We start from the raw sequence: 56,137 nt of genomic DNA on the forward strand, positions 1-56,137 counted from the left end.
ATGTCGTTAAGTAACAGCTGAAATAGATCACCTGTTGTTATATTGTTGTATACAAACCTAGACTGGTCTACTTAGCAAAACTGAACAAGGGCGCAGGAGATCATGGTACCCGAATAGGAGCAATGATTCACATAGAACGCCCTGTTACAAGTTAACTATTCTCAAAAGATAAAACTTAATTAGATCTCACCAGTAATATGTATGTTCGTGAATATAAATGAACTCCAACACGTTTGTGAGTACCCACAATAAAACAAGAATGTATTTCGTTGTATAGATTTCCTCAACTTTCTTGAAATTAGATTGTACTTAATGTTCTTTATTATATGTACTTTTTCTTCCTATTAGTAACACCAATAGACATGGAATGTTAGCTTGACATATTAATACTCTTAAATTAATAATGACACAAATATGGAGATAATAAACAGTAGTCAGACATCAACAAAATAGCAATAAAGTGAAAGAAATTCTAAAACCATAAAATAAAAAGTTTACGTTTTACATAAATAAATTCTCACCAGAAAGGTTGCTACTGAAAACATGACTTGCCTGGAAAATAGGAACTTCAAATGCATATTAAATAAATGATCTTAAACTTTGCAAAGTTAGTTGAGGTTTGTTACATATAGACTTGTCATTCAGAATAATTAGAAACATGTTTTACAGGGAAAAATAGGGCGACAGTTGCAAATAAAGTATTAAACGGTCCATATCTCGAAAGCTCTTACTATAGAAACATGAAAGGTAGTGTTTGTCCCTTCATTTAAAATAATTAAATAATTGTTCCATCATATTTTAAACAAGGTTCTAGAATATAATTAAAGATATTAAATGATAAAGTAGTGAGATTGCAATTATTATATTAAGATATTCATGCTTAAGTTAGTCATGAAATTTGCTTTTTGGACTTTTCATGCAAAATAAATAAAATTGTAAGCGTTTTCAAACATTTGACCCTGAAAGAAAGAAACATGGTGGGTGCTTCCCTAAGATAGCCATACAAGACTAAATTTTTTGCAAATCTTTCTATTCAGACCAATTCCATATGAAATATGTAAAAGAAGAACGCAAAATATTGCTCAAAGTATCAACATACAGACATTTGCAAGTTTAAGATATTCTAGAGTCGTATGAGACGTTTAATACAATAGTAACTATGTACTAGTATTTCTTGAATATTTTCTTTAACATGTTCTCAAAAAGTTCGCTTGATTTCTTTTATGCAGAACATTTCTCTTAACTTGTATGGTTCTATCTTACTCATATTTTATCTCAAAACTCATTAACTTATTTAACATTCAATTAACTTATTTAATTCATGTGATAATAATAGAAAATAAAGCATGATGATAGTGGAGGAAAGTGAATGCAATTTTTTATCGTATATACATTTTTCAGGACCACTCTATGCCATATGTAAGTTCGTTATTCGGCTCTATGCCGAATATGAATACTTGCCTAAAGCCAATACTGTTCAATGGATTCCCACTGAAGTTTAAATTAATGATCTTTCTTGTGATTTTTCAGGGGTGTTGTCGAACTTGCTTTTTACCTTCAAAACTAAGGGTTGAAAATAGAAAGATAATGCGTTTTCGAAAAAGAACTCCCCAACAATTATCATACTTCAATACCTCATTACATTGTATAAGTCGAACTGTACTGTCGAATTTGTTCCACTCCACAGTTGACAGTGTTTCGATGAAAAAGTCTATGATAGGATACAGACGAAACATCTATCTTATATTCTGCTTTTGCCTGACACCACGAATCATATATTGAATATCAACAAGGAACGTATAAGAACGTATCACACGGACATTCGAATCAAACCTAGTCCATTCGATAAACATAAATAAGACAAGTTCCTGCGGAAAAAAAATAGGGGCCATGGGGAACGGAGCACGTCCCTGGGTCCATTCACCCATATAGTACAAAGAAAATCGTAGACTTTCAGTAAAATAGCTATTCCTTCAACACTGTTCATTGAAAGATCATGGTTTACAGTTCATTCCCTTCACCATGAAGCACGCTTTCCAGAAGTGCTATGTATTGACGCCCATAATGTACCTGAACAAGGAAAATTGGGAGAATGTTTGGAATCTATGGAGTAACCCCGGGTAAAAAAATAACACAATACAAATATATCTCAGAAAATACTATACGGATTAGGAAATGAATGTACTATATTTCGTACATAAGAATACACCAATACGCTCTGTACATAAGAAACCGATGCGCTCTGTATATAACCCACGTTATCGACCAACACTCTCACCCATGCCCGTTTGTTCCCTATTAGGTTCTTACGGTGTCATACTGTGTTTTCTCCCTTGTTTTATGGACATTCCTCCTATTCCTATGCGTCCTAGTATTTTCCTACCAGTGTGCGACTTACCAGGGAGACAGGGGAAAGTCCCCTCTAAAGAACTGGATGTCTCCCTTAAGTTTTGAACTTTTCCATGTTAATTTTCTCAAATGTGCAAAATTATTCCCTTGTAAAATGTCCTTTAATTTGCACATTGACTCCTACCGGCTCCACTGTCGCTTCAGAGGACGCATACTTTCACACTAACGCTATTCTGGAAGACATATTTACGACTTATACCCAATTTCCTTCTCCACATATCATGGAAGAGTATGCGTGATAACTATAGAAAGGCTTCCTTCATTGTACAGAGAATACAGTACAAATCTTGAAATCAGGATAAATAGTACTGCGTTTAAATGTTTATATTATATTCTCCTTCTATGTCATGTCATAGGTTTGGTTTCATGTATACACAGAGCGTATTCTTATACAACCGCCTTGCCTCTAGCCTATTCCGTCTATCAAACCGAAACTTGGTAGACACATATTTTCTTAACCCCGATAGTATTTTTCGACATACGATTCGAGTTTGTGCTTTCATCTGGGGTCACTCCATAGGGAGCCAAAGTTGATGGGAAGGGCTTTCGGAGAGAATTTTCCAGACATTCTTCCCATTTTCCTCGTTCGTTATCGGCCCCAACACATAACGCTTCTGGGAAGCCTGTTTCATGCTGAAGAGAATGAACTGTAAACCATGACTTTCCACTGAACAGTGTTGATGGAATAACTATTTACTGGGAGTTAATATTTTCTTATACTACCAGGGTTAATGAGCCCCAGAGGCTTACTCCGTACTCCATGGCACATAACATTTTGTTCACGAACTTATCGTTTTTATGTTTATCGAATGGACAAGGTTTGATTGGGATGTCCAAATGACACGTTCATGTCCATTCTTTGTAAGAATGTGGTTTGTTAAAAGAAAAATGGAAATAGATGTGATCTTTTAAGAATATTTCTTGTAAGGCGAAGTTACAGAAAAAAATATATATGGCGTTAGACTAAGTTTGTATTTGTGTTTTATTTCCAGGATAACATTCATAAATGGAATATTTGATTTTAATGAAGTTTCGTATGTTATTCCCGTGAGCCATAGAAAATAAGATCATTGTTTGTAGCACAAACCCGTGAATTTTTAAGGTAAACAAAACTGAAAGTTTAAGAATCTTCAATATCACTATATATTATGATAACAGAACCATTTTCAATGATATTTTATTCAATATCGATGTAATATAAAGTATATTTTCCGTCATAGTAAAACACAATAATTTCTTAGGCTATTGCTTAGCTTTGGGGGGTAGTTTTTTCACCTACGTTTTTGCGATATTCTATTCCGATTCGGTCGTTTTATAGTTTCATACGTTAAATTTGGATCCATAGTAGTAGTAGTAGTAGTAGTAGTAGTAGTAGTAGTAGTAGTAGTAGTAGAAGTTGTTGTTGTTGTTGTTGTTTTTGTTTTAGAAATGGGTTAGAAGATCTGCAGAGGTTCGTTGGGTTCTGCTCTGGATATAAAATGGGCAATCACTTCCACTTACTTTTACTACTGCTTTTAAAAAATTGTGTGCGATATTTTTACAACATTATCAACTCATTTATGCTACAAATCATCGTGTTTTTCACTAACTTTGGCCCCGCATTTCTAAACAATTACCCTTTCTTATTTCGGAATATCATAAAAATAATTTTTTATTTCAGAATGAGACAGGTTTACTTTACTTCAACTAGTCTCATAAATTTCCCGTGGATTTAGCATCAATTTATTTATGCAACCTTTTAGATTACATATTACCCCTGCGTTCTTTACAGGACATTTTAAGATTATAGAAATAGTCCATACTAACAATTCAAATAATAACACAAGAAATTGAATTTATTTGAGCTACAGTATGTTTCCTTAATTTTCTGCATTTAACTTATTTTTAATATTAATCTTTATAAACGAACTTACATATATAAACTACGCCTTCTTGTCATACTACATCAAAAATTATCCAGAAAGAACAAGTTTCCACACGTTAGGAAACGAAAAACCGAAAATGATACCTTACGATACAGACCGTAAGGAAATGATATCGTAAGATGGAGATCATTATCCTTAATAACGCATACAAATTTCTAAAGTTATCGTTACAATATATTTAGACAAGAGCTGAAGCAAAGGATTGAGTATAGACCGCCACCCCGTGATTTTTAACGAATCATAGTGGTTCTAACGATTCATATTAGTTTATAATGAATTGGGATTGGCATGTTATAAAGATTTAAGATGTAAATCTTGTGGTAAGGAAGCTTTAGTATAAGTAATAGTAGTAGTAGTAGCGGCAGTAGTAGTAGTAGTAGTAGTAGTAGTAGTAGTAGTAGTAGTAGTAGTAGTAACAGCAGTAGTAGTGGTAGTACCTGTAGTAGTAATAGTAGTAGTAGTAGTAGTACTAGTAGCAGTAGTAGTTGTAGTAGTACCAGTAGTGACTCTTCCAGTTCCGGTGACAAAGAACTGGGGAGAGCGGGATACACACAAGCCGAATTAAGTTCACGTTTTTCAAAAGAATCACGTTCAATTATGTATTTTCTAGAAACTATCCAATCTTTATTCAACTGTAATCATTTTGGCGTCTTTAATACTTTCCACTTCTCGAGGTTGAAGTTCTGTATAGAAATGGATTCTTCGTTTTTAATAAAATATTTCAGCCTAGCTTTCTTTAACAAACTTATTAAACATGGTATACGCTCTTATGAAAATTTCTCACAAACATTGTTTATTTTTTCCTTTCTTTTTCTTAAAAAAATTTGATCAATTGTAGCGCAAGCTAAGCACTAGTAAGATCTCAAATAAAGAGTAAGTAGACTAATTGAAGGCACGTTTTTAACCATTATTTATGATAATGCAGCTATTACGATAATTCAGCCTCTCTTCCTCTTCTCTGTGCAATAAGTTAAGTGGTAATTGACTTGGAGCCACACTTTATGCATTATTTTTGTGTATTATGTAACAAACATCAATCATACAGTGTATTGAAATTGCTTTTAGATAAAACGTGCAAGATACAATAGGCCAGATGAGAAAATACTTTAAATCACAAAACGCCAGAGTTGTTCTTAACACACACGATACCATTAAGAATTTTCTTTTTCACGAGATGATTGGAATCATTGATTTATTAATTTTTGACATCTTTTTCTAGTACTATGTTAAACCTTATATACTATACAACATGAAGTACAACTTAATAATAGACCTCGGAAACGAAAGTTGTGTTGATTTTGAGTTTAACGTCCTATTAAATAGCGAGGCTATATGAGGCGGTACCTACTGATTAACGTGCAATGGAACCACATGAGCTACTTGGATCTCCTACTCCAAAAGCTTGGACGCTAACCACTTAGCCACGAAAGAGCTCTGAGACACGTGAGCACGAACGGATATGTACAGTATGTGGGTGCACAAATGCTTCTTTTCCGATTCATAGTCTCCGAAAAAAAATAACTCTAAAGATTCATAGCTCCACAACTATGGGACCTACCGTAGTTGGGTCTAGACTTCACTTAGAAACTAGTCCCAAAAATCCAAGTTTCACAATCCTGCAATACTGCCGCAACAATGTTCATAGAAGTAGTTTGTGAGTAATTCAAATTATATACCCATAAACAAAGTACCTCTATAAAAATTGTTCCGTGAGTATCTTAGGATTCTGGAACATATATTTTTGGATAGCGTACATACTAGTTCCTAAGTGAAGTCTTGACCTACAGGCTATAACTCCGAAAGGAAGTATTTGTGCCCCCAGGTTGGTCTATACTTTTTGTCTTATATTGGCGTCAAGAACCACCTCCGAAAAGTTGTCGGTGCTATTTTGAAACACTATATATATATATATATATATATATATATATATATATATATATATATATATATATATATATATATATATATATATATATATATATATAGGGCCGGATCTAGGATGGTCTGAGGGTGAGGGTGCACCAACAACTACCAGTACATTTGAATTAAATTTGATTTTTTAAAATGCCTTTCGGCATCTGCGATTTTCATGATCAATTCCTTTGGAAATGCTGCGTTTATGCTCTCGATGAATTCTTTTGCATCAACCTTCAGAAAATTGACTTACACTATTGATTTTGCAAAACTCACTGCTAGCTTCTCACTTTAGGTAGTGTAGATTTACAACGAAGCGGGGGTGGACGTACACCTTTGAACCCCCTCCTAAATCCGGCCCTTATATAAATATATATAAGGATGCAATGCATTAAACAACCAGCAAGTTTGATTAGAAGGGTCGAAAAATATTGGAACGCATGTGAATTACACTGAAGAACTTACCTTTTGAAGTTTTAATTTCGTTTAATTAAAATATTGATCAAAGATAAGACAGATGAGTTCAAAAAATATCGAACCTAATTTTTTTCCCGCGTAAACGAATAAAGCGCTAGAGACTTTCTTCAGTTTAGATGTAGAGGGGTCCTTCAATTACAGTCGTCACATTTATCTTTCTCGCAGAACATGTCAGTCGCTGGCATTCAGCCAACAAGTGAAGACGTGTACTGAGTGGTCTTCGGATTTAATTTTTTTTAATAATGTAAGAAAACCTTGAGCAGCGATATTGAATCTTTTTTTTTCAAAAGCTTGGCAATACCGAAGCACTAACCACTGAATCTGATCGGTATATTCAATTTTGAACGCGAATTTGAGCATGGGGAGAGTGTCCGCTAAATTTGATTCAGGATTGCATGCCCAAACACAGCATTCTTGTGTGTCGTTAGACTCCGTACTTAAGTGACGTGGTTCTGTGTGTCATTTGGTTATTTTCCAAGCTAAAAGTGCCACCGAAAGGGATCCGATTTGAGTCAAGAGAATACATTATGCGGAATGTGACGATGCCGTTGCTCACCATTCCAAAAATTGCGTTCAAGAAGTTTTACAACAATGGCGGAAGCGATGGAAGAAGTGTGTGCATTAGCAAGTAGACTACTTTGAAGGGGATTAGTTTTTCGGATTTTGCAAATCAATAAATGTTCGATACTTTTTGAACATAAGTCGTATATCAGTCGATAAATCGCATCGATCTGTTCAAAATAATATCCTTGAAGCTTAAAATTCTGATGTGTGGTTTTCGAAAAAATAGAAAAACTATTTAGATTACTTAAAGTACGTTGTTCGTTGTCAATAATAAGCGACGGTGTTTATTTTGCTGATAGAAATTGTGTTTTTTTGTATGAATATGTAACAAAATCCACTGTAAATCCGAAAGCAGATTGTATTTAATGTAACTATTGTTGCTTGTTCTTTTTTAAGGGTGGAACTCATACTCCGTTACTCACATGCTACAATCTCCTGTGTCAGATTAAGATTAAGGAAAGCTTGTATTAAGTACGGAAATATTATTTAAAATGTATTTATAAATTTCTTACCTACGAAGTGTGGTTCCTGTTATAATCAAAAATTATTTTCTCCAACACCATTGTGCAAAATAGAATTTGTAAACGCGACACCTGTTTTTATTCATACGCATTCCTGCTTGATTACAATAGTAAGTTACTTTCGAAAGAGAAAATATTAATGCACCACTTGTATGTTATGTTCTCGTTCGTATAGGTGGTTTCAATTGTTTATAATTCACACTGCCTACTACGGACTTGTACACACTTTAAAACAACATCTGTAATATGTCAACAATAAAATTATATTTTTTTGAAACGATATACTTCTCCTCATGTTTTATTATTGCAAGCACACAAATTTTACATTCTTCTTACATACTGGTAACCAATCTTACTTAATTTTCTGCAGTTAACGATATTTTGTATGTAGTAGATAATCAGAAACGTGACAATGCATGACTATAGAGTTTGAAAATGTGGATATACGGAAAATAACAAAAAAGTGTGTGGTACAGAAAGTGTAAGGCAGATTAATACCATAAAAAAAACTTATACCCTACTAACTATTTGATACATTAGGGTTTTTGATGGAAATAGTAAAATATTTTAAGTAAATTAAACGATTGAAACGGAGTCCATTAAAAAATAGTGGATAAATAGAAATACTACAAAGTGTTCCAGACGCACCTATTATTACTAAGAATCTAGATCTCAGATATTACTAAACACAATGGTAGGAATACCAAGAGACCAAGATATTTTGTTAAACGGTTTTGATGTCCTTTTTCTAGATTAAAATATGCTTGCTTATACTCCTGAATAATATTTATTATCGCAGAAGTCACCAAATCTCTCAATTGGCGCTGGCAACTTTGATTCTCTTTAATCACTGGAACAAATTTGAGCTTTGTATTCCAACTTTTGAGAAATTCCTCTTAATTTTCTCCTTCCATCTTCAAATAGGTTCTTCTTCATGTTCTTTTTCCTATTGGATTTCAATTAAAAATTTTAAAATGTTAGTTTCTTCCTTTTTTTTTTCTATATGAACTGTCCACTGCCTTACTAAAAATAATACGAAATTTACCATTTTTCTTTTGCTTGTTTATTCATCAGTGAAAGGTGATAATGAATTGCAAGTCACCACAATCATACATAATGCTATTCTACAACAGAAAATATGAACCTAAAGAATGTTCAGTGTTGCCATCCATAGAAATTACAGTATTGCCAGAAAAACAATTTCCCTAAAATCTAAGTTAAGGCAGTGAGTCAAGGAACAAACTCAACTGCATTTGGTTACGTATCATATTATTTTGGTTTCCTGTGAACTATTTTTTAATTATTATTATTATTTAGTTTTAATAACTGTATGTTAAAACTATTTTGGTTATTACAAACTAAATACAACTATTATTTAAAAAGTAGTTCACAGGAAACCAAAACAATATGATACGTAACCAAATGCAGTTGAGTTTGTTCCTCTACTCACTGCCTTAACTTAGATTTTAGGGAAACTGTTTTTTGGCAACACTGTAATTTCTATGGATGGCAACACTGAACAATCTTCAGGTTCATATTTTCTGTTGTAGAATAGCATTTTCTATGATTGTGGTGACTTGCATTTCATTATCTCCTTTCACTGATGAATAATCAGGCAAAAGAAAAATGGTAAATTTCGTATTATTTTTAGTAAGGCAGGCTCTAGATAAATGGCAGAATTTATGCAGTTTCTCATTATGAATTTTCCCGCCCCATTCCAGTCTCTCTATAACAGACATACATATTCTTTTAATATTTTGGGAGCTCCTCGTGGCTAAGCGGTTAGCATACGCGCCTTTGGCGTGGGAGACTTTCGGTGGGAGCTCATGTGGTTCGGATTCCACGTTAATCAGTAGTCCACGTCTCACATAGCCTCGCTGCTGAAAGGGATGCTAAACTAAAATCAACTCTTTTAATATTTTAAACTTCAAATTTGTCGACCGAATTCTCCAGGACTAAATAGTTTGGTTTGAATAACATTAACTTAATAATGATTTCAGTCGACATATAATTTCTTTGTGGATATAGTTTTGATCCATTAGCGGTGATCCTAGATATTTGAAGGTTATCTTGATGATTAACTTGAATGGCAAATACTATATTATATTCTTTAAACAAGAAAAGAAATCAGTGCATAAGTTTGTACCGTTTGGTAAATAAACAATTCTTTATTTACGTACATTTATAGCACAAAAGCACAAACGTTTGAAATAGAATATTTTATTTTATTTTCACACACGACCTAATAAAAACGCACTCACACACTCAATAACGTATTCAAATTCAAAATCTGCCAAATTTGGGGAAGGAGTTGGATGGCGTGTCTACACAACTGCCGTCGTCTTAGATTGAAAATTTCAGTGAGACATGTTTCAAGAACAGCTTTGATAAGACACAATATTTTCCCTGAGTATAGTTAGAGTGAGTGGATAACATGTAAATCAGTAAGGGTAATATAAAGAAAATTGGAAGAATGTGGAACAGATTACAATCCTAATTCTTTCGTAATACATTTTATTAATTTCGCTGAACGTGGGAATGTAATATTATGTTGATTTATCTGCAAAAGCGGTACTCGTCAGTTTGAGTTGTTGATCATACATAGCAGCAATCATCGTTTGCTGCTTGAGTCGGATTTCTAATGAAGGATTCCGCATTTGTTTCACCAGACACAAAAAATTATGTTCTATGTAGACATTATCATTTCCACCAGGAATTGATTCAGTTATTGATTTTAGTCAGTCTTTTCTCTTCATGCTGTTGACATATACATGGGTTGGATAAAAAATTTAAAGCTTTTGCAAAAGTGAGAAAATCACACCTAGTATAGTGTGGGGCCTCCTTTTGTGTCCAAGACAGCTTGGATCCTACGTGAAATGGACATATACAGTTCCTCAATCATGGTGTGTGGAATTTTGTACCATTGTTCCTCCGAAACATGATCCAGTTCCTTAAGGGATGCTGGTGGAGGGTAGTGAGACCGAACACGATTTTATAACTCAGACCACAATGGCTCAATGATGTCCAGATTTGGTGATTGTGAGACACAGGGAATGTGTGATAGCTTCTGGTCATGCTCCTTAAACCATGATTTCACCGTTTTCCCAGCGTGAGAGGGTGCCAAATCATCATGGTAGATGCCGTCACCATCAGGGAACAATATTTGAGCCATTTGTAGAACTTGGTCCCCCAAAATAGCCTCATTCCTTAGCTTTCATCATTCCATGCAGGGCTATGATGGATGCAGAAGACCATGATATCACTGCCAATACTGTAACACAACCACCCCCATGTTTTACAGTTGGGAGCAGACAGTCTGTATCATAGGCTTGCGAGGTGTTCTCCATACGTAAACACGACCGATTGTTGGAAACAAGGTCAAGGTCCATTCATCGGACCACACTACGTGTTTTTACGGCTCATGAGTCCACGCCTTGTGGTCCTTGCAACACTGGATACGCCTCTTCGCATTTACTGTTGTGATCAGGTGTTTGTCGATAGCATAGTATAGTGTGGGGCCTCCTTCTGCGTGCAAAAGAGCTTGAATCCTACATTAAATGGACGTATACAGCTACTGAATCGTGGTATGTGGGATCTTGCACCATTGATTCTCCAAAACATGATCCACTTCCTTAAGAGATGCTGGTGGAGGGTAATGAGACCTAACACGCCTTTCTAACTCAGACCACAATAGCTTAGTGATGTTCAGATTTGGTGATTGTGGGACCCAGGGGAGGTGTATAGCTCCTGGTCATGCTCCTCATACAATGATTTCACGGTTTTTGCAGCGTGACTGGGTTCCTAATCACCTTGATAAATGCCATGACCATCAGGAATCAATATTTTGGCCATGGGTGGAACCTGGTCCCCCCAAAATTGCCTCATACGCCTTAGCATTCATCATTCCATGTAGAGCTATAATGGGACCTGCGGAAAATTACGATATCACTGCCCATACCGTAAGGAAACCACCCCATGCCTTACAGTTGGGAGCAGGCAGTCTGTATCATAAGCCTGCGACGGTGCTCTCCACACGTAAACACGACTGGTTGTTGGAAACAAGGTGAAGATCGAATCATCGGATCACATTACGTGTTTCCACTGCTCCTGAATCCACGCCTTATGGTCCTTGCACAACTGAATCCGTCTCTTTACATTTACTGTTGTGTCTCTTCGCATTTACTAGGGGTTTGGTGATAGCGGCCATGCCATTTTCATTTTATGAAGTTTCCGTAGCACTGTTTTCGATGAAACCGGGTTTTGTAGGCTAGAATTGAGTTCATACGTAATTTTCATTGCAGTGGCCTTCTTTCTAACTCCTACAATCCGTTTTACTGCCCTCTGGTCCCTATCTGACAGGATTGTATTTCGACCACTGTTGTGCTTTCCAGACGTCCTTTGCCCATTAATTGTGTATGCCCTCGTGACATTGGACTCAGTGCCTTTTGATACCTTCATAATGTTCGCCGCTGTTGCCACTGAAGTTCCAACTAGACGGGCACCAATGATAAAGCCTCCTTGGAAGTCTGTTAGGTTGATCATATTACCGCAACACTTTCACATCACGACACTCACAGCTGAACTGGTTACTGCTGACGGAAGAGGAAGGTAGACACGAGACATTGAAAACAAAGGAAGAAAGAAAACGATCGGCAACCGCAGCACGGTTGTAAATGAATTACCAAACTTACATGTCCTATATGAAGTTTTTTTTTACATTTTTTCTAGCCTCTATGTGTGTGTATATATATAATCAAAATAACCAATATCAGTGTCGACTTCATCCATTCTCGGGTCGCTAATATAAACAGTGACACTTGCATGCTGTGGCCCGCAACATGGGGAGTGTAATGTACCATTATAGGGAATGGAATTTTTGTTTGGAGGGGTCCAATAATTTCTGAACCGACTGTACTATATTCAATATATAACTTCGGTCCGTGTAGTATATTCATTCGTCTTTTATTCAGACCAAACTTAATGTGGAAGCTTTGAATAATTTAGTAGGAATTATATTTTGGGGAATAATATCTTTATTTATACATCATTTTATTATGCCTCTTATATGGACATTTCAGATGGATGGGTACCGAAATTATCATGTTAATACTATACGATGGGGCGCGGTGACTCAGTGGTAGAGCGTTCACCTCCGGTGCTTGAGGTCCTTGGTTCGATCCCAGCTCGCACCGTGTCGATTTTGTGGTGAACGAACATCGTGCTCGTGGGTTTTCTCGGGGTTCTCCCATTTCTTCCCACTTTCTTCATTCCTCCATTTCATTCATTTCTCCTTTAGCCTAACCGGCATAAACATGGGACGTAAAACAAGAATTGCATTTCATTTTCTTACTTCTATACGAAAACCTAGGCCCGCAATTGGACATAGGCCTACCAACCTGAATTTTTGGTAACATAATTTAGATCCCCTTCGTCCCTCTCAGATGCCCATATCCTACTAAGATCCCGTTTTATCCAGTTTTTGCGCCAAATCTCTCTTCTGATTGAACGTCTTTGTTTTTTCTTTTTCTTTTTTCCTTTTTTTCTCATATGAAGGCTCGATAATCATTCTAGAACCGGAGAATCACCGACCCACAACGCATTAAATCGACGCTTTCAAATTTTAGGATTTTTGGCAGGAAAAGTAACCAGAAACCAGGTAATATTAGCTTTATGTAAATGATGAACAATTAAGGAAGCAGAAGGGAGCCCGAAACAGTAAAATTTAGAAGTGAATTTGACATTTTAAACAGTCAGTAAGTAGTGAAATATAAACTTCAGTTCAAGTGACGTCATGTTTGGAAACGTAAATAGTGATGGACAGGATTCATATTAATGTGAGATTTTTCAGAACAGTTTTGAAGATTAGTTTTTCCCTTGAAACTCTACCTTTTAAAAAATTCATGTTAGGATTCGTTATGTCTGTGCTAGCATAGTTTCTGTTTGTTGACGTATTAACTGACTTTTTTAATTGTTACTAACATGGCGGTATCTGTACTCTTCTTTGTAGATAAGTTGATTCTGATGATGGTAGTGTAAACGTAAAAAAAAGGGGGGCTCTCATTTACTCCTGAATTGACAAAAGCTTCCAACCAAAAGAGGTTAAACGATTTTCTCGTTAGGATTCTTTTCCCTTCAAGGAATGGGACTCCTAGCATTAGCTCTTTTGATATGTTCCTTCAGTAAAGTTAATAGTATATTGAAGAAATGGTTTCAAGCATGTTTTTTGTATTCGGTTTAGTGCGGCGAAGTCTAGACATAACAAAACTCGCAAAATAATGTGAAAACTAAGTTTATTGGTACACAAACCATAAATAACATAACATAATTAAACTGGTATGAGAATAATGTACAAAAAATGAAAAAATGCATTTGCAATTGATCAAAGGAAATGTAAGAGATTTTTAGCATGTCATATATCGCCTAGAGAGCCATGTGGTGGACTTTTCTGTTTATGTAATTGAAACATCTTATTAAGAGCATTGGCTAGCTAAAATGCCTGTCACAACTAAATAAAATACACCTTTAATTATAATGGAAATAAATTTAAATAATGTTAAAAGGGTTGCTAGTACATTTAAATGATTTATTAAAATATAATAACAAATTAAATGTAGTTACAAAAATTAATAACTAATAAAAAAGTGAAAGCTAGTTAATTAAATATTTATGAATTAAATGGAAAACATTTCCTATTATATGGTAAGAGTTTTTAACATTTCCTATTAAACGTTACAATTTAACATTTTTCCAAACTATGGAATAAGTAGAAGGATCGTCACTTACAATATAATTCGGCAGAAGAGACCAGAAGTTCCAACCTTTGACGGGCAAGAAAAATCCATCTTAATGTTCTGTATAATAAAAACTTCTTTAAAACAACTACCTTGCTTCTCCACTGTACCAACTAAACCCCGAAGCAAATTTACGGCAGTCTTTTATATGAATTGTGTAACTGTGGTTAAGTTCCTCTTAACCTATTTCTGTTATAACCTACTCACCTACAAAAGTCACGTAGCATAAAACAATTTTTAAAATTTTTACTGTTAGGTGGAGACTTCTGGTCTCTTCTAATTCAATGAGCATAGAGAAATAAATTAATCTCTAGTTTTTCCACCTGTATAAATAATATTTAAAATATATCACTTTTTTTTTCAACTGTAACAAACCTTCCGCGCCAACCCACACCCCCTTGTTCACCTAAGTATTTACCTGTAGCCCACCCACTCTTCAAGCAATCTTCTACCTCCGCATATTCATAATTGTGATCTCTTAAGTCAGCTGTGTCCCTACTACAGTTACAATATTTTACCCCGAAGCAAATTTACGGCAGTCTTTTATATGAATTGTGTAACTGTGGTTAAGTTCCTCTTAACCTATTTCTGTTGTGACCTACTCACCTACAGAAGTCACGTAGCATAGGACAATTTTTAGAATTTTTACTGTTAGGTGGAGACTTCTGGTCTCTTCTAATTCAATGAGCATAGAGAAATAAATTAATCTCTAGTTTTTCCACCTGTATGAATAATATTTAAAATATATCACTTTTTTTTTCGACTGTGATTTTTTTACCACAGTAGGTAGAAGGGCTACTTGGCTCTGATTAATTTTTTTACTCCTTTTTAGTTCATAGTGCTGATTGGTGAAATTCAAAAATCTTGTTTTGTTCATAAATATGATTAACAGTGCAAAGAATACTCCATTGTGAACAGGTTGTTTTCATACTACTAGCGCCACAACGTCCGAATTTAGTATCATTCGCTGCTAGTATTCTGTTACTCAAATATTTAGTGACATGGTTTATACGAAATTGACCCTTCCTTTACGTTTAACTATGAGTATATATTAGTTTAGGTACATAAGAATGAATTTCTAGACAGACCACATCGCCAGCTACCTTCCAGGAAAATCACGATCGGTTATATAACTTAGTAATCAAACTATTAATAATAATACACTTCGCGTTCCCACTTAACTCGAAGTTGAGTCAATATGGCATTGTTTCTTGTCGCCAGCTGCATTTACGAATCCTCTTTATCTGTTGCTATCTGTGACCAATTGCATTGTTGACAGTTTCCTGATATGTAGCTGTATGCTATGTAGAACATTGAACTCTCATTGCATACAGAATAATTTTGAAGCCGTGAAGTGGATTAAACCGTAGTTTGTTACGAAAGAAATTTATAGTCAGTTCATATAGGATCACACGTGTGAATTAATGGATTTTGGTAATTGCTGATTTTAATATAGTTACTTAGACGGCTTTGAACAGTCTTGGGCTTATCGAGAAAGTATAGGGCGTCTAAAAATAAATCGACGTCGTAGAGAAAAGTAAATAAATGCATGAATAAGGGAGTAACGATAATATTATTAATATATAAATGTGTATAGTAAAGAGTATGATTAAATAGGACGTCCATGTGTATATGTGCCCAGTGGTAAAGTTTGCTACGAAGTATTATATATATATAATTAATTTCTTAGTGTATTAGTTATCTCGTTAGTATATTATATGAGAGTTGTAAGATACGTAACGATGGGTGGTATTTTCATATAGTGGCTCGACATTTCCATAGTAAATATACCGATTAATTGATCAGCCGGCCTGACAATACAAACAATAGCCATATAGCAAACGATCCCAGATATTTCGTAGTTAATCACATATCAGAATAAGTGCTTGCAAAATTGGTACCGTTCAAATATACGCATTTGACTTGCATCTAGGACAATACTCAGCAACTTTGAATTTTTTTCCATGTCACCCGACCAAACCCAGTTCAGTTTTCTTTGTAGAGGTGACGAAGTGGACAGGATCAAATAATTTACAAAATCCATTACAGTAGACCCCGTAATTCCGTGCCAGAGCGTCTAAATCTCCAATGTTCATGAATTTTCACTTCTTTTATTTTTATTATATAATGTTTGAAATTAGTTGATGCCTCAAAGTTGACAATCTTGCAGACTCGTAGTAGTAAGTAGTAAGTCTAGTAAGTAGTAAGTCTAGTCTGCCTAGTAGTAAGATTTGGCAGACAATTTGCTAGTAGAATTTTATCGTTATGCGCATTATATTAGTTGAATTTGTATATAACGGATTTAAAATGTAATGTTGCAACCTTAAAATTCAATTTGTCGAGGTTAATAATATGAAAGATTGAATAATTAATGAATATACGTACATGTTGAGATATAAATATGAGTTGAATGTGAATATAATATTGAAGAGAAATGTATAATATTGAATTGAGTAGATGAATATATGTGCAAAGGGTCTTGATACCTTCCCCCGAACTGTTCTTGGTTGCCACTGTCATGAAATATGCGATAAACATAAAATGTAAATGTGAGAAAGTACCTCCGTGTGTTGAATATTCTTTCGAATCTCTGTGACACTCTTGAATAAGTAAGAATTAACATTATTTGTATTGCACTAACCGCATGCAGCATAGGTTTAAAGTAGGTCAACGTAACCCTAATGTATTACAAAATCTGTCCTCAGACCAGTAAACTGAAATCCTACTGTTGAATTACATTCTGATTCCCTCCCTCCTGTACAAATCCTAAAACTCCATCTTTGTAATCGAGCTCTCGCCGAAGAAGATCCTTGTGGACTTGAGAAATTCTCGTTTTTCTCATAACTTGTGCGAATTTTAACAATAAATGTGATTATTTAAAAGTATAAGGCGATAGTGATGTAAGCCTGATCGATGAACTAGTTAACCAATCGGAGCGACCACAGTAGTAAAATAGTGGCTGTAATAGTAGAGACGAAACTTTGTCGTCGTAATCCAAAACTGAGAGAAATGTAGTCATAAGTATATCTACAGACAGGGTATGTGCCAGTTTCGATTAATAAGCTAATTTCGTGTGTGTATACGAAAAAAATAATGTAAAGTGAAACTTTAGAAACCAGAAAAGGGTGCTTTGATAATTTTGTGTGATATTAACGCTCACCGCTAACTACGAGACAGGACTCGTAAATTTACTCAAACTCTTTATATATATGAGAAAGGACTCATTTAAATCATCATATATTTTTTCTTTTTCTTCTCTCTTCATTCAATTATGATATTGTAAAATATATTATTCTTAATTCGTACCATATATTTTAAAAATTTTAGTATATATTCAAATTTAAAATGTTTTTTAACCTTTCTGCTACTATATATATATATATATATATATATATATATATATATATATATATATATATATATATATATATATATATCATCACAACTCCATTGTCCAATTTCACATGTAGATTGATACATTCATATGTATGTTTATTGAATGTTAATAATTTGTGTCTAATTCTAGAATAGATGTAATAAATGTTCACCAAATTGTAGTTAAATAGTTTCTTTTAAAAATTATTATTACCCATGTCGATATTCTGTCCTGTATATATGTGAGTGTGCGAGAATGAATGATAAATTTAGTTTTTAAGTGGTAGTATTTAATATTGATTTACTGTGCTAATATTCATAAGTGTGCAGTAGCATCACATATGTGTTAGTGCATGACGAAGGTTATGAAAGATAACCGATTCTCAAGTTGATTAAATCGGCTCTGCGAGAAAAGCCAAAATAATAGGATGAGCCAGGATAACGTCAGTTTTTTCAGGAATATCAAAACTTCTCTTTGTGGAAAATATACACTTTTACTTTTTTTTAGCATGGCTCATTCAGATTTGAGTTCGATCTTCCTTTATGGAGCTCAAATGGTGGATACAAATTACTCAACATTTCGAAACAATAGACAAACAATTAAATAAAACTTTCTCATCACCCGGGCTGGGTCAGGGCAACTCACACTTGCGTAGTTGCCTGGATCCAGGTCAGGGTCGTATGAGGGAACATGTGTATTTTCGGGATCACTTCATAATTGATCCTCAAGTATTAACTTTCAAATATTAATCACCTTTTAATAACTATTCCAATTTTTCATTCCCATATTTATCCAGTAATACTTTTACCTATAACTTTCTCTACATTTTCTTTCCTTTTTTCCGTTTCCTCTTTCTTCTATCTTCTTCTCTTCTTTCTCACCCTTCCTTTCGTATTTCTAATAAAACTGAAGAGGGTTCGTAACTGGAAGTTGTCGCTACAGACACGATCATTAAATTGCTTTGATGTTTCTATTCGGAAGTCCGATTTGAATTAGTAAATCATATAACAAGCATCTGAAGCTAGAATTCTAAAATTAATTTATTTTAATTTTACATATTTTGAGTAAATTACTAAATTACAAGATTACAATTTTAGTTCAATATTAACGACTACATGTCCCACTCACGTCACTTCAGGAGGAGAGGGTATATATAAAAATTATCGAAAATGACCAATATCTAGGATCGAAAATGACCATTTTAAGTAATAGTAAAATGTGACTGACCAATGAAACATATTAATATTTTTTCTTAATTTAACCCAGCAAAGCGGGCAATTGGTGCTAGTTTCTGATAAGATTAAATGAATAGAATCTCGTCTGAGAAACATGTAATCTGATTATGGATATTATTTTCTGTATATGAATTTAAAGTAACTTGATTAGCATGTAATTCTCCAAGTCTGATTGCTAACATGTAGTCTATGTGTGTCTCTTTTCATTAACAGAAAGCATTCTGGTGCCTCGAAATGTAAGATTTATAAAGGTAACTAATTTAATGCTTTATGTGCATGAATATGTTATTTGTATATAAGCATATGATTTATATTGCATGGGTATTTCGTACATATCAATTTGAATGCGAAATAAATCCATGAAATTAGCTACAAGGAAATTTGAATTATTTTCATTATTAGAAAATTTAGATATTTGGTCTTAGTTTTTTTATAATGGAACTTCAACTAATATCTTTGAGTTTTTCTGCCCACGTTTATGCCGGTTAGGCAAAAGGATGCCGTGATGAGGAGGAACGGATGAACTGGTGGATTGAAGAAAGTTGGAACCCCGAGGAAACCTCCACATATGGTGTTTGTCCACCACAAAGTTAACTTGCCGAGGGCTGGGATTGAACCCGGGACCCCAAGCACCAGAGGTGAACGCTCTACTACTGAGCCACCGCGACTCCCTGGAACTTCTACTGTTTGATAGACTCACTACCCGTGTCGAACTTGCTCTTGAAGTCAAAGTTTAATTATAATTATTACTCCTAATCAGAAGGTCCATCCTGTCATGAGAGGTCTGATAGAAATAAAGAAGAATAACAGAAGCATAATTAGTATTATTAAGTTGAAGGCTAGTACAAGTTTGTAAATGAATGAACATTAGGTGTATGATAGTGTAAATTACGGGAGAGGTAATTGTAAAGTAGATTATGTAACTAAACCGGTAGTTGGATAAGAAAAACACATTGTAAAGTAGGCGAGCTGATGAAGGAGATGACTTTTAAGTAAAAAAAAAAATCTGTGAACAAACAATTCGATATTCTTGTTCCATATGACGTGAAATATTCATAAGTGTATGAGGGGAAATATTCATAAGAATATCCATCCATCATTCATTGCACATCTTTTTCATTGGTAGAGTACCGATACAAATATAAGAAAAAAGACAAGACTTAGTTTTGTTTAGTCAAAATGCTTGCAGTTGACGTTCAGAATCCCCGAAGTTTGTCTTGACTACGGCAGTCAACAGAAGAACTTGCAAAAGCTATTAGCTCATCCTACTAGAATCAATAACGTGGACTTAAAGAACTTCTGTGCTATCAATATTTATTTATACAGAAAAGCACTTCATGACGTACAATGTAAGACGGTTAGACTAGAAAAATAGAAGCTACTACTATATTTATTACTTATCTAACTATGAATTATACAGTTCAAAATATGCCTAGTCCATTCAAGAAAAATAAGTGTTAGGAGAGCACTTTAAGTTCATTGAAGTTGATGTGACATATATCAACATAAACGCACGGTGGTATGTTACCAGTCCAGCGAAAGAACTTTTCGTTAACCATGAACTTCATCACTAAATCCCCTCATGCCCTGCATAAGCATCAGGGTAGACAGCAAACCATAATTGATTCTCATGAACAAAGAAAAGTAAGAATGGTATTATTAGTAACCTAACTTTTCTACCTTATTATTTTAGGTAACCTTATTATTTTAGATCTCTACTAATCTATTAATGCTCTAGTATTTATATTTCCCGAGTTGTAAAAATTCCTTATAAAGTTTGATTATAGGTAAGTGAAGAAATCTTCATAATAACTGCCAGACGTGCGTTAGTCAAGTTATAAAATAAATCTTAAATTAAAAGATTACATTTGCGTACATACCCTATATATGTCATGCCACTTATAGGTTACCTATTTTTAAATGAACTGAAAAAAAATCAAATTTTAAATTGTAAGTGTCAAATTACGCCTATGCTTATTCCGATGTCCGAGTTGCGTTCAGCATTAAGATACACACTTGTCCATGTTTGGCGTTGTTCTTCCACTGAGGATAGCAATAATGGCGTTCTAATCAATAACTACAGCAGAATCAGAAAGAAAATACTAGGATTATTAATCTTCCTTGGATTATGTGACAATAGGAAGCAAGGAATAAGTGTGTACGTTAACATCAGCATTAACAAATTCTATTGAAGTCTCGTGTATCAAGTTCGACATAACTTTCTATCATGTTTTTTTTTTTTTTTTTTTTGTATCCAAACTTATCATTGTGATGTTGTTAGGCTAAAGATTTACAGATCATAGTATAATTTAAAATGTATTTTACTACAATATCAATATTTTTTTTAAAAAAATATAAGCATTTGTTTTGTAGCAAGGACTTTATAACAGTCCTATGTATGTGACGAAAAATTTCTGTGTTTTCGTGTTATACAGAGCGTTCAAAAACTCTCTATACACCTGAATCGTGGCAAGTCAAAGTTGCATTTAAAGTCACATGAAATAAAATGTTTGCGAAGGTTTGCAACACTGCTATATTATCGCCTTGCGTGAAGTTCCTTTCTTAGATTCCAGTCGGCAAAGTGACGTTGAAGTGATTGTTGCATCTAGTTACCGATTTCTGAAACAATGGTGTTAACTTTGGAACAACGAATATTCCTGATTGAACATGTGTTCCGTGAACAAGGTGAGTACAAACAGACAGTCAGGTTACGTCAATGCCCAGAACTCACGTTTGTGGTGTGCAGAAAACCCACAAGTCATGCATGAAGTTCCTCTGCGTGACCAGAAGGTAGGGGTGTGGATTGCAATATCCAGAAGAAGAATAGTCGGCCCCATATCTTTCAGACAAACAATAGATTCAACTCGTTATTGTGAAATTATTCACCAGTTCATGGGAGAACTAACGGAAGACAAAATTCATAATGCTTGGATACAACAAGATGGCGCTACAGCATATACATCTGGCCAATCCATGAGATTATTGAAAGAGGGTTTTGGAGATCGAATAATTTCAAAGGGATTGTGGCCACCTCGGTCTCCTGACTTGTCTCCTCCGGATTTTTACTTCTGTGGTTATGCAAAGAATTTTGTTTATAAAGGGAACCCCGACACGCTACAACAACTCGAAACAGCTATTCGAGATTTTGCTCATAGCATTCCACAGGAACAACTTGTGATAGTATTTGAGAACAAGAAAAAACGTGTGCAAGCGTGTTTGGAGACTCATGGGGGACATTTTCAAAATTTGCTGTGAAAATGTGTGTGTATATGCTACGCCCTGTACATAGTGCTTTTCTGCCATAACATATAATAAATTTTGAGTAAAATGATTTTCTCGTTGCTTTAAATATGTGGCAATTAAGGTGTATAGAGACTTCTTGAACGCTCTGTACTTATAAAGGAGAATCCGCAAAGTTTATGTTGATTTAGTATGATTCCCTCTGCTATAATCGTGTGTACTTCTTTCGGGAGAAAAATATAATGCGTTATAAGTGCTTTTGTTTATAATTAACAAAATGAGTTGAACAATTATAATACAATTTTCACTATTTCGTATCAAACATCAGATTAACTGCATTAATACTGGTAATTCGCTCTGTGCTTATTACAGTGTTCCTATAGTAGTGGTGACCACACATTTAATGAGCTCAGATATACGCATATTTAACAGACTGAAACGGCTATGCTATATGCAAAATATTTGTGAAGGCATTAATATTCAATGTTGTTAATTCTCAACAAAACCCACCAAAGTCTTACTCACGTTCTAAAAATATTTACTGAATTCCTAATTAAATATTACTGAGATCCTAATTGAAACTGATGGCCTCGTGAGCAACTTACCAGCTATTCTTGAACAGTGTCCCAAAACAAGTTCCGAATTGGTCATTGTATGTTCAATTTATGTTATTAGATTCTATTAATAACCTAATCATGTGTTCCTATCTTATTAACGACTCATGAACTCCAGCAAGCGTATTGGTTGTGTAAACGTCTTTCATCTAGAGGATCAGAAGATATCCCTTGGAGGATCAGAAGATATTCCTTCTTGATTTGTGAATTTCCAAAAAGAAAATGAACATTTTTTTGTTAATCGGAGTCAAGATCTAGAGAATCCACAGGAGCATCAAGGAAACACGTAGAAAGATATTAAGAATACGGGTTAAACTTTTATTAATTATTTAATTCAAAAATAATGGAAATGTGCAACTTATATCTTCGCATCACTTCATCCCCAGAAAGGCTCATTTGTAATAGTCATGTTGCCAGTTTCAAAACCAGAAAAGAAATATTTCACATTATTTACAAAGGGTCTGCGATAATAAGAGCACATTAAAGACACGAGATGCAATAATTTCAAGCTAGCATAAGGTTTGTGTCCAAAGACACTTTGTTGTTAACAGGCCACATCTTTTGTACAACTCCAATATTAAAATGTCTACCTCACCCTAAATTCGACGGATAACTTACGGAGAAGAGAACATTGCAATGGTGATTACGATGTAGCTAATGAGAACATGTTTGCTGCCAAAACTGAAGACTTCTAAGAATATTTTCCTTCATACCTACAAGGTGTACATATAAAGAAAAAAAGAATCAAATATCAGTCTATCTAAATCATAGTAAGCAAAAGATTTGTTTGTCAGTGTTCTTCATTTATAATCTAATGATCTCTTGTGCAACTTAATACTTGAAGAACGTACCAAAGTAGGTCTAAACGCATTTCAAATTACACTTATATTCTTATTTTCTTGGATGTATGTATACACATTGGGTAAATACTGTAGTGATTTTAAAATATCTTGTTTACATTTCGTTATATACAAGAAATAGCATTAGGTTTCATAGTGATAATTTTTTGCTAACTGCGTGTAGAGAAAAACAAATTTTAGTAATTCATAGTGTTTTATTTGGAGAGTTACCATAGGTTTAATAATATTACATCCACGATCACTACTGGTATAAAATTCGTTTTAAAAGCAGATCGAAACGTTAAAGTACTTTCAGAATATTTTCATATGAGTATCTAGTAATTTTAATATAAATAAGTATCATGCAAATTCTATTGTTTTTAAAAACTTAGAAAATACCACTTTATAAAACGTCGGTTCCCTAACTCCCATTGCAGTGTAAAAACTGAGAGTGTAGTTTACGATGTCCTAACCGTTCGATTCTCAAAATGATTCATTTTATAAAATGCAATTTAAGTAACTTTTAGTTCATATAATTTTACAATTCTTATTACATGATATTTTTTCATACCTCTATATTGCACACTCATGTGAAATTAATTAGTGAAATTTCGAAGTAAAAGATTGTGATAGATTTAATAAGAAGCATTAATGTGTAATTCATCTAATAATCTGACATAACATAAAGATAATATAACTTCTGAAGTAAATTTAAAAAAAAAATCATGTTGGAAATAATATTATAGTAATCTCTACAGGCATTACTCTTGTTTTGAGTAGGTATGTGCTCTTGTTTTTTTGGTGTGTTTGTAACTGTGGTATAATCCCGATCATGATGTTATTTCATCTGCTCATTTAACCAATCATTGATATGGTGAAAGCTGCCATTCATCCACTGAACACGGTATTTTATTTTCTCTAGTCCCTCTTTAACTGCTAGAGAACTTTGTTCAAATATATCTTCATGCTTCAGTGCAAGTTCCTCCAGCTGAAATAAAAATAAAGATCTTTTAAGTGTTTATCCCTTTGTACGTTCCCTTATTATTGAAATATACTCAAAATTTAAATGAGTAGTGTTTGGCGTTAGTTTCACAGCAACTTACTATTTTCATACTGACTTGAAATTTTCTACTCAGATATTTTATAAGAATTATATTCGTATACCGCAACTTATATTCCATATCGTGTAAACATAATTTAATTTCGAGAAGATAGGCACCTACTTCTAGACACGTATTCTCTTTACCGACGATATTTGATTCCAAAACCATTTGTGGAGAGTCATTGTCGCATGTTACCCTTTTTCAGTACGTCATCTTCAGAGAGTCAATTATAACTTCAGTAATTACATTAAGATGTAATCCTTTCTTTAGAACGTGTAAGAAATAATTTCAAAATCACGTAATTTGTAAATTTGGGAAATAAAATTTTGATAGCAGCTCTTGCTACTTTTTCTTCTATATTTCCTTAAATTATAGATGTTTTTTTCAAGCTTTATTTCTGCAATTTCTCTTCCTGGGTAGTCAGCTGTATCTCTGTCAAGGTATGGGTCATTGATTCTTTCCACTCGATAAAACATTTACATTAGCTGGCTATACGTCATTAACAGGCAGAATTGACCTAAACTAAAGTATATAATCCAAGAAGACTCAGAGAGAAGAATGCCAGAAGTGCCACTGTCAGCATGAGAAACAGATTTAGAGAGATGTGATCAAGCGCCACAGTGTTGTCGAGTTTCAGTCCCAAAGCTGCGAGCCATGAGGTTCTTCTGACCCAAATTGCTATGTATGGACACTGGTTCGATGGAAATGACCGCTACATGTGTCAGAATAATGCCACCTTACATCATGAACTAAATTATTAAAAATTCCTTAAAACTTAATTCTTGATCGATTTGTAGAAGATCTGTCGTTTGACTCATGTATGGTCTGTCAGAGAGTCAGTATATATATATATATATATATATATATATATATATATATATATATATATATATATATATATATATATATACTGTATACACATATATACATATATTTATAATATGTGTGTGTATGGTGTCGCAAGCATTAACATTAACGTTGGAATTTTACTGGGTGACACACCTAGATTTTATCATAGTTACGAGTCTACTATCTTATAAATTTAACTTGCTATCTTGTTTGGAATTTTTATAAGATCAATTTTTTAATAATGAAATATTTCAAGTTAAAGACGTTATTTTTGACTTTATCTCAATTTTGATTATATTTATAATATGGTACAAGTGCTGTTTTAAAGTTTCGGGTTGAGGTGGAAGTATTCCCATTTATTTATGGTAAACTTGTTCTGTTCTCCATGAATATGTCGCTTTTCATGACAGGAACTTGCGGTGATTTATCCTAATATTTATTCAAGACATTAAGATATACTTGATTAGCATGAGCACCATCTCCTTGGTGTTTATTGGAAATCATATCTTTATATTTCTATGATTCCGTATTTACTAACTGGTAATTATCCTTTGCTTACTGTAAGATTTTTCGCTTACTTCCATTCTTTAACACCAACAATATTTTAATGTAAACATTATACATATTATAACTTTCATACAAAGATAATGATGTTTTCGTTAAGTTTTACAGGACACTATAAGACATGTGTTGTACATATTACTTATTTAAGGTTCTATTATTACTGTTTCTGGGTGTCATAGTAGCAATACATTTATCCTGATATCGAGAAATAATGTGAAAGGAATGTTTAGAGTTGCAATATTTAAAATACACTTTACGTTTATTGGTAATATCTTAGAATATTAGTTACGCTCATTTCCTATTACAAGTTGTTAGAGATTAAAAGGTAGCAATTGTGTGTGATTTGTAAAAATAACATATAAAAATACTTTCGTGTGATTCTATCCACGGGTTTAAACTGAGTTCTAATTCGGCATTAATTAATCTTGGTAGAGGCATAGTGTAAAAAGGCAATATTTTCTCCCACTCCGGTAATTGGAAAATGTAGTTCTTCGATGCGAACCTTGAACGTGATTATAAAACACCAAGGAAAAGGATTTTATTCATTCATAACAAAGTTCTAAAACAGACAGGATAGGCAAATCTTTGATTAGCAGTTAGGAAACTTGATAGGGTTCAATATGCCTGTTTCAGTTTCTTTCGTACATCTTCAGCAGCTATTTTTAACGTTGTTAAAGTCAACTTGAAATGATAGGAGAATGGTCAAAGTCATTTGACAAAACTCCAATAACCATTAGGAAAGTATAAAAATTCTAATAATATTGTTTCTTATTTTCTTCTTTCTGAAGATAAACTTTTCATTCAGAACAAAGGGAAATGATATTTCCTTTTATTTGTTTATGCGAATACATACATAAGTATTTAATTATTATTTATTTCTTTCTGTCATTTTCTCTATAATCTTAACAAAGCTTAAAGGGCTGTCTCACTTATTCAGGACCGGATTGGCTTCAGGAAAGTATATTGCGACTGATCACTTTCTACTACTCTCCCGCAGATACCAAGTATTCTATTATTCGGGCACTATTGCTCAAATAACTATTTGACTCAAGTCACACGTTCCGCATTGCTTACATTATATTTATGTGTTCAATCTTTCTTCTTCTTGAAATATCTGTGTTGAGTTGCATTTATACAGACCTCTTTTATTCTGTAATAGATGCTGAATCAAGAAAAAGCTTTTTCCATTTGTAAACCATTTAGTCATTCATGAGTGGTTTCTTTTGTACTAAATGATCATTTCGGAGGGTTACCTGCGCCAGATTTTCACCCTGAATCTTCTTTCCGGAGTCATATGACCAATCACACACAACATGAGTTGCCAGTATTTTGTAGCACTATTATCATTTTAAGTATTGTAGCACTATTATCATTTTAAGTCTCTTATGCATTGGTAGTCCGTGTGGTTAAACTCTTCTCAAAAGATTACTGCTTGTGTCCTCATTGGCATTCTGTCTTTCTGAAAACAGCACGAACAAAGGTAATTTCTAGTAACTCAATAGAGTCAAACGTTTTGATATTAATAGAGTCAGGCAGTCATCGGACTCTATTCGAGTCTCTACCCAAGCACTTTTGGTCCTGGCAGAGTCCAGGTAGCTTTTATTATAGAGATATAATTTAAGAGTATCTATTTTACTACTGGAAATACCTTAGAAGTCGAGAGTACGTGCATATATATATATTTTCTGATAAAATCATAAACGTAACTTCATTTTTTAATTAATTATTCCTCAATTCTGTAAGATTTACGAAATTTATTCAGATCTTCACAAGTATTAATTACAAGCTACGTATACTATTTTACTAGAAATCTGTTCAAACTTTTAGTCTGGTAACAAATTTATCTTTATTACTGCCCTTATATTAGCATTTCATTGTCAAGTTTATTCATGTCCCTTACGCTTGAAAATTTGTAAATGTTATTTGTACTTACGTCTTCCAAATCAAATCTTGTATTTGATTCTTTTGCAATGGATGTGAATAAGTTAGCAATATTCCTCGTTACTGGTGCAAAGCTTAAAAAACAAAAATAGTTTCTTATACAAGTTCGTATAAAATAATAGATGATGGAATCAACCAACATTTAAAAAGTTGATACAGCATTCTTAGTATTTAGCAGTTTAAACTTCACTCAATTAAGTCAGTATTTGATGAATAAACATCTCTCTCAAACAAACTTACAAAGAAGACGAAATTACAAAGCTCAACAGAGTAACATAGTAGACAATTTTCACAACGTCCTTTGTAAGCAATATTGATATAAATTGTCTTCAATGGCTGTTTCGAAACGTCATAGTAACCCTTGTCCAGCTGCGACCTGTTAACTCTTCATGATAAACAAATATAAATGTACATGGGTGGGAATCAATTTAAAAACACCTCATATAAAATCGGATTTGAAATAAAATGTGTATTTAGAGGTCATGCTGATTTTACATTGGCAATCACAGAACACCGATCAGCATAGAGTAGTCTGATCGTATTTTACGTAGAGATACATGCTGCAAACAGTATAGACCACCCATTTTTAAACTATAAATCTGCCATAAAATTGTGCCACGACAGAATCACATGTTCAAAACAAAAATTTAGAACATTATGGGAAACAATGAATGCTTTATTGAAAATTTTATTATATATGTTTTACGAAACGGTAACACTAACTGAGGGTTCCTTTACTTAGTAGTGGAAAACTATTCTCTACCAGTGGGGAATGCTAACCTTTGATCTCAGGTCCCGCCACGCACGAGCTTTATACTGCACAAATATTGTAAAGTTAGTTTTTTTCGAGATCCTTCATTCTATTCCTTCCATTTTCTACATTCCACTATTATAATCCATCTGATTATCACCGTCTTCCCTAGCGTTGGTGCATAATCGTGAGACGATATTGTAAACTAAAAAATAATAGATAATTCCTTTTATTTTATAGTTAACCAAGTGCATTTTCGTAGGTTTTTTATATAATTAATATTTCAACGTAACGCTTGACCATTTGTTAAGCAAAATAGTTATTCTTTTTGGTGTAGAATATATTATATAAGGTGTAGAATGTTATTTTACATAAACTCGAAAAGATTGAAAACTGCTTATTTAGATATTATTATACAACTCAACTAGTGTATATAAGGATCCGTTATATATGGACCACAATTTGTATTTGTGATGGCGTAGGATAATAAAAGTATATGCTAATTATCAAACTGGATTTGAGTGTGGGTATGCACGCAGCAGATTTTTTATCTTTGAAATAATCCGAAAATCGTCTTATCGAATCAAAATTTGACTTATAAAATTTGACATGAGTTCTGTTGAAACTTGTAAACAATTTACGAGATTCTTAAAATGTGGAAATCACTTTCCCTTGAAAAAAGTTTTAATTTGTAATTGAATGGGTGAGTTGAAAAAGGAACATATTCCAAAAACCTCAACTTCCAAACACTGGGTGGAAACACGAAAAAATTCCAGAAATATCTTCGATTTTTCACACATACGTTCCCGTAGACTTCAGTAAAGATGACCTAAAATTAATGAATGCGTTCCTTGTTCCTCTCAAGCGGTGTAGGTACATATAAAATGAATATAACCATCCCAGTTTAGCTTGCCTATTTTCTGGAATGTGTACCTTTTTCAACTCACTCGTTCAATTGTAGCATATCCTTCCAAACTTCCCAGTTACTCACATATTTGTCTTGATTGTGTTTAAGTAAAATTTAGGAAGGCGTTAACAATATTATGTTAGAAAACTCGTTCCATACTTAGGTCCAATCTTAACAAATCTTACATTCAACCTCACTATTTCTACTGTTTACTTATATGGTATGCACAATTTCTCCTCTGTGATTGACACTCTAGAAATTGTTTATCCAATGACGCTTTAACTTAGGATGACATTTTTTAACAGTTTCAATACCACAAGTATTAAACAATATTTCACGTTTTATGTGATCTAAAACATTGTATTAACATACATTTCATGAGGCTTCAGATACCATCTATGTTTCATATTCAAGTCAAGCTTGCAAGTGTCATCGGGATAAATTTATAGCGATATTTGTAGATCTGGATGCAGTAGTGATGTAACCAACAATAATTTCAAACATTGAAAAAACATGCTTATTTTCCGCATCTCTTCTTCAAACTATTTTATAAAAACTATATTTGACATTTGGCCGTATAACGTGGGTTCCTGTCACAACGGCATGGCGCGTCCTCAGGTTGCGGATCGAGGAGAATGCCTCTAAATATAGAGGTTAGCTGGGAATATACTGAATAGGCAGTCGCGGAGACAAGACTAGTAGTGATCCTCCAGCTTGGGGGTTTGTTAAGGCTAACAACCTCACCTCGTAGAAAAAAGGCACTTGTTCAAAAATATTCACGAAAGGCTCGGACAAGGACTCATAACTTGGCACGACCTCAGCAAAAGAAAATGGACATGAGATTTGGAACATGGAATATTAGAAGTCTTTATAGGGCAGGCGCGTCAAAATCCGTAACGAGTAACTTAGAAGAATGAAATGAAAATAAATCTTTGAAATGAAATGAAATGAAATCTTTAAGTTTTACGTCCCACGCTTATGCCGGTGAGGCTAAAGGAGACGGTGATAATGAGAGATGAATGAAAATGGTGGAATGAAGAAAGTGGGAGGAAACGGGAGAACCCCGAGAAAACCCACGAGCACGGTGTTTGTCCACCACAAAGTTCACTTGGCGGGGGCTGGGATCGAACCCGGGACCCCAAGTACCAGAGGTGAACGCTCTACCACTGAGCCACCGCGCCCCCAAAAAATAAATCTTTGAGTTTTACGTCTCACGCTTATGGCGGTTAGGCTAAAGGAGACGGTGATGATGAGTAATGAATGAAATGGTGGAATGAAGAAAGTGGGAGGAAACGGGAGAATCCCGAGGAAACCCACGCACATGGTGTTTGTCCACCACTAAGTTCACTTGGCGTGGGCTGGGATCGAACCCCGGACCCCAAGCACCAGAGATGAACGCTCTACCACTGAGCCACTGCGGCCTCACGGGAGAGTTAGAGAAATACAGAATGGACCTAGTAGGAGTTCAGGAAGAAAAGTGGGAAGGAAATGGATCTGTGAATCCCGGAAATTTTACGTTCTTTTACAGGGAAGGAAATAAAAATCACTAGTTAGAAACAGGGTTTTCGTTCACAAACGAATATTACCAGCAATCAAACGGGTTGAATTTGTTACTGACAGACTTTCTTTTATTACTCTTAAGGGACAGTAGTGTAATATTATATTTTTAAATGTACATGCCCCAACTGAAGATAAGAGTGGCGATATAAAAAACAGTTTTTTACGAAGAAGTGGAACGGATATTTGACCAACTCCTGCGATACCATACCAAAATTCTATTAGCGGATTTCAATGCGAAGGTAGGACAAGAGAATATTTTCAAACCGATTATAGGGAACGAAAGTCTACATAAGAAAAGTAATGACAACGGTGTTAGACTCGTGAACTTTACATAATCCAAAAACCTAATCGTGGAGAGTACAAAATTCCCACATCGCGACATTCATAAATACACTTGGTTATCACCAGACGGAAAAACACATAATCAAATTGATCACGTTTTAGTAGATAGAAGAAGGCAATCTAGCATAATTGATGTCCGGTCTTTTAGAGGGGCTGATTGTGACACTGATCACTACCTGGTAGCAGCGATAATACGAGAGACATTATCGTTGAATAAAGGTAATATTCAATGTCCGAAAACGGAGAGATTTAATTTAAAGAAATTAGAAGAGACCCAGATTGAAGTTTCGAATTGATTCTGGGTTTTACAAGATTCGGAGTTCACTAGTATTGAGGATACTTATATTGAAATTGTAGATAGGATTAAAATTTCAGCAAAAGAAAAATTGGGGCACGTGGAAATACGTAGGAATAAACCATGGCTTGACCAGAAATGCATGAAACTAGTAGAGAAGAGAAAACAGGCCAAATTACGCTGGCTACAAAATCCGAATGAAATAACTACACAAAATTTCGCAGATATCAGGCGGGAAACTTCCAAAACTTGTAGAACAAAGAAACGCGATTTTTTGAAAGTTAAAAGTAAAGAACTTGAAGACAATAGTGAAAATAAAAGCATTCGGGACATGTATAAGGGGAGCAGCGAATTTAAGACAGGCTATCAACCTCGTGTTTATATATTAAAGAAAGCTGACGGAACAGTTCTCACTCATACATAAAACATCTTAAATAGATGGAAAGATTTCCTTGACGATTTGCTGAACACGCAGCCAAAATCTAATGTGCATGGAGAAAAAGAGATACACGCCGTGGAACCGTATATTCCAGAACCAAATCGAATATAAGTAGAAATCGCTATAAAGAAATTAAAAAAACACAAATATCTGGGTGTAAATGAAATTCCGGCTGAGTTAATTTTGGCTGGAGGCAAAAATTGTGGAACAAGATACACAAACTCATTCTCTTTATCTGGCCACAAGAATGGAAAGAATCAATCGTTGTTCCAATTCACAAGAAAGGCGACAAAACGGACTGTAATAATTATCCAGGCATTTCTCTTCTGTCAAAATCCTATAAAATTCGTTCAAATATTCCATTAGCAAGATTGACCCCATACTCAGATGAAATTATTGCAGATTATCAATGAAGAGTTACACGAAATTGATCAACTATCGACCAAATATTTACTATTCGCCAAATACTCGAAAAAAATGGGAATACAATACCCCTTTACACCAACTATTTATTGATTTTAGAAAGGCGTACGACTCGGTTATGTGAGAAACATTATACATCGTTCTTACAGAACTTGGAATACCGAGAAAGCTAATTAGATTAATTAAGATATGTTTCAATGAATCTCAAAGTAAAGTTCAGGTAGGAAAATTTTTGTTCACGAGCTTTTACGTCGAAAATGGCCTGAAACAAGGAGATGCGTTGTCGCCATTATTATTCAACTTCGTTCTGGAATACGCTATAAGGAAAATCAAAGATAGCAACCAAGTCTTACACTTGAACGGTATTCACCAGGTTATGCCATGTAAATTTAATAGGGGATGATAGGAGAACAATAGAAACAAATGCAGAGATCTTATTAAATGCTTGCAGGGACATGGGTTTAGAAGTTGCTGCAGAGAAAACTAAATAATGGAAGTGCGTCGGGACCGTAATAAGGCAAATTGTGGATATGTTAAAATATTAAATAATACTTTTGATAAAGTAGGTACTTTCAAATATATAGGATCAATAGTAACAAACGAAAATAATATTCAAGAAGAAATTAAATGTCGACTAAAAACAGGGAATTTTTGTTACTATTCGGTTCAAAATCTCTTGTCGTCGCGAATTGTGTCGAGAAATTTGAAGCTTAAAATATACAAAACGATAATCATGCCTGTTGTTCTGTATGGTTGCGAAAGATGGTCGCTTACTCTGAGGGAAGAACATAGGCTGAAAGTAGTTGAGAACAAGATCCTGAGACGAATATTCGGACCCAAGAGGAACGGGAATGGGGAATGGCGGAAACTTCATAACGAGGAACTACATAATTTATATGGTTTACCCAACATTGTTAGGGTCGTCAAGTCTAGGAGGCTTAGCTGGGCAGGTCATGCAGCTAGAATGGAAGAAAGTAGAAAAACTTTCAAAGTCTTGACTGGGAGACCAATCAGAAGACGACCATTATGAAGACGTAGGCGCAGATGGGAGGACAATATTAAGATGGATCTCGCAGAGATAGGAATACTGGAAGTACAAACTGGACCCCATTGGCTAAGGATAGAAGTCAGTGGAGAACTTTTGTGAATGCGGCATTGAACCTCCGGGTTCCATAGGCCATAGTTAGTTAGTAGTTATATTTGACGTTTGGAACATCGAAACGCCCATACAGTGTGTAGTGCCGTAGGATTGGAGTAGGAGTTGAGATTAATTTTGCAATTGGGTTCTGTTTCTGTTGCTGTTGTTGTGGACCTAGGTTAGTTAGGCCACTATAGCAGCTATGTCCCGAATTGTAGCTAGCTAAAAATATTAGCATATACAGCCTTTTGATAGTGAACGTAAACAGTCAAGGGTTATATTTCATGTTTCATTTCCCTACAGAAATCCAGAAAAGCACTACAAACGGAAAAGGCAGAATTTTCAAGCTGTTTGTATCAATTAAGTAAAAAAACTAGAAATTTTAGGAATGTTGAGAGTCATTTGAATATAAATACATATTTGTCTGCCGTTTCACATTTCTTTAACCCAAGAAAGACCAGGGGGTGTCTGAGAGGCACCCTGGTCCACTTTTGATGTAGTTATTGTTAATAGATGTTCTGTTGCGTGTCCTACACTCTAGAATTCTCCTATCTCTTTGGACTATGCTCCTTGATTGAATTGCTCATACGTTTTCTTATTTTATTTCAGAAAAAAAAATTACGGTTATTTTTTATATTGACGTAAAGATCCAAGGGGTGCTTCGGAGGCACCCTTGTCAATTTTAGTGCCATTATTCTTAATAAATACTTTATCCCGTGTCCTGCGCCTTAGAATTCTTCTATCTCTTTCAAGTACATCTTCTGATTGTGTTTCCTAAGCATTTTTTGACTTTATCTCAGAAAAAATAGCGTTATTTTTTATACTTACATAACGGCCCAAAAGAGTGTCTCTGAGACTCCTATTGAAGTATGTACTTTTCTAATTATTTGATACTGTTCATTGTTTATTACCATTAACAAATTATTTCATAGCAATGTAGTGACTAACCTTTCCTGTTATGACGGAAAATACAAATGGTCGTTGTGAGGTAGCTTGTATATGCAGCAGGAAGCCTCCGAAGCACCCCCTGGGCCTTTTGAAGGTAAAATTAGAATGGGCTTACTCGGGTTAAAACTTAGAACTACTCGTTTTCTAACATGTAGAAAGGAATTGTTTATGAATTCTGAAACACAAAGCATCCTTTTTCTTACTGCCAATAATAATAATAATAATAATAATAATAATAATAATAATAATAATAATAATAATAATAATAATAATAATAATAATAATAAAATGCAACTATATTTCTCAAGAATTAATTATACACATATAGACAGATACCTTTTGATGGTACAACAACACATACTCCTAATATTGTACTATATTTGCATATATAACAGCACTATTACTTACTATTCATTTATTTTCTCTATATTATTTAGGAAAAAATCCTTGGCAACGTAATACCCGACGATCTCATTGCATATGGAGTCAAATACAAATGCATTATCTTGTCTTCTAATTGACGATGTTTTGGAAAATGCCCATTCCAAATACCTATTAATGATCAACACAATGAATAATACATTTTTGTTATTTTAAATAAAACGTTATCATACTTATGTAATCCTATTTCTGTTCTATACACTCAGATTATTGTCCTATATCGCTATAGCTACATGGCATGTAATCTTGACTAATACACTACTAATAAAGACAATAATTCAAAACAGGGTTTATGCTAGAAAACTTTATCTGGAAGGGCAAAATCAAAATGTGTGGAGTTTCGTGCACAGTATGAAGGATAAGCACTGCAAGGAGTGATTACATTAATTTATGTATCTTAGACAGTGGCAGACAGTGAACCTACTCTGGAAACTGAGCCAAGTGCCCCTTATGTGTGTTTCTCAGAAAACACGGATTCCGAGTAAGGAAACACTCAAACTTCATATATCGTATGTTGAAACTATATTGTCATACATTATACACATTTCTTATTAGCGTATCACTATTAGAAAATGTAAGTAGAAAGCATGCGTAAAACACACTAATAAAGACGTACAGTTGTAGAATCTGGAGGCTATATCATATTAATACTAAAAGTATTGCTTAGTTACATAAGTCACCTCCACTTATGTTAGAGAAGAAGGGGAACTCAGAAGACAACTTCATATATCATTCATTAATTACCACATTCTTTGTCCGCTTTCTCAACCGAAAATACGGTTCTCAACTCACAAGTACTTGATAGAAATAGAGGAAGAGAATGATTAGTTGGTAACTTTATTCTAATGAGATTAACTGTCACCCGTCTCGACCGTTTTCCGTTGCAGACTTGCGTACAAAAATGTATACAAAAATACCAATAGCAAATTAGCTCTTAAGAGATGAACTGGGAGTCTTGTGGGCTCAGTGGTAGAACGTACACCTCTTGTACATGGGGTCCTTGCTTAGATCCCAGCTCGCGGCAAGTGAGCTTTGTGATGGACAACCACCATGTGCGTGGGTTTCCTCGTGGTTCTACAATTTCCTCTAACTTCTTTAATTCCAACATTTCGTTCATTGCTCATCATCACCGTCTCCTTTAGCCTAGGTTGGATATACGTGTTACGTAAAACTTAAAGGTTTCATTTCATTTTTGATACATATTCTATTGCTTTATATTTAATAATCACTCCACTTGAAGTAGGAGTTATGGCTATTTTCAGAAAAATGCATGTTTGAACACATGGGTGCCTAAACAATAGCCGCTAGGGATGGAAACGTTAAATCAAAGATACCCTACGCTGATCCCATCTCGTCTGTAGTAGCTGCTGTTCGGGAATCTGTTTCGATTCAAACAACTAACGTTTCAAGCCAAACAACAGTTAATACATTTAAAAATGTAGAAGTAAAAACACCAATCTATGCTTTATTGTACCCACTTCCAAATACATTTCGTAGTTCTTAAGTTAATTTTTCACTACAATTTGACATGCATTGTTTTGGCAAAGGTAATCCAAAATTTACGTCTTTGCCATAGTTTTCTTTTTTTAGAAAACCTTAGTTCACTAGCCATTTTCATTTTCATTGAAAACTGAAATAGAGTAATATAAATGGAGTAATATAAATAGAGTAATGGATACCGAATGATTGGTAATTGACTCATGAGTGCAGGTTTGCTTTAGGTTTTGTTTTTAGCAACAGAGCTATTCTTCGGTGACATATAGCTTCAGAAACAACTTTAAAGACTTGAAACAGTGAGTAGATAACCATAAAGTAGTTATTAAATACTTAAATGAAACTAATTTTCAGCCTATAGAATCTTTTCACACGCTCTACAGAAATTATAAACATACTGTATTGACGGTCGAACTGCTGGCTGTGTTGCATACGGTATACCCAACACATTTTATCGGATTCAAATTAAAATTTTTCTCGTTGGCAACTTGAGCCTTATCAGAAGAACTCAATGATTACCATTGCTGATACTTACTGGTGATCATGTTTGTCAGGTAATTGAATTTCTGGAAGAGTCTGATGCTCTTTCTACATGAGGTCAGTTTTTACAGTAATAATGGCTCTTATATGTATTCCTGTATTTTTCTTAACCTATTTAGTGTTACATTACGTTATCATGACAAATTGAGGATCCAGATTTTTATGGCGCTGATATTTTCCAGTGATCACTGAAGTCTGTTTTTTCCAACCTTCAAGCTTAAATGAAACGAAATCCTTGCGTTTACGTACCAAGGATACGCCGGTTAGGCTAAAGTAGACGGTGATGATGAGAAATACATGAAATGGTGGTATGATGAAAGTGGGAGGAAACGGGAGAACTCCGACAAAACCCACTAGCACGGTGTTTGTCCACCACAAAGTCCGCAACCTTCAAGCTTAAGTTAATTGATTTGCCAACATATTCTGACATCAGTCAACTCAATCTTCAACCCTTTAGCAGATATTTATTGACACTGTGTGTTTTTTCAATTCAGAATGTGGAAGATACGAACTATATTTGAAAATTTCATGGTTGTCAGTTTAAATTCCTAATGTATTTCTCGTTTGTCGTGGTATCCTTGTCCTTTTAACCAAGGATCTGCAACTGTTTCGAGATCTGTGTACCATTACCAAATATCTTATTAAATTTGAATGTACCGAAGTGGAAAAAACTATTTACAGTAGCAGTACATTTGATTAATGCGTGTGATCGGATTTCATCACTAAGTGGTCATTGTTCTAATACCAGTGTGCCTACTCTATTCAGTATACATTTTTATTAGATTTAACTAACAGAGGAGACAACATTTTCCACCAACATATTTCTTCTGCCTCTATATCGCCACATTATTCAGTCGACTTCATTAGTTTTGTTCTCGTATCGATCAAAACCAGTGAAACAATGCGGAGTATTATCACGTTCTCTTAGTGGTTGTTAAGTATAAGTGTGCCTTACTTGAACATCACAAAACTCTTCAGAGACTTATTGCCTATTTCCGGTATGATTGCGACGTCCAGTGCAATATACAGTGATTCCTTCAACGTGTCAGATCAAAAGAGCCTTCTCTCCTCCCTGGCGTGTTCGCTTGCAAATTCAATCATGAACTGAAGCAAAATCACAACAAGTTTATAGGTAAGATCCATTTCGTTAACGAGCTGCGTCTGTAAACTCTTTTCAATGCATCAAGAGCAAGCACTGGTAGTAATACTTGAGCCAGATTACTTTTTGAGGAATGTACAACTCTCAATGTGGAATTTAAATATTCACATCCACTAGATAGAAATTTTCTCATCTTAGAAGCCGAATCCAAGAGGCAAGCTTTCATCACAACTCTCTTCTTTCTGTAATTCCGTTGGGAGATGAAAAGTTATGATAATGTAAGATTAGAAAAAGGCTTTAATTATGCACTAGCCTTGTATATACGTAGAAGAGGCAATAGTTATGAATACTTGTTTATTGTTTCAACTAAAAATATAGTCAAAGAAGTTCATGATGACTAATATGTGTTTAAGAGTGTACAAACTAATTTTTTCCTAATACCAGAAGTCCTTCGAGAGTAGTTTAATTAAACTATTGAAATTGTACCATTTATCGTTAAAACTGTTGATTTGAAAAAGGTTATTGCAAATTTTCGTTAGAGTATATTTGGAGAATTGTATGACTGGGGTCTACTAGCAACATTTCTGAGATCTTAACAAGTTTTCTCTACTTTCGTTACTTTACGGTGCATATCGGTTCAATTTTCTCAGTTCAACTTTTGAAATGAAACGGAAAAGGTGTTCCTAGTTACGATATTTGTTAGGTCATCAAACGTGTATTACCTAAAATTGGAGCTACTGTCTGCTGCATTCATTAAGTTGATTATCCTACTATCTATTATAACTGGCGAGATTTTCGTGTTGTAACACGATAACTTCGACTTAGTTTAAATTGTTTTGTTCGTTGCCAAAAAATGAAATATTCTAGTGTGTAGAAAAAAATTTTCGCTAATGAATTTTCATTCTAGAGCTGGGCTTGTATATTAGGGTGGGTCAAAAAAACTTTTTTTTTTTCGAAATTTGAAAATGAGTATTACTCAAAAGTTGGCAGACACTGCACAAAAAATTGGGATTTTTAGATCTCCCCTTACCCTGCCTCATGCGTCTTTAAACTTTAAGATTTGGTGAAACGGCAATCAGCTTAACTCAAAGTAACATAGTATGTGACGGCTTGTGACAGTCTATAAGAAAAATGAAATGAAATTTTTGAGTTTTATGTCCCGCTAATGGCGGTTAGTCTAAATGAGACGCTGATGATGAGAGAAGAGTGAAATGCGAATTACCGTTAAAAATCTGATGAATATCTTGGATAGTGTAAGAACAGAGCTAAACACCTTCTCGGGACTCATATGTGCCCAGTTATGTGACTGCGAAAAGAGAAAAGGTTCACCCAATTACAGTACTGTGGGTAATGGAGATGCAAAAAAACGTCCAATCTCAGTACTGATCAGAAGTATCTATTCTAAGTCTACAATGCTGGGTCATCAGGAATATGCCCCTCAGATCTAGACAGTGAGAAAGTAAATCCTGTAGTGCAGTCACAGTGGCTAACATTTCCTTGCCGAATGCTAGGACTTTACATAAGCACTCTCAACCCAAGCAACAGTCTTAAACTTCTGGCGGAATATGTCATTCGTATCTACTCAGTGGTATGGTTTGGAATTCGTGAGCAGTCTTCATCCACAGAAGGAGCCAAACATCTATGGAATATCATCTGCTCCTCAAAGTGTTTACCCATGGATACAAGGAAAATAGTCCACAATGTCATTCAAACAAATAGATTCTCTAGGCATCCAGAAAATTTGCTCATAGCGATGATTATGACCCCAGCAGTGAAATAAAGGCCGTAGTTTGGAGAAGAATTAAGAAAACTTGTTACTATTCAGAAAAGCCCCAAATAGATAACAGAGACTTTCATTTACATGACGTTATCACATGCATTAATAGAGGACAATATTCGAACCTGCGCGATGGTAAACGAATCTGCAGTGACGTTTCCTCGCCATACGCAAACCTTAGAGCGAACTACAAATTTAGTGACAAAAGGAGCATCCAAAGCCCATAGTTTCAAAAACAGAAATGATATTAAGGCGATAGTAGAATCGAGAAAACGAATGCATAAATTTGCATCGAGCAAGGATTTAACTCTAAAAAATTATAACTAAAAGCTATATTGATAGACAGAGACACATCTAGTTACGTGGATAGTTGGTCGTAGCAGGCAGTACAGTCACGGACTCATCGTGAGTTCTGGGTTGTTTTGCGTTGGTCCCGAACGCGAAACAAAAAGAGAGCTGCACATTTAGTGTATTCTAAAAATAATTTCTAATGTCAATGAGACTCTAAACATTTCTTGCCTTCTATTATAGACTGCCACAAGCCATCACAGACGAAGTTACTGTACAGTTAAGCGGGTTAACGTCTTGCCAAAAACTTAAATTTTCAAGGCGGATGCGGCAGGGTAAGGGGTGATCCGAAAAATCCCAAACTTATATGTAAATTGTCTGCCACTGGTAGCAAATTTTTCGCACTACCCATTTTCAAATTTCGAGAAAAAACGTTTTCGACCCACCGTATTATATATTGCCGGCACTCTTTCGTTTGATGATCGAGTATGATTTCTGGATTTGCTTTTTAACCGACGTAACAAGCGGATTCTGCACATACGTAACGTTACGTGGTCTTGGTGTTAAAATGAACGCTTCGGGTCCTATTTAAACGCACATAAAACATAAACCGTACTTTTCTTCTTCAATTTTACCGTACTTTATTCCGGCTCTAGTTAGGCATTGTTTTATGCCTCGTTTGCCTCTATCTAAGGATCTTTACACAACTCATTTTCAAGGCATTCACCTAGCCTCTGGTGCTTTCCATTTCGGTTCCGATCCCATTTCTAGATAAAACGAAGAAATTACATTTAGCCAGCCGTCGTGAGATACTTCTCCAAAATTGTACAGAGTATGTGTATGTATTATAGACCAACTTTGCATAATTTTCCTGCACGAGGACAATATTCATAACCCGTAACCAGTGCATCCTTGATCTACAGATCTGTGGTGCTTTTATGCTTACAAATGTTTAATTGTAGACGAATGTGTAGGTCCGTCTATTCGTTTACTACATATTTGAACTGTTCCACAATTCTTGTGTCCAGCAGTGCTCATTTATATATGTATGCACCCGCCAAATAATAAAGATCCCAAAAACTTCAGGGTGAGTTCAGAAGGTAGGAAGAACAATACTCGTACTCAATATCTCTTATTCCGGCCGCTTTACAGATGAGAATTATGTTAGCTGTATTTTCTTAGCGGACGTTGACTTTGTTGTAATCTGTGCAGAAATTTCGAGCAACGGATGCAGTCTAGTGAATGGAAATCAAGCGAACGAAACTAAGTTCCATCCTATAAATTTTATTTTGGGGAATCAGGTACTGTCGTTGAGAACTAGTAGGAAAAATGAAGTGATTCTTCATGCTTATCAATTGGAAATTCAAATAAAAATACATGTTTAGCACATCTATATTGTGAAGATTGTGTCGTAAACTAGTTATTCGACGTGGTCTCTTGAACTTCTGAAAGCTTAGATGACATGTAGGACTGCCCCAAAGCGCAAATCTGGTTTAAAGATCACGCAAGCTTTTTTCAGTGAATGTGTTCCCGCCTTTATCCAAACGATTGAAATTGTAAATATTATCTCAGTTGTTTGCTTTAACTTACACCTATTTTATTTATATTTTAATACTGTTATTTTTTTAATTCTCATTCACAATTTCTATTTTTTATTCTCTTATCTTATGCACGACATCGGTTGCATTTCTAATATTTTCTCTAAGCTAATAAAAGATTTGAGGTGATTTTACCTAAATTTTTTGAGTCTTGCTTTCACTTTCACAATTAATTTATAACCAGCCTTTGTTGGTTATTGGTCTTTCCATTACGGAATAGTAGAGTGGTTTCTAGTAGCGTAACGGAAAAATGTCGCCCCCTTTCAGGATTTTTTTGGGTCCCTCTTCTCATACCCAATAACTTCCTACTATATTATGTCTCTGTAGAAGACCCTGGATAATAAATCCATGGAACATAATTAAATTATAATTAAAATTTATACTCACCAAAAAAGACAAAAATTATATTCCTTAACTTTCGAGTGTTAAGATTACTTTTTAAACTGATGTTGCTAGAATGGATGAATTTTCACCGAGAGCATATTTTTCTTTTCTAAAGTAAATAATGTTGTTTAGGGAAATGGTTATTCCGTATTCAGCTCACCTTTTGGAGACTATAGTTCTTGGCATTTAATTCGCAGTGAGCCCCCAAACCCTGCCGGCCTTCCCGCACTGCAGACCCTGTGGACCCCTCAGTTACGCCACTGGTGGTTTCTGGAGCCTGCATTAACACTTCAATCAAACTTTAAAAGTATCAACTCTTTTTTTCCTTTGAATAATCTATGACTTTCTATTTTTCATTTTAGAGTATCGTGCTGGTGAGTGTGAACAATGCAAATGCTACTAAAATTGAATCTGATGCCCAAGAAATTTCTTCAATTAGGGATACACGTTTCCTTAGGACAATTACACTAGATTTGTTCATGATCATAAAAGAAATGCAAGGGCAAGATAGATCAGTGGCAGACAATTGGGAAAGAGGGTTAAAGGTCGAAAGTATATACACAAGTGCTATTCGTTAAAATTTGCGTTCAATGCACAAAATAAATAAAAAGATGTTAAAAAGGCATTCTATGCAAAATATTCCTCTTTGGAAAATTTGCGTGGTAGGAAGGTAATACATCAAATTATTTCTACCGCTATATTTTAGTCATAGTGTATGCTCCTAGCATGAATAATTTATCAGATATTACTTTTTATTCGATAAACAATTGATTTTATCCTTATACGCGTAGTTTGCACATTCTCGAAATAACTATACTTGCAAACAATTAATTTTATATTATGAGTCGGACTTGGACACTGAAAGTTAAGGCATGAATACTGTTTTCTATACTGTACTGTTTAGTGTTACTGTAGTTACTGCAGTACTGTTTACTATAAAATAAAGAACAAACTACCTTTAATACTATTTCGAATGCGTAAGCCGAATAGAACAATAAGATACGTAATTGAGAATGTATTTGTTTCTCAAGGTGGCCACAAAGTCCATCATCAACTAAATCATACGCAATGAAAATGAGCATGTTGTCTGCAGTAACTGTAATTTTGGATGTACAATGAATTTGTGATATTCTCATATGATATAAACCATTAATGATCCAAGGAATTAGTCTGTAAACCATTATGCTCATGGCAAATCTCCACCAGATTTTGAAAGACACAATTTCCATGTCTCTGACAGCATCTGTCAATCCATTATTAGTATCGTAGCAATGTTTTGCTACGATACACTTTATGAATCTGCGCAATGCATTGTCGCATTTGGTGAGATCTTGACTTCATGATTGCCAGGAAAGTTGTGCTAGCAGCACAGGTAACCCACGAACAATCCAGCACCTAGGACGCACCTTATGAAGATATTCGCGTACAGATTGTTTCGCGAGACTTGAAACACAACAAAATGATATATAATTATAGAATACAGGTTTTCTTCAATACTGTAAGAGGAAGTATTACCTGTTGTTTACATCTTAGAAGCTGAAATACAAACAAAAAATATATGGTATTATCATGTGCTTACGAGTAATTATATTTTGTCGTCAGTATTTTTTTATGATGGTCCTTATAGAATAACATTGAGTGGCAATGTTATATAATAATATATTATACCTTTCTATAATCCATGGTTCTTGGCTACATGAGAGTGCAATAATAATGTTTTGTCGTTCAGTTGCCATGTCAGAGTTCAGGTATCTTTCCCACAGAAAATCCCATTCCTTCTCTTTTCCAGTTCTTATGGCAGTACAGTATACTGTTCTACGGATAATTCGTGAAATTCTAGAAGAAAAATGTTTATAAATAAAAGTTACTCAATTAAACTGACATTATGTTCGTTTTACTAATATTTAGATTGATAGAACTTCCATTAGAACCAACAATCTGATTATACAGTATAAACAATAATTATTGTCAAGGAAATACTGTTATAAGCATGAGATGCTTAAACGAGACTCACTTTTTCTTTCAGATCCATGAGTTTACACTGTGAATCAGGGGGACAGTGATGCTAATATGTATAATACTGATGGAGTGGAGACAGTGAGGAGAATATAAAACATATATGTTGTTTTCTAAATTACAAATCTCATTGGCAGGACCTAGAGTTGAACTAGGCACGCTTAAGTGATCGCTCTGCCTTGTTATCAATATTGACACACACACTAGAAAAACGGATAATCAACATCTTATGATACCTTTATTTCACCATTCACATTATATATACATTTACAAGGTCTTTTACAAGTTTCGTGTGGTGTCAATGTTAATAAATAATGACCTGCTCTATATATAACATGTTATATATCTCCAGTGCTTTAATCTCGTCCAAATCTCAAAACCAATTTAATCAAAAAAACTCCCGACTAATGATAAAGAAAATCCGACCTTGGTTGAGAATATGAATCGAAGTAGATATTACAGATGAGCGTGTTGGGAGAAGACAACGTTAAACGTTCTTTTCTAACCTTCGAATAAACTAAAAAAGAAAATTAAAAATTCCAATATAATGAAATGTGAGGATACATATTAAAAAGCCTCCCCTACCACATGCAGATACAATTCGGAACCTAGACTAACTACATATTGTTCTCTGGTAGGATCCGAATCAATTTCATCTGATAATTCACTTTGGCCGGAACTTTCACTGACCATTGTTTTCTTACATGTGTCTCATTTTCCACAATGCAGAATGTCAGTATATTTAACAAACGAATAATATAGGTTAAATCACAATACTTTGGGTAAGATAATTACACATAAAAATTCCTTCTATAAATAAAACATTCTGTGCAGAAAATACCACTATTCATGTTAGGATACGTGTAAACTAAAACAAGGGGTCATAACAAGAAAGGTTCTTATATATTCAAGTTCATTGTTGGTCTAAGCGAGGATGGTTCCAAATGTAGCATACGCGAATCCGTTGATGTTATATTCTTATTTCTTAACTAATGTTTACCTTCGATGTACAAGGGAGACAAAAATATCTAAAAGCATTTCATCCAGACACGTAAGTTTGGCCCTCCACTGTACAACACGTGTTAGAGTTGCCGATCGTTTTTTTCTTTCAATGTGTCATGTGGACCTTCCTCTTCCGTCAGCAGAAACCAGTTTACCTGTGAATGTCGTGGTGTGAAATTGGTGCGGTAAAATGGACGACCTGACACACTTCTAAAGACGCATGATCATTAGTGCCCGTCTGGTTGGAGCTTCAGTGGCAACAGTGTTGAACATTGTCAGGGTATCGAGAGGCACCGTATCCAATGTCACGAGGGCTTATACAATTCATGTGAAAATGACGTCTGCAAAGCACAACAGTGGTCGAAAGACAACCCTGTCAGATAGGATCCGGAGGGCATTAAAACGGATTGTAGCAGCTAAAAAGAAGACCACTGCAATGAAAAGTACGTCTGAACTCAATTCCGTACTACAGAACCCGGTTTAATCGAAAACAGTGCGACGGGAACTTCATAAAAAGAAAATTCATGGCATGGCCGCTATCGCCAAACCGGGTACAAAGATATATTCGTAACACTACTATCGAGAACTAGTGCGAGTGCGCTTAGTAATTCAAAAGAAACGGCTGGAACTGGTCAACAGAAAGATTGTCAAATATCATGGTGACATCGCCGGACCGTATACATTTTTAGCGAACCGTCAGAACTTTAGAGACATTGGCTTGGAGGTGTTAATGCATCCAACGTATATACCGGGCCCAGTAACGTCAGACACCTTGAAGAGAACACGTTTGATTGTAATAAGTTATTTCCAAGAGAGCCCTGTGAAAACCCGTGTCGTAATTTTTTGATCAGAAACCACAGAACTTCTATAGCCATGGGATTATGGTGTTTACAAAAAGTATATATACACCGACTTCTTCCACTCGGTATCAAATTTAACCGTATCGTAGAGACTTTGATCTACATATTTGAGCGTGTAAAATCAGTAGTCTTATGTTTCATGAGTTACAGGTGATCCAGTTTTATTAAATAAGATTTCAGAATCAACAAGCATGTATGAGTAACTCATCTGATCATTGTTAAATTTGCAATCATGGTAGAATGGTGGTAGATGCAATATTCACTTGAAATAAACACATGGAATATTTTGTTGTGCAAGCTCACAGTTCCTGAGATATAGTTTGTCCAGTTTTAAGTCATATTTTGCAAAGTTAAGACCAACACAGGGAACTCATCCGATTGAGGACAAACTATAAATGATAGTAGAACTTGACGTGTTTTATAAGGACTTGAATTAATTTTTTGTACAAGCTTTAAATTCCCGAGACATAACCGGTCAAATTTTGCATCATATCTTCGAAACAAGGCGCGACTTTCGAAAGCAACTTTCATCTCTAGTTTTATGCCTTAGTTATAAAGCAGAACACTGCAGACCAAAAACTATACTAATCTTGAAGTGTTAAAAGAAATCTAAGTAGCACAACTAGATTTGTTAATCAGGCGTGTGTATAAAAATAAAAAAACATGTTAAGTACGAATGCTAACACATAAAATATTGGATGAATTTAAATTTTGCATGCTGAAGTGTTTAGTTTTGTAGAGTCTTAAATAATAAATCCGGGATTTTAGCCTTTCGCCTTTTATTATAAAATTTATTATTGCTTGTAGATAATATTATTATATATTTTAATATAAAAATAAAGTTTTATAACATTGTTACAACATTCTCGTTATCCTCTAAATGTCTTGAAATTTTAATAATGTCCTCGGCACACACAATTGGCCATGGAATAATGGTTCAATTGTGTTTATCTCGTATGACAGGTATGGAGTGTTTTGCATTTTTGTTGGAAATTCGATGACGGCTAGTGCGGAAAAGGTGCCATTAGTGGCACCGACCTTACTGATTTTTTAAAATTTTTTGGACAACACCTTACCCTGCCCAACGGACAAGTTTTTTTAGTGTTTGGTAGTGACAGGAAAGCTCCTTGTGGTCATTTCTAGAGTTTCCTGATGGCTAATATACAATTATGTTATTAAAAGATACTTGTAGAAATGCCAGTAAATAAATTTAAAATGTTTGTCAGTCAATCTACAGCCATATTGGCTCAGTTGTTAGAATTAATGTCCAGATTTTGTTTGGAATGCCACGTTAACAATGATTACACCTATAGCCCTTATATAACACGATTTTCTATGTGCAAATCTTCGCTTATTTTGCTCTGTACGCAAAAAACCAGAACTCACGACGGGGAGGTGTATATGTACATCGAGTTTCCCCCACCCACCCAGTAGGCATACGTTGACATTTGACTTTAGGTCACGTAGTTCTTCTTAGTCTCGAACCGGGGAATTCTTGTTGTAGGTAACGTCGATATCTCTTGCGTTCTGGTCGCATTTTTTTGAGGCTGCCTCGGACACCAGCTTCACTGTGCGTTCCCCAGCTTAACTATGGCAAGAGAATGTTGTTCTTAGAGTAGCTGAAGTTTGGATGTTTTCTTGAAGCTGCTGATCCGTTATGATTCGTGTGATTGGCGGCTTTGTTAGACATTTAGGCCAATTAATCCTGTAGTAGTAATTTTCAGCTGTAAAGTTTAATTTCAGAACGATGAAGTCACGTGGGTAAATTGATCTTGGAGTATTCTCGCTACGGCAATTTTTTTATCCTTCTTCAGCCTAACTTTCGAATATGCGGATTTTCATCTGCTGTCATACCTATCAGAAGGTTTTCATGATGAGCTCAGTATACGTTTATTTGCAGAACAAAATGAACTATGTGTTGTTGATTTTCTGGCAGAAAAAGTGTTAGCCTAACTATGTTAACAGATGCATGGCGCCCATTTCACACGAAGGATTTCGTCGTATTGGAAACCATACGAGAGCGTATACCTTAACGATGTACTGACAAAGTAGACACAAACTTGAATTAGGTTTGTCAGTACTTATGTAGTGGCGAAGCATCCTACAGGCCAATCTAAGCCATCGTGAATGCGATAATGGTCCTGGTTTTCTGTTTCCTAGATCGTTAAAACACATTCCTGTAGCAACAGCCTCAAGACTTGACACGTCGTACTGTATCTTTCCTAAAAGCTCCAATATAGAGTCGGCAATATTCTTGCCAGTGCCTGACATAGGTGTGGCATGACCCAACTATTCTGAACCGGGCTCCGATAGAACTGTGATATACTTCTCTTTAACCTCTCGTCTTCGTAGTTTGCAGTTAATTTTTCTTGCACAAGATTTGCATCATTTTTTCTGTCCAAGTAGATACTTGCAATCTCCGGGCCTAGGTGAGCCTTTTCTTTCTGGATCTTCTCACCCAGTTTAGCTTTTTCTTTTTTTCCTCGTTTTCGGTCAACAGCAAGATTTTTCTCCTCTTGCGTAATGGGTCTCGCGTCCTGAAGTACGGCAGAAGCGATCAAAGCAACCTGTTTGTGTGAAGCTCCAGTTCTAAACGCTGCCTCCGCTGTATTTTGAAGACAGATCCGCTTTAGGCTACGTTTCCTTTTTGATCGAGCCTCGAAGTCACATCCCGACATGCTTCCCAATTCAACAGCTTCGCTTGATTCCCCAAACGAGGCAGGTATCTTTGACCTGTGCCTCTGCCTAATCCCACTAGTTGATGGACTTGCTTCAACCTTCCAGCGTCTTTCTTCGTTGTCTGTCCCTTAAATCTTCTCACTTTACGGAAAAACATCTTTGACAGAGATTTGCTTGTTCGAACGTCAATGTAACCAACACTCATTTTCCCTGACGTTCTCTGGTCAAAAGAAGTTTGAATTCTCGGTTTGGAATCTTGCGTGTCCTCCACAGTTGCAATCTTCGGCGGTTTTACATTTGCAAGACGCAATATCAAAAAGAGTCTTTTCCGCGTGTGCATGAAAACCTGCACGAAATGTTGCTTCTTGTCCTTATCGACTGAAATATTTTTTCTTGGTGCGACACTTATTATAAAATGTTTTCAGCATGTCAAAAGCACTTTTCTGAAACCACAGGAATGCTTGCTTTACGCCAAATGTGCACAACTCTTTGTCCAACTAGTTTACTATTGTCAGTCATTGGTAATTTAGTTACATTTTGTTAACCACTTAAATCACTTCGAAACCAATGATAGTGTCTCATAACGAAAGCGTACTTGGGTAACTGCACTTCACTCATTTAACTTGGAGTGCCAAATAATCCTCGTTTCACACTTTCCCACGTTGGTCTGCTATAAGGCTTTTTCTTCATCTTGCTTTCCATTGCTTCCGAACTTGGAAACCAAAGTATACAAAATATCTCTGAATCGTATCGCACTAATAAGACAACTTTATGTACAATGAACAAACTCTCTGTCTTAACAGAAACAGTAGCGAACTAAAACCGTTAAAGCTCAAGCTGCAATAAACTGGCCTGTTGGATTGGTTGGCTGAAGTACGTAATATTTATACCACCGCCGAACTTGGAGTGAGAGTATTCTAGAAACGTCGGCGTAGGTTCTGGAGCTAACGAGGCGAGCGAGAGTTGCGCGAATCTTCTGCACGGGGCCGGACATTGCGTCGACACTCGAAGAGCGTGCCGAAGTTAGCAACCACGAAGTTGTGTAGCCTGCCGCTAGATAGCATTTGCTGTAGATGTACATAACAAGCGAAGAGTTGCTAAAAAGAAATCGTATTATATGAAGAACTATGTCCATAATCATCGTTAAATTGGTATTCCAAACAAAATCTGCATATTAATTCCAACAACTGAACTAATATGGCTGCCCTTTGACTCATAAACAGTTTAAAATTATTTACTGGCATTGCTACAAGTTTCTTTTAATAAAATAATTTTATTACAGACATCAGGCAACTCTAAAAACGACCAGAAGTAGCTTTTCTGTCTAAACCTTTCATTCCCTTTAGGCAGTGTGAGGGGTTTCTAAAGAAAATAATCAATAAGGTCGGTGTCACTAATGGCACCTTTTTCGCTCTAGCCGTCATCGATTTTCCAACGAAAGTGCAAAACGCTCCATCCTAATGTTGAATAATTTCTTCGCTCATGTCAGCCTTCTGAGTGAGTGAGTAATTGACGTATCCTTTGCATGTTGTAGCATTGGGAGACAGTTAAAGGAGTTTTCCGTAGCTAATGTAAGGTTCGGGAGATCGTGATTATAGGTTATCTCCTTTTCTCATAGCATCCTCAGAAGGTTAGTTTTAAAGAAATTCTCCATAGCCCATGGTGGCCACAGTACAGGGGGTTGATAGGTGAGTGATCAACTCTCAACTTATTCTTTCCTCCTATTCGTCGGCGAATTTTATAGGCTTCTGCTTTAAGGGGGATCCATGTAGGGGCATGCGGCCCTCTTCGTAGGTCTCTCCGAGGAATCTTTGTGTCTTTCTGGAGGCGTGTTCTTTTTACGACACTTACTATTGTTTGTTTATGAGCGTAAAAGCATGAGTTTGTAGTAAAGACATGTGATTTTCGTATACAGAAGTGGAATCTTACAATAATACTTAGTGTAATTTAACCATTTGATTGCTTGTTTGCAAATTCTATATAAATTGTCCGAAAGAGCTTATGTCAAATTGCAGAAAGTTAACTAGGTTCTGTAAGCTTGTTGATCAGGTGGTGTTTCTGATGGCTAAGATGTCAAACACGTTTGCTTCAAGTTTGTCATGTTAAATGTTCTATATTATATCTAGTTGATGTTAGTTCATTTTTGGAAGTTGCTGTATTTTTAGAGTTTTCATTTGAAGCAATACTATATAAATGTTGGTTGCATTTATCTATCTTCCTCACATCACTAAATATTTACTCCGTTTCAACTATAGTTCAAGTTTTGCAGCTTTTGAAAGAAGCATTTATTATTGTCTGCTCGTCATCAATAACCAATTAGAGCAATTATAAATTTGGAAGAAATAAAGACAAGATGTAAGGTCGATTATTCTTTGCCGGCCAGTAGCGGTTTTCGGTGTGGATACTAATCTCACGTTACAAAGTATGTGACATATACTGAGTAGGCCTTAACTTCCTGCGTTGTTCGCTGTGAAATTTTCATGATATTTTTGAAAAGAAAATACAATACATTGAGTTCCTCTAAACATTTTTAAACTTTGTGATATTGACCTAATCTCTAAGTGTGTAGATGCCTTCGAGTTTCGAGTTATTGCCTGTCAAGTTTTGCCTTAAACATTAGGAAAAAATCAAACACCGAACTCATCAAATTGGAATCCATCTTTGCATAGTGGTACACCGTGATCTGTTTCACTTACAAGTGAAATGTGTTCCGCAAGTTTCATTTTCTCCAGTTAAGAACTGTTGAAATTCAAAATCAATATATAGAATCATAATATCAAAATTTCCATTTAGATATCAATTAAAAGTTATTCTGGAAGAAAAGAATTAAACTCAAATAGAAGATGATTTTTTAAAAATGTGTGTATATTTCGTGTTGGTAGTCTTTTTTGTCTTTCTCCGTTTTTCAACCCACATTAACACTTCGAGAAAGCACATTCAGCATACATACAATTTCTTCCAAAGAGAAGAGTGCCTTACGAATTAAAACCTATATTAGCATAAAAATGTGTGTGATATATGTGTGCTGAACTATTTCCCGAACCTATGGCTATACCATCTTGTTTCAATCGTAAATCCTTTCATCATGATATGGAAACAGATAATTTTATACTTGCCCGCTCTCTTCCCGAAGAAGTTCTAATCTTGCTTCTTTTGTCGACTCGGAACTACGTGATAATTGATTAAAAAAATGTCGAAACTGGTAAACTCATAACTATCTCCCACCAAATAATTATTTTGGGTAACTTGTGTCCCTCTCACTTAATCAGCTATCCTAAAAATTATCTTTCATAATATGGTGAGCGTAAAGGTTACGGTACAGATGTTCCAATCTGAACCCACCTTAGTTTCGAGCAAGCTTTAATGAAATTCTAGACTTAGCTCTAAATTAAACATTTGTAATGTGCCATGATGACCATCCATTAAAATTACAAGGGAATACTGAGTAATGTGAAATTGTTACAGGAATATATGTACACTTGCTTTGACATTGTATTTGTTATTGTAACTATGCCTTTAAGAATACTGTGCAAAATATGGTTGAGAAGTTCTTGATATATATTTTAAATATATTAACCTTTTCCGAAACTAACATTTAGTTAAAATAATTATGAATGTTTCTTACGGATTATGGTTGTCTGGATCTTCTCCTTCCATCCAACTTTGGAACTGTTTTTGTGCATCTGCAATACATTCTTTAGTATCTATTCCACACATAAAGTTAACAACGCTCCTTATATGCTCTTCCTCCATTAAGTCAACAATGACTTTGCCTGAGTATAACCTCTCTATGCTTTTACGGTAAATAGGAAACAACAAGTCTCTTAAATACTTCTGAAAATAAATAATACCGTAAACCACACATTAGAAATGTTAGTTACAATTAACGATATTACAATTGTGTAATCTAAAAATTTGAATTCTTGACAATTGATAATGGAAAGAATACCTCTACATGATTGTCGAATCTTTTAGAAGAAATTCTTCCAATTAAAGCATTTTTGGAATGGGGAAAGGAAGAAGTACAACTTTTTTGTACTTTTGAACTTTTTGATCTTTTCTTAAGCAATCACATATCGTCAGTTTTTCAATAGAAATATTGAATGAAATCCTTGAGTTTTACGTCCCAGAGCTATGCCGTCTAGGCTAAAGGAGACGATGATGTTGAGAAATGAATGAAATGGTGGAATGACGAAAATGGAAGGAAACAGGAAAACCCCAATAAAACCCACGTACACGGTGTTTGTTCACAATAAAGTTCACTTGACGCGAGCTGGGATCGAACCAAGACCACATACACCAGAAGTGAACGTTCTACCACTGAGCCACCGGTGCCCTTAAGTGAAGTATATTGGCTAAACAATAGAAGTACAAAAGAAAAGGCAATTTTAAGGCTTAGAAACAAAGTTAACAAGCTTTCAATTTAAGATGCATAAGTATGCAACAACGGAATTAGCTTTCAGATGTTACAATATTTTTCAAAACCATGGACCCATCTATGTGAAGCACTAACAAAGAATCATACTGATCTTTATATTTTAAATAATTGAAAAGAAGCATTCTACCGTGTAGGAAGGTCAATTTTATTGCACCAACTAATTCATATATGCCCTTCAGAAATGCATTGATTCCAAAATTATCTTCTTAGCTTAATTAGGGGCCCAACTATTGAAATTTAAGTTAAATCTTATTGAGGGGTGTCCATAATGTGAACAGTCACACCGTCAGGCGGCTCAATAGCGTTGCCTTTCCCGATATATGGCCATATGAACTAATTTGTCTACCCATAAGGAATCCTCATATAAAATTTTGCCGTGCCTTTTTTACACCCCATGTTTCCATATTTTATATGTTATGTTCTCAAAGTTCCTCAACAATAATAAGGAAATTAATATTATTTTTGTTTTATGAGATAAGAAGACGCTACATTTATTAGTTTGCCATATGCTTCCATACTTTAACATAATATGCTTTGTTGATACACATTATCCTAATGTTAGAAAACTTATCGATACTTCAAAATACCGTGCAATGATAATTAGATGATAGTTCACTGTTACGTTTTTGAAAATAGACTACTTAAACTTCCATTATTGTACAGCTTTTAAATCAATTTTCTGTTCTGATGCACAACAGAATTTCAAATTGGTAGTAACTATCTAACACTTACCAAAATGTTTAACATGCTAAGGTATTATAAAGTGAAACTGCGTTATTGTAATTTAATATTTAAGTCTAAATAGAAGTAATATAAATATTATAACAGTTTTATAACATGAGTAGAATTTGACTAGCTGGGGTTCCGCTCCCAGAACTCCGAGTCTCCTTGGCCTACGGCCTCGCGATTTTTTATCTATCGGCCTATGCATCAACAGTGAATTTCTTGAACTTGCTCTTCCTATTTCCTCAATCTGCCCATCCGAGGGCTTCGCCACCTCACAATATCTTTGCTCGGCATACGGCCTCGCAACTGTTCAACCCGCAATTCTATAGTTTTTTTTACTATTTCAACTATCTAAAAAAATGAGATTTTGTATCCTAAGAAAACGTCCATTTAAATAACATGGAAATCTCTTCATCCCCCTTTAGCAAGTTAAAAGGTACAAATATACACTTTTGGCAATTTTTCTGTCGGTTAGTCCTGGAAGGCTACAATCATGGCACATTTAATCATTCTAATCCATCTGGAAGTGCCTAAACATTTTGGGGTGTAGAAGACGTCCCATATCAATAACATGGGAAAAATTTTTCAGTTCTACATAAAACCTTCTAAGGTTGGAAATTTTTATTTCTGAAGATTCACTTACGTAATGCTAACAGAAACGTACAAGTATACCGAATTGCAAGTTTTTATTCCAATTCTAAGTACCTTAAACACGAGATTGTAAGCCAAAAAGGCCCGATTAAATAACATGGAAAAATTCTTCATCCCCTCTTTAGTCCCCCTTATATTTAATAATATTCACTTATGGCAATTTTCCTGTGGGTTACCTCCGGAAGGCTATAATCATGTCAAATTTAATCATTGTAGCCCTATTGGAAATGCTCAATAATGTAACGTTAATTATTTCGTCAACTGCGTTACATTTCCTGATTCTAAATGTTTATACAGTTCACAAGATTATCTAGAATACAACGCAGTTATATACTTTCAAATATATATTATTATCTTTCAACTTATATCTCATTTGTCACATTAAAATACTATACATTCAGTGTACATAAGATGGTTCTTCGTTACATCTATCTTTTTCAGTTGCCATTACAACGACATAAAAGCAGATAAACTGGTCGTATAGCGACCAAATTAAGGAAATCTCTCGATACAATACAAATATTAAAATTCTTTCTTTCTATTTTTCTCCTTCTTCTTAAGTCTTTGTGGCTTTTAAAATAGCACTTTTGCCCTAAAATATACACAATACTTGGAAAGAATATACAAATATATACATTACCGTTGTATAATGGCTCCCGAACTATGGGACTTCTTTACATTGATCACAATTAAAGAAAGAATCTTGGACCGACATTTCATATACAACAATTGCCTTACTTTTTGAATAGCCTTCATATAAAAAAGCTACAATTCATAAAATAATATATTATTTTCATTTTATCTCATTATCATTTTATATTTATTTAGTAGTCAATTTTATTTTAATTCTATAAATTTACCGACGAGAAGAACGTATTCAAAATATAAGAAATTTTGTTGGTTATTTTTAGGTCCTAAATAGACACTTTAAGTCAATGCCATGTATACTCGTTAACAATAACGTTGGTGTGAACTAAAA

The 56,137-nt window shown here is 34.8% G+C and overlaps 1 protein-coding gene across 1 annotated transcript; it reads right to left on the reverse strand.

Annotated features, from left to right (window-relative positions):
* Positions 1-24,680: 24,680 nt before the first annotated feature.
* LOC145679513 (aminopeptidase N-like) lies at positions 24,681-53,165 on the reverse strand. The gene is made up of 4 exons (XM_081750091.1): positions 52,969-53,165; positions 44,455-44,622; positions 28,355-28,436; positions 24,681-24,893 (listed from the first exon to the last, which is right to left on the reverse strand). The coding sequence occupies exons 1-4, from the start codon at positions 53,094-53,096 to the stop codon at positions 24,744-24,746; spliced, it is 528 nt and encodes a 175-aa protein (XP_081606217.1). The 5' UTR covers positions 53,097-53,165; the 3' UTR covers positions 24,681-24,743.
* Positions 53,166-56,137: the final 2,972 nt, after the last annotated feature.

The sequence above is a fragment of the Thermobia domestica genome, chromosome 2 (genome assembly GCF_964235325.1).
Source record: "Thermobia domestica chromosome 2, izTheDome1.hap1.1, whole genome shotgun sequence".
Taxonomy (NCBI): Eukaryota; Metazoa; Arthropoda; class Insecta; order Zygentoma; family Lepismatidae; genus Thermobia; species Thermobia domestica.

Bases quoted from the DNA above. Each gene is read 5' to 3' on its own strand.
- LOC145679513 (XM_081750091.1), bottom strand. From the start codon at position 53,096: ATGGAGGAAGAGCATATAAGGAGCGTTGTTAACTTTATGTGTGGAATA. The intron at 44,623-52,968 runs GTAAGAAACATT...TTTTTCTTCTAG, and splicing joins GATCCAGACAACCATAATCC to AATTTCACGAATTATCCGTA. The intron at 24,894-28,354 runs GTAAGTACAAAT...TTTTTATTTCAG, and splicing joins CAAGATTTGATTTGGAAGAC to CTGGAGGAACTTGCACTGAA.